The sequence below is a fragment of the Meriones unguiculatus genome, chromosome 7 (genome assembly GCF_030254825.1).
Source record: "Meriones unguiculatus strain TT.TT164.6M chromosome 7, Bangor_MerUng_6.1, whole genome shotgun sequence".
Classification (NCBI taxonomy): Eukaryota; Metazoa; Chordata; class Mammalia; order Rodentia; family Muridae; genus Meriones; species Meriones unguiculatus.
Genome location: NC_083355.1, coordinates 527,660 through 599,748, shown reverse-complemented (window position 1 = coordinate 599,748; position 72,089 = coordinate 527,660). Strand labels below are relative to the sequence as shown.

The window sequence follows — 72,089 nt, the reverse complement described above, 5'->3', positions numbered from 1 at the left end:
TTTCACACAATATAGTGTAATCATGGTTTTCATTTTCCCTACGCTTCTCAAATCTTTTCTATCTAATGATCCACCAACTCCAAGTCACCTGTCTTGCTTGCTGGCTTGCTTGCATGGTCCTTGGTTGGAGTATCAGTCTCTGCAGAAACCTCTGGGCTATGGCTTTTGGCTCCGTTGCTCTCCTTGTGAAGCTCCTGTACCCTCCAGATCTTTCTATCTCCATCTTCTTCCATAAGGATTCCAGTACTCTGCCCAAAATTTGGCTATGAGTCTCAGTATCTCCTTCGATGCCTGGTGGTCTGAGTCTTTCAGATGTCGTCTGTGGAAGGCTCCTGTCTTGTTCCCTGTCTTCTCCTACTTCCGATGTCTATCCTGTGTCTTTCTGCTTCTGGATTATCTCACTCAGGATGATCTTTTCTAGTTCCCACCATTTGCCTGCAAATTTCATGGTTACCTTGTTTTTAATTGCTGAGTAGTATTCCATTGTGCAAATGTACCACAATTTCTGTATCCATTTTTTTTTCAGTTGAGAGACATCTACGTTGATTCCAGATTCTCACCATTATGAATAAAGCTGCTATGAATGTAGTTGGGCAAATGTTCGTGTTGTATGGTTTAGTATCTTTTAGATATATACCCAGGAGTGGTATAGCTGGATCTTGAAGAAGCACTATTCTTTATTTTCTGAGAAAGCACTAGATTGATTTCCACACTGGTTGTACAAGTTTGCCCTCCCACCAGCAATGGATGTGAGTTCCCCTTTCACATCATCCTCTACAGCATGTGTTATCACTTGGGTTTTTGATCCCAGAAGCTACATGAAAACACTAGTGCCAGAAATATATATATATATATATTATATATATATAATGAGGTTTTGGTAATGAGAGTCCCAGAGTACCACACAGGAAACATACATTTGTCATTCCTTTTGGTTGCATACTAAAGTTAGAGTATATCATATGAATTAGCTTTCTTTGTCCTGCATGATGCCGTACAGACCAGGGAAAGAAAGGTATTAACGAATCTGATTACCTATAAGACCAATTTTCCAGGCAAGGTGTGACCACTTCACTACTCTTAGGGATAACTGTTTTTGTGTTAGGTTTGAGACCCCATCTATGGTAGGGAATCCATGCTGCAAACCTTGTCAAGATACTATGGCAGGGAAATCCTAGACCCTAGTGCGGAAATAAATGCTGTTGCTAACAAATCAACACAGTGTTGAGCTAGTTTTTATATATTTGCATTAATACCCATACACTAATGCTAGTAGCCTTAATCAGAAATCTTCAGTGAGTACTCCTGATGCAGAGTGGTCCCATGAACTGCTGAGAACAAATGATGAGTGAGCAGGGTCTTTCTCGTTTCTGCTTCTTTGCTTTCTGTCTTTGCTTCCAGTCTTGTGCTACGCATGCTATGCACCACAAGATCCAGCTTAGATCCAGCTTTTGATGTGGATCCCAAGAATCAAAATTAGGTTACCAGTGTTACATCATTAATACTTTTGCTCATTGGGCCAGATACCTGACCCATTAGTCTCTTTTTTATTTTTTATTACTTTTGTCATTTCATAATCTTATATATGTATATAGGACAATCTGATTATACTCTATGATTCTCTCTTTAATGTCTGTCCTATCCCTATCAAACCCAATCATCCCTACCAGTTCATTTTTAAGATCCATGATGTTTAGTTTTGATTTGTGACCCATTAGTTTAACCAGTATGTATGTGACTAGATTAGAATTATCACTAATCAGGGTAAAAATTGAAGGCAATGATGTCCCTTATCCCTAAATCTACCAAAAAGAAATATTTCAGTAGTGAGTGATAGGGCCTCCTGAGCCCATTCTCCACCCATGTCTGACTGCCAATGAACTCATTCTTGTGCACATTCATCTACAGTTTTATGACTGCAATGACTTTGATTTTCCCAGAAGGTAACATTGGACAGCCTTTATCCCAATCCTCTAGCTTATAGTTGTTAGATCCCTCTTCAACAACAACAACAACACATGCATATAAACATGGAATATACATAAACCAGATATAATACATGATTTCAGCAAATCTAGGAAATAAAAATATCATGATACTCAAATTATATGTAAAATAAGAATATTCCATTCAATAAGTGAAGAATTAGCTAGATAATACAGAGCTCAAAAAAAACATTTGTTGTAGATATTTAATATATTCCATGTAGCTACTGTTTCATTAGTAACAGAAGAAAATATTTATGCTTATTAAAGCAATTATACTTCCATAAAATCAAAATATAAAATATTTCATTATTAAGAATAGCCAGGACTGGTGTAACTGGATCTTGAGGTAGCACTATTCCTAATTTTCTGGGGAAGTGCCAGATCGATTTCTAAAGTGGTTGTACTTTCCCACCATCAATGGAGGAGGGTCCCTATTTCTCCACATCCTCTCCAGCATGTGTTTTCACTTGAGTTTTTGATCTTAGACATTCTGATTGGTGTGAGGTGAAATCTCAGGGTCGTTTTGATTTGCATTTCCCTGATGATTAAAGATGTTGAGCATTTCTTTAAGTGTTTCTTTGCCATTTGATATTTCTCGGTTGAGAATTCTCTGTTTAGTTCTGTATCCCATTTTTAATTGGATTAATTGATTTGTTGCTGTTTAACTTCTTGAGTTCTCTATATATTCTGGGTACTAGCCCTCTGTCCGATGTAGGGTTGGTGAAGGTCTTTTCCCAGTCTGTAGGCTGTCATTTTGTTCTGATGACAGTTTTATTTGCTTTACAAAAGATTTTAAGTTTAATGTGGTCCCATTTATTAATTTTTGATCTTAGAGCCTGTTCTATTGGTGTTCTGTTCAGGATGTTGTCTCCTGTGCCTGTGAAGTCAAGGCTCTTCCCCCTTTTTCTTCTAACAGATTTAGTGTGTCATCCACACCATTCCATATGTACATAGCAAATGTTCATAGCAGCTTTATTTGTAATAGCGAGAATCTGGAAATAACTAGATGTGCCTCAGTGGAGAAATAGATACAGAAAGTGTGGTACACTTACACAATGGAATACTACTGAGAAATTAAAAAGAAAGAAATCATGAAATTTACAGGTAAATGTTTGGAACTAGAAAAGATTATCCTGAGTGAGGTAACCCCAGAAGATGAAAGACACATATGGTATATACTCACTTATAAGTGGAAAGTAGACTTATAGGATAAACATACTAAAATCTATAGTTCTAAAGAAGCTGAACAGCAAGGAGGACCCTAGGGAAGAGGCTTAATCCTCACTCAAAAGAGCAAACAGGATAGACATTGGAAGTAGGAGAAGACAAGCAACAGGACAAGAACCTTCCACAGAGGACCTCTGAAAGACCCTACCCACCAGGGTATAGAAGGAGATACTGAGACTCATAGCCGCGTGAGCGTTTCGCCGGCAGAAACGCATGTGACCACAGGAATTCTTCCGCAACAAAACCTTTATTAGTCACGCGATGAAAGGAGAGGAGAGAGAGAGCCCCCGATGTGGCGCTGTTTATATAAGCCCGGGTCGCACCTGAGTGACGTGTGAATACCCTGATTGGCTGCTCACTCTTACCCGGCGTGCTTACGCAATTCTTAGCATGCTTACGCAATCGACGCATGCGCCCTGGAGGTTTACAGTTTTGAGGGCGAGATGTCAGCGCCACCTAGTGGCGTCTGAGTCTTGGCTCTCCACACTGTTCTAATTTACTTTTCTTTTAAGATCTGAACTTTCTGTGGAAAAGTAGAAGTGTTGGTGACTTTTACGTCAAGAAAAACTCTCAGTTTCAGTTACAGCAGGGAACTGAAGAATATCCATGGCTGGAGAATCATTCCTTTTAAAAATCAACCCAGATTTGAAGAACAGTATTTTTAACCAGAATATTCCAGAAGAGATACAGAAAGAGATATTTTGTATGAGTCAAAGTCCATCAGTACTTACAATGTGTATAGTCCTACCTTGGAATTCTTGTGTGTAGGATGTTTTGTGTAATTATATCCATATGTAGAAAACCATAAGTACACACAAAAAACATCGTCTTCTACCAACAAAAGACAAGATACCATGTAAATATCTGTTACTAGAATACTGGATGCATGTATTATATTTAGTGTAATTCTAAATGCAATTGCACGCATATATACATAGAATTTTATAGAGCAATTGATGAGGGTTGGAACCCCAGAGTCCCTGCTCTATCATATTTTGGGCTCTTTCATGTTTTAATTTGGAGTTGTTATTTTTTTTTCCTAATTCTATGGAGAATGTTATTTTGAGAGAGATTGTGTTGATCAGTAGTTTGCTTTTGACAATGTAGCTATTTCCACAACATCAGGTCTATGATCTATCAGATCTAATCTATATACTGGAAGATTTTTCATCTTTTTCTGGTTATCTAATTCAATGTGCTTCTTTTGTATTTGACTTCATTTACACTATGTGTGTCCTTATTTTCTTACATTGCATTTTTTCTAACAATCATTAACAGCCATTTCTCTCACCCCTGTAAACACAATTACAACTGTTAATATTTTGTCTCTCCCCATAAAAGGATCTTAAAAAGCCAGAAGAGGCTGTTCTCTAAAATCCTGACAGAGTGAGACAGTAGGATGGCCAGTCACAAATATATCTCTAAAACAGAATTGCTTTAATTGAATTTTTCAGTGCCTGTAGGGATATATAATGGTACTTGTATGTATGGTTTCAGGATTGACCACTTGGTATTGGCAGTGATCGAGGTAGGAAAAGCAGGTGGGGAGGATCTAAGAGGAGTTGGTGGAGAGGAATGAAAATGTATGAAAAATTATTTTTGAAAAAAATAAATTGGTTTATTTTTCATAAACAAGTACTTAATTTACATCATTTTTTTCTTTTTTTCTATTTTATTTATTTATTTATTTATTTATTTATTTGACAATGTTAATTTTTTTTTCCAATGCAGTTTATTCAGGAACCTTGAACAATCTTCTGACCCTAGGGAAAGCCAGCCCACAGCTTAAATAGCCTCTGGGTAGCCAACCCTAGAGTGCCACATGGGCAATGCAGATAGGTCCACATACATGGAAGCAAGCCAGATCCTCAGCCTTAGCCAAACGTGGAGTTGTTTGTGACAGAGAGCACTCACCATCGGGAAGGTGGAAGGCGGAAACCAGCTCCATCTTTAAGGTCCGGCATTCCGCAGCTCTCTACAGTTCCCCCTTTTTGTTTTAGATGCATCAGGAAAGAGCAGAGGTCTGATCTCTGATATTAGAAATAAATTGGGACTTTGTACCAATGTTCATTTAGGTGTCATCCACCCAAAGAGCATCAGGCCCATCCGATACCTTTTTCTCAGAGGCGGGACCTGGGGCATCAACCCGCATGCAATCAGACTTGCTCTTCTCTGGGTCGAAAGCGGCTGACCCTGAGTGCAGTGCTTAGCCTTGCATCCTGAGCATAACATTTTAGCTTTTTATGGTAGCCAACCATGCTTGGGGAGACTGTCCTGCTTCAATGGCTGTAAAGGCCTGAATGATCATGGCTGCATTACACTGTTGTGAGACTCTAATCTTGCATATATACCACAGGCAAACCAAGGAGACCAACACTAGAAGGCCTGCTAACGCTCCCATGCCCGCCCATTCCTTCAGATGATTCATGGCTGCAGCAATCCATGATGATAATCCTGTGGCTAGGATATAGGGTTGGTGAAGATTCTTTCCCAATCTGTAGGCTGTCATTTTTTGAGGTTTATGAGTCACTATTCTGGGATACCGGGTCCAGGAGGAAAAGCACACACCCTACTATAGATGTTCTGATGACAGTGTCCTTTGCTTGACAGAAGTTTTTCAGTTTCATGAGGTCTCATTTATTAATTGTTGATCTTAGAGCCTATGCTGTTGGTGTTCTGTTCAGGAAGTTATCTCCTGTGCCAATGAGGCCAAGGCTCTTCCTCATTTTTTCTTCCAACAGATTTAGTGTGTCTGGTTTTATGTTGAGTTATTGATCGACTTGGACTTTACTTTTGTGCAGAATGATAGATATGGGTCCATTTACATTTACATTTTTCTACATGTAGACATTTTCTACAGTTAGATGAGCACTATTTGTTGAAGATGCTATCTTTTTTTTTTCTGTTGAGTGGTTTTGGCATCTATGTCAAAAATCAGGTGTCCATTGGTGTGTGAGTTTATTTCTGGGTCTTTGATTTGATTCCATTGATCCACCAGTCTGCTTTTTTGGCCAATACCATGCATTTTTTATTGTTGCTCTATAGTACAACTTGATATCAGGTATGGAGATACCTCCAGAAGATCTTTTATTGCACAGGATTGTGTTAGATTTTCTTGGGGTTTTTGTTGTTTGTTTTTTCATATGAAGTTGAGAATTTTTCTTTCCAAGTCTGTAAAGAATTGTGTCTGCATTTTGATGGGAACTGCACTGAGTCTGTAGATTGCTTTTGGTATCATGGTCATTTTTACTATGCAAAATACTGATCCATTAGAATGAGAGATCTCCATTTTCTGTTATGTACTTTAATTTATTTCTTCAGAGACTTGAAATTTTTTTATACAAGTCTTTTACTTGCTTGATTAGAGTTACAGCAAGACACTTTTGCTTTTTTGTGGCTATTTTGATGGGTGTTGTTTCCCTAATTTCTTTCTCAGCCCTTTTGTCTTTTGTATACAAGAAGTCTTCAGATTTTTTTTTAGTTCTTTTTTATCTAGCCACTTGCTGGAGGTGATTATCAGCTGTAGGAGTTCCCTGGTAGAATTTTGTGGGGTCACTCATGTATAATAATATCATAACATCTGCAAATTAATTCATTGACTTCTTCTTTTTCAATGTGTATCCCCTTGATCTCCTTTAGTTCTCTTATTTCTCTGGCTAGGACTTCAAGTATTATAGTGAAGAGATATGGAGACAGTGGGCAGCCTTGTCTTTTCATTGATTTCAGGTGACAGGTTAAGCTTTGGAGTGGTGTTGAAGGCTGTTTCCATGGCTCCAAGGTGTCAGGAGGCCAGAGGTTGGAGCTGTGTGCCCCAGTACCCAGGAGGTATTCAGTGGCCTCTGAGTACAGCTTGAAGTACCTTCCATTTTATTTCAACCTGTCAAGCTAAAGTTACAACAAATAGATGCAAACACCCATTCAACAAAATGGAACCTATACCAAAAGACACAACCAAGAACCTAGCTTCTGAAACTCACACCCTGTTGTAAAAACACAAACAATTAAAAATATATACAACACTCCTTCTCTAAAATGTGTTACTCTCACAGTAATGGTCCACAAAAAAGGCTAGAATAAATAGCATTAAAAATGATAAATTTGAAGCAATTATAAATATATTCAAGAACAAAAAGCAAACATAAATAAGCACTGGAATGAAGACTAAAAGAGCACAACATATGAAATAAAAAAGACAATTAAAAATGATACTAGAATTCAACAAACAAAAAAGCTACTGAATAAAAAGCAAAACTGAAATAGAACTTGAATATTTCAATCAGTCTAGTAAGAAGTTCAGAAGAAATACTCTCTAACAGTATGAGTGAGATGAAAGAGAGAAAATTAGGCCTTAAAACATCCATGGCAGCTCAGAATCCAAGTGGATACCCTAGTAAGAGGAACAGGGTCAGTTTCTGACAGGAACTCAATGGTTGCCTCTTTGACCCCCCCTGCCCCAAAGGAGGAGCAGCCTTGGTAGGCCACAGAGGAGGACATTGAGGTCACAGAGAAGGGGGAGGTGATCAAAGAGCCAGCCATTGAGTTCATGTCAGAGACAGTCCCTGTCCTGAAGAGACCTGATAAGCTAGGGTCAGATGGAAGGGGAGGAGGACCTCCCCTATCAGTGGATTTAAAGAGGGGCAGGGAGGAGATGAGGGAGGGAGAGTGGGATTAGGAGGAAATGAAGGAGGGGGCTAAAGCTGGACACAAAGTAAATAAACTGTAACTGATATAAAAATAAAAATTTAATATAAAAAAGTAAATGATATCTATAGTCTATGTAGTGTTTCTTTCTAGTCTGCATATTAAAATTATTTGTCAACACACAAATAAAACTGAAATAAAGAAATTTGGTCAATCAATTAAAGAAAAACAAAAGAAATCATGGAATGGAGCATGTAGGCTATTTAGAAAAAATAAAAATAAAAATGTACAAAGATAGGCAAAGAAAATGTTGAAAGAATTCATGTCAAGACCACAGAAAAAAATTTAAGTAAAATCATAGAAGTGAATTTTTCAAAACCATATAAAACATCAAATAGGCTTTGACTATTTTAAAAAAATTAATATTAATTATAGTTTATTCACATTATATCCCAGCTATGGCTCTCCCCATTCTTCCCTCCCAATTCCACCCACCCTCCCTCATCTCATTCCATTCCCCTCTCCAAGTCCACTGATAGGGGAGGTCCTCCTCCCACTCCATCTGACCCTAGCCTATCAGGTCTCTTCAGGACTGGTTGCATTGTCCTCCTCTGTGGCCTGGCAAGGCTGCTCCCCCATCAGGGAGAGGTGATCAAAGAGCCAGCCATTGAGTTCATGTCAGAGACAGTTCCTGTTTCCCCTTACTAGGGAACCCTCCTAGATACTGAGCTGCCATGAGCTACATCTGAGCAGGGGTTCTAGTTTATATCCAAGCATGGTCTTTGTTGGAGTATCAGTCTAAAAGATCCCTGGGCCCAGATGTTTTGGTTCTGTTGCTCTTCTTGAGGAGCCCCTGTCCCTTCCAGGTCTTTCTATCTTCCCCCTTCTTTCTTAAGATTCCCTGCACTCTGGCTTTGACTTTTTAAATTTATTTCTTTATTTATTAACTGAGTATCCCATAGCCAAAATTTGGGCAGAGTTCAAGCACATAGACACACACAGCAGCAGCAGCAGCAGCAGCAGTGGAGTGGAGCCAGGCTGAGCCTAGAAGACAAGCTGAGTGTGCTACAGAGGAGAGAACATGAGAAGTAACCTCAGTCTTTGGAGGAGTCCAGAAGGTCCTGAGCAGATCCCAGACACTGGACTGTTGGAGTTTCCTTTTGCTTTGCTTTGAATGTAACTCTGTCCTGATATTTAGACAAAGGAGTGGGCAAGATGAGTCAGACCCGCCCTGCTGCAGACAGTAATCAGGCTTACACTTGAGAGATACTCTTGTCTGGCAACCCACCCAGGTGGGCCCTAGTTCCACACTCAAACAGCCCCTAGCTTGTGACCATATCATGTAGTCCTCCTTCTAAGAAAAACCACAAGATGTGTTAATTGCTCCCCCTCCCTAGCAATAGCCAAATCAGCACATAACAGGACATTCCGGGCGTTGCTCATGATCAGATATACTCCAGGTGGCTGGGCCAGGACCATCTTGACACCTAAAGTAGATCAATCATTTCAAAAATCAACCTCCCTTACTCAATCATGTGACACGAAGGCTTGGGAACTCTCCAGTAGAGGTTTTGCCCTTTAACAACCCTGTTCCCTGAGACCTAGGGTCCACATTTCCTCCTGCTTCAACAGGGTGCTTACAACTTGGGCAAGAGCTTGTACTGAATAAACCCTCTTGTGTTTTGCAACAGACTCTACTCCTGGTGGTCTTTTGGGGTATCACGATCTAGGCACAACGGTTTTGTGTGTCAACACCCCTGCTGGGAGTGCAAGTGATATAAATGGGAAATGGCAGTGATTTTCAGTAATGCCTGAGTGCTAATAATCTTATCACAAATGTAGATGATTCTCAAACCATGAAAACTCTCCATGGATGTCATATTAGTTCATCACTCTGGATATGAAGTGTCTCTTCTCTACCTCCCAAAACCAAACGTAACTAGGTTGGAGTCATCAGAAAGGAAGGAGCCTTAGTTGAGGAAATGCCTCCATGAGATCCAGCTGGAAGGCATTTCCTCAATTAGTGATCAATGTGGGAGTGGCCAGCCCATTTTGGGTGGTGCCATCCCTGGGTTGGTGGTCTTGGGTTTTATCAGAAATGAGGCTGAGAAAGCAATTGGAAACAAGCAAGAAAGGCCATCTCTCCATGGCTTCTCTACCAACTCCTTCCTCCAGGATCCTGTCCTGTTTGAGTTCCTGTCCTGACTTTCTTCACTGATGATTAGTGCTGTGGAAACAGAAGTAAAATACCTGCCCCCCGTCCTTGCATTTTGGTCATGGTGTTCTTATTAAAGAAATAGAAACCCTAACTAAGACAAAGAACTGACTATTTGTGAAGATGAGGGAGACTTGGAAGAGCATGGGTGAGCAGTGTAGAGATTAATTATGAAAAACTATAATTACACATATGTATAAGAATGACATAATAAAAGCTATTACTTTGTGTATGCACATTAAAAATTATAATGGTAGAAGAAAAAGATTAAGGAAAATATTCAAACTATCATGTTTCTTGTAGTTTCTTTTGTATGAATGTTTTTCTAGTGTGTTTAGAGTAAAATAATTGTATGCTGTTTTTTTTTTTTTTTTTTTTTTTTTCAATGCAGTTTATTCAGGAACATTGAACAATCCTCGGACCCCGGGGAAAGCCAGCCCACAGCTTAAATAGCCTCTGAGTAGCCAACCCAGGCGTGCCACGGGGACAATGCAGATAGGTCCACATACATGGAAGCAAGCCAGATCCTCAGCCTTAGCCAAATGTGGAGTTGTTCGTGACAGAGAGCACTCACCATCGGGAAGGTGGAAGGCGGAAACCAGCTCCATCTTTAAGGCATAGCATTCCGCAGCTCTCTACAGTTCCCCCTTTTTGTTTTAGACGCATCAGGCAAGAGTAGAGGTCTGATCTCTGATATTAGAAATAAATTGGGACTTTGTACAGATGTTCATTTAGGTGTCATCCACCCAAAGAGCATCAGACCGTCCGATACCTTTTTCTCAGAGGCGGGACCTGGGGCATCAACCCGCATGCAATCAGACATGCTCTTCTCTGGGTCCAAAGCGGCTGACCCTGAGTGCAGTGCTTAGCCTCGCATCCTGAGCGTATCATTTTAGCTTTTTATGGTATCCAACCATGCTTGGGGAGAATGTCCTGCTTCAATGGCTGTAAAGGCCTGAATGATCATGGCTGCATCACACTGTTGTGAGACTCTAATCTTGCATATATACCACAGGCAAACCAAGGAGACCAACACCAGAAGGCCTGCTAACACTCCCATGCCCGCCCATTCCTTCAGATGATTCATGGCTGCAGCTATCCATGTTGATAATTGTATGCTGTTTTATGTGACAGATATATCAGTAATTTTGTGAAAATAACAGAAGCTGAATTATTTAGAAAATTTCAATTTACAAATAAAAAATTTCTTTAATCAGAGGTATAAAATTATGTGTTTTCTCTTTTCACAATTATTTTCAGTTCTGAGATTCATAACTATGAAGAAATAAGTGTAATTAACATCAGAGCCTGGAGTCAAACTATTTTTACTGTCAATGAGAATTCCTGGAAAGAAGCTGTGTGCCTAAAGGATGATAGACAGATTAGAAATTCAGTGACGTGGGAAGGTTGAAATTCTGCAGATATAGATGCTAACTACCTTATCTCTGATATCTTAACCCCATGAAGAGAAATTTCTTGCCCACTTCTGTGTCAGAAATAGAATCCTGTGACTACTAGATAAAAAGGAAATCTTTTGACATGCATATGGCTTCCAGCTTAGTGGTTTTTGTTTTTGTTTATTTTTATTTTATTTTGTTTTTTATGGGATTCCTGAGTGTTTGAATGACTAGGTCTCTGCATCTATATCTGTTTCTTGCAATTTTTTTCTTGGACACTTTTTCTACTGTTTTTGTTGTTTGCTGTTGTTGTTTTGTCCTGTTCTTGTGTGTTAGTTTTTATTTTATCTTATTATATTTATTATTACCCTTTGGAAGCCTATTTGTTTTCTAATGAGACAGAATGGGGGTGGATGTGGATAGGAAGGAAGATGTGTAGAAAATGGGAGGAGTAGGAAGAGGGAAACTGTAATCAGAATGTTTTATGTGAGAAAGATACCTTATTTCAATAAAAGGATGAAAATAGTTAAAAATTCAACTGGGCACAGTGGCACATACATATAATCCCAGCACTTAGGGAGGCAGAGGAAGGCAGATCTCTGTGAGTTTGAGGCCAACCTGGTCTACAAAGCGATTCCAGGACAACCAAGCCTACACAAAGAAACCATCTTGGAAAACCAAATGAAAAAATTAAAAAACAACAGAAAAAAAACCTTTTGGATCAATTAATTTAATAGATCAATAGCTTCTGTAACCAAAAGCTAAGACAGTTATTAGATAATATTTGAAGCCTGTAGGAAAAACTGCCTACCTTTCTGTAGCTCACTTTCCTAATGCTTTCACCAATATATTTAAGAAATATCATGATTTATGATTTTCTTTGTTCTGTTACTAAAAGAAAATACTTTATAAGACTGTTTTGAATAGGAGTATGGGACTATATGTAAGATAAACCTGTTTCTAGGCCATGATCACTAAAATTTGGCTCTAGAATATAAGATCTTTAATTTTTTGACAATCAAGCTGTATTATTTTTGCATTGATACTATTGGCAAAATTGCCTAATCATTCTGAAAACTAATTTTTAGTTATTATAAATCTAGAGGAGAAACATCTATTCATTTCCATGCTTCTCACTTCTCACCACTGTGCCTGTCAATCTTATTTTCTTTATTTATCTCACAAGGTTCATCATGTGGATGCCTCCTTCTACAAGACTAACTTAATGTTTAGATCAACTCAGGTATTTTCCATGACAACATCCATTACATTACAGATTAATTTCATGCTCTGTGCTTGTCTACATTTTAGCAATGCAAAATAATAAGCTACAAATAAAATGCTTTGCAATTAATACACATATAGAATTAACTCAGACTGCCTAAGAATATTTACTTGTACAATACATTTAGTAAATGAACCTTTTACATATGAGAAAAGACATTTCCAAGAAGATAGAATTGTACATTGTGGACTAAAGAAAACTAGAATTTCAGAATATCTACCCTGAAAAATGAACATAGAGCAATTAGAATACTTACTATGATTTAAGAAGTAAAGCAGAATAATATCATGGGCCATTGTAGATATATTTGACAATAATTTTCTTTTTTTTTTCAGTCATGTCCCAACAGCTTGCTATTTATACCTAAATCTTAATTCACTGTTTTGAGAACACAGTCTATGAAGCACCTGCTTGAAAGCATCCTTCACCTGCTGGTTCCTTAGGGTGTAGATAAAAGGGTTTAGCAAAGGGGCCACAGAAGTGTTGAGCACAGCCACACCTTTATTTAAAGTCACCCTCTCCTTGGCTGATGTTTTAACATACATGAAGATACAACTTCCATACGTTATGGAGACCACAACCATGTGGGAGGAGCAGGTGGAAAAGGCCTTTCTCCGTTGTTGAGCTGAAGGGAACTTTAAGATGGTTTTGATGATGAGTGTGTAGGAGAGGATCACTAAGATCAAGGTGATGACAAGTGTCATTACAGCTATGACAAAAGCCATCCATTCTATTAAACGTGTGTCTGTGCAAGACAGCTGCAGGACAGGAGAAGTGTCACATAGAAAGTGATCAACAGTTTTTGAAGCACAGAATTCCAGCTTCAGTCCCAACATCAAAGGGGGGAAGATGGATAAGAACCCAGTCACCCAGGAGCTGATAACTAGCAGATGGCACACTTTGCTGTTCATAATAATGGGGTAGTGCAGTGGTCTGCAGATGGCAACATAGCGATCATAGGACATGGCAGCCAGGAGGTAGAACTCTGTGATTAGTAATAGGAAAAAAAAGAACAATTGAGCTACACAAGCATTGTAGGAAATTGTTCTGTCTCCTGTGAGAATGCTCATTAAGAACCGTGGAATGCAGGCAGTTGTGAATGCAATTTCCAAGAAGGAGAAATTCCGGAGGAAGAAGTACATTGGAGTCTTGAGGTGAGGATCCAGCAGGGTGAGGAGGATGATCACTAAGTTCCCCATCACGCTCAAGGTGTAATTGAAAAACAGAAACAGGAAAATCAGGATTTGCAGCTGAGGGTCATCGGTCAGTCCCAGCAAAATGAACACAATCTCTGCTGACTGGTTCTTCATTTTTCTTTTTTTCTTGTTCTATCAAGTCTAAGAAAAAAAAAAAAAAAGCAAAAACAACAACAAAACAGAAAGCTAATTTTAAAAGTTGTTCCTTTCTCTTCCTAGAAAATTCTATTTTGAGAAGTTTAAAGAGTGTAAGACTATTTTAAAATATCATCTTGGAGTTTATTCCCTGTGCAAGTCCTTTGCCTTTCCAACTTGTTTCTTTGCCTGTACAAACTTACAGGAAGCCTGCCCATCACTTGAACTATAGCTCCTCAGTATGTTCCTCCAAGGCCATCTTTCTAATACTTTATGTGGATTGGACAAGTACTCATATTTCAGATTTTCAATTTTTTTATATTTCATTTCAAAATTTTAAAATTAAATGTTTATAAATTCTTATAAAATAAAAATGATACAATATTTATAGGAGGTTCTTGTATCCTTAGTAACCCTAGAACTAATGATTTAAGGGTTCACATATAGATCTCTAAAAAAAGAAAAAATTTCAAAATTTTAAATACCTTAATATTGTAAAATGTATTCTAATTTGGTGGAACAAAAGCTGTAAACTGAGTTATTGGTTAAATCAACTCACATAAAAACCCTGTCTTTAGTATGATTGCCCACTACTGTTTTTTGTCTCATGACATATATGAAGAGAAAATACCTTACATTTCTAAAATATCTTATTCAATATTAATCCCTCATATATCCTTTTATCATGTTTATGTTCATATAAGCATTGCAAATAAAATTCATGTGTAAATAATTAGAATAATCTTAAAGCTTCTAAAATATGTTCTGTACACTATAAGCAAATTAAGAAAGCAATTTTCCCAATTAAACTTTTAAATTGTTCAGTAGAATTAAGAAGACATATGAACTATTATATCTGGCTTTAATAGCACATCTCTGTGTTGGTAACTAGAGTTGATATATTGAGCTTATTTTATTCAAACCAACAAATCTTAAACTAACCGACTGTTTTTGATTTTGGCTTATGGCTAATGATATCATTCTTTTTGGATATTTCCATGTAACAGACACAGGTGAGATCAGTTGTTTTTCTTATGTGGATTCCAAATCATGCATTTCTTGGTGACACTCCAGATGTTAATTCTTTTTCAATACAGTTTCACTTGGAGAGCAATGTACACTTTTTCATATTTCTATGGTTTTAAAATAGGATATACTGGTGTAAGATATACTAATAAATATAATTTATAAAAATATAAATTATTATAAGAACATATATTTTCATATATGTATCTTCACACATGTTAAGAAAATCATGCAATGAAGAGAATGACAAATAGTTATGAATGACAAATAAGCCTAAATTATTTACTTTTATAACTAATGTGAACTAAGTCATGGAAAATAAGTTTAATATTGTGGTAGATAATTTCTAACACAAATGTACAGTGTGGATTCCCTTTAAAAACACCATGGTCATGTTACTAATGCACATCTGCTCAATGCTTAGTGTACAAACAAAGGTGTCAATATGTTTCAAGAGAGCGTGATCAAAAGGAAAAAAAAAAAACACATAAAAAGTCCATACTAAGATTTAAGCACAGCACATGATAAGAATCAGATGAACACACATTTTAGATAGTATACATAGTATCATTAGAATATTGAAACATACCAATAATCTTATGTCTACTGAGAAATATGTTTGAAATAAGATCAAACATTAAAAAACTTTCCTGACTTAAATTTTCTGCAGGGTACAAACAAAGAAAGGTTATTTTCAGAAGTCATCATTCTAAAATTACTCTATTTCATAAAAGATTTTATGCAAGATTTTACTCAAAATTTAATTTTAAGTCAGTTTGGAGAATGTTTCTACTATGAATAATTCATGACATCTCTAGGGAAAAGTTTTCTACTAGGTGCTGTTAAAATCATCATAATGAAATAATTTAAACATTTTAGGTAGAAAATGTTTTTACATACATCATGTGTTTTGCATCAATGATGATAAATAATTGTTTGCAATCTCTGAAGCCTAAATTATTCATTAAAAACAGAACAAATATGAAATAAACATGAAAAAGAAAAAACAACTGAGAATAGATGTCCTTTTCTTTGTTATCTTAGGAATTCACAGAAGGGCATATCTGAGCATTTGGACCTCTGAAAGAACTGAACACTTGAGACAGAGCACTCTAGGCAGATGAATCAGCCTTAGACAGAGAAATTTTATGTGCCAAACCAGCTTTGGTTTGAAAAAATATTAAGCATCCTCATATTTATTTATCTGTAATAGAATAATATAATTAATGATGTAATACTATTAAATCTCCTTATTTGAAAGCATTGATTAGCTCTCTTCAACAATTACAAATATCCACATTCTCACAATATATATTGAAAGGGATAAAAACATAAATTATACTATGAGATGATGTCATCAGTCTAATAAACGCAATTGCATTTATTTTTGCTGAATATTATGAATATCACGTAAAATTAAAATAATTTCCATTGTTGTATCATTACCACATCTCATTTGTAATAATGTACAATTATCTTTATATTTAAAATGAAAAGACTAGCCTTTTATTGGCTTAAAGTTTTCATCAGTTGTATGTGAAGATTCCTGGTAAATGAGCACATTCATATTTCAGCATCTATCCTGGTAAATAAAGAGTATGGTTGTACCATCTCTACTCATTTCATTCAAACATAAAATACATGACTGACTTCTCTGTCATCTTAGAGATAACATTGTGACTAATTTATTTTTTATAGGAAGGTGCATGAAATTACCACTTCTATCCCTTACTGCATACAGCTCACTCGTCTGAACTGTTGTAAACCTGGCTATATATGACATGCAGCTCAATATGAGAATTCACTGTCTGTGATGTAATGGAGGATCTGTGCCTCTGTGTCCTATAGGAAAGGATCTAAGAACAAATTATCAGCATAATTTCATACCAAGACCATCATTTATTTCCTAGGGGACTGCCAAATTTAGATAAAGAAGTACTTTCTTTAGAAATAAACATGTATGCACATTTTTAATTCTTTATTAATTACACTTTATTCACTTTGTATGCCCCTGTGGTTCCTCCCCTCCTCCCGTTCCAATCCCTCCCTTCCTCCACCCTCTGCATGCATGTCCCTCCCCAAGTCCACTGATAGGGGAGGTCTTCTTTTCCTTCCTTCTGATTCTAGTCAATTAGATTTCATCAGGAGTGGCTGCATTGTCTTCTTCTGTGGCCTGGTAATGCTGCTTCCCCCTCAGAGGGAGGTAATTAAAGAGCAGGCCAATCAGTTCATGTCAGAGACAGTCCCTGTTCCTATTACAATGGAACCCACTTGGATACTGAACTGCCATGGACTACTTCTGTGCAGGAATCTTAGGTTATCTCCATTCATAGTCCTTGGTTGGAGTATCAGTCTCAGGAAAGACCCCTGCGCTCAGACTTTTTGGTTCTGTTACTCTCCTTGTGGCATTCCTGTCCTCCCCAGATCTTACTGTTTCCCACTTCTTTTCATAAGATTCCCTGCACTCTGCCCAAAGGTTGCCCATAAGTTTCAGCATCTGCTTTAATAGACTGCATGGCAGAGCCTTTCAGAGGTCCTCTGTGTCAGGCTCCTGACTTGTTCCCTCTTTTCTCCTTCTTCTGATGTCCATCCTCTTTGCCTTTCTGGATAGGGATTGAGCATTTTAGCAAGAGTCCTCCCTCTTGATTAGTTTCTTTAGGTGTACAGATTTTAGTAGGTTTATCCTATATTATATATCTATATGAGTGAGTATATACCGTGTGCATCTTTCTGCTTCTGGGATAGCTCACTCAGGATGATCTTTTCCATATTCCACCATTTACCTGAAAATGTCATGATTTCCTTGTTTTTATTGCTGAGTAATATTCCATTGTGTAGATGTACCACAATTTCTGTATCCATTCCTCTACTGAGGGGCATCTGGGCTGTTTCCAGCTTCTGGCTATTACAAATAAAGCTGCTACAAACATTTCTGAGCAAATGTCCTTAGTGTGTACTTGAGCCTCTTTTGGGTATATGCCTAGAAGTGGTATAGCTGGACCTTGAGGAAGTGCTATTCCTTGTCTGAGAAAACACCAGATTGCTTTCCAGAGTGGTTGTACAAGTTTACATTCCCACCAGCAGTGGAGGAGGGTTCCCCTTTCTCCACAATCCCTCCAGCATGTCTTATCACTTGAGCTTTTGATCTTAGCCATTCTGATGGGTGTAAGGTGAAATCTTAGGGTCGTTTTGATTTGCATTTCCTTTATGACTAAGGATGTTGAACATTTCTTTAAGTGTTTCTCTGCCATTTGATATTCCTCTATTGAGAATTCTCTGTTCAGCCCTGTACTCCATTTTTTTAATTGGATTACTTGATTTTTTGCTGTTTAACTTCTTGAGTTCTTTATATATACTGGATATTAGTTCTCTGTCAGATATAGGGTTGGTGAAGATCCTTTCCCAATCTGTAGGCAGTCGTTTTGTTCTGACAATAGTGTCCTTTGCTTTACAGAAGGTTTTCATTATTATTCATTTTTATTTATTATTCATTAATATTTAATATGCATTTATTATATCAATATTAAGCTATTATATTTATCATATAGTCATTATTTACATATTAATAAATAACAAATCTTAATTAATAATAGTGATAATACAAGTATAAATATATTAATAATAAATATTAATAAATAATAATGTGTTTATTGTTTATACAAAGTTAACCCCATCTCTTTCTCCTCTAAGTACCACTCTCCCTCCCTCTTCTCCCTCTACAACACTCCCGTAGTCCATTGATAGGGGAGGTCCTTGTCCTCTACTACCTGTTCCTACCCTATCAGGTCTCATCAGGACTGGGTGCATCATCTTCCTCTGTGGACTGGAAAGATTGTTCCTCCCCAGAGGGATGTGATAAAAAAGCCAGCCATTGAGTCCAGTCAAAGACAGCCCTTCCTCCTCTTACTAGGAAACCCAATTAGACACTGAGCTGTCCTTGGGCTACATCTGAGCAGGGGGTCTAGGTTCTCCCCATCCATGGTCCTTGGTTGATTCATCAGTCTCTGCAAGACCCCCTGAGCCCAGATTTTTGGCTCTGTTGGTCTCCTTGTGAAGCTTCTGTCCCCTCCAGGTCTTTATAGCTCCCCCTTCTTCCATAAGATTCCCTGAACACTGCCCAAAGTTTGGCTATGAGTCTCAGTATCTGCTTCTACACTGTGATGGGCAGTCTTTCAGAGGCCCTCTGTGGATGGCTCCTGTCCTGTTCACTGTCTTCTCCCACTTCTGATGTCTATCCTGTTTGCCCTTCTGAATGAGGATTAAGCATCTTCCCTGTTTAGCTTCTTTAGTACTATAGAATTTAGTATGTTTATCCTATATTATACAGCTAATATCCACTTATAAGTGAGTATATATCATGTGTGTCTTTATGCTTCTGGATTACCTCACTCAGGATGATATTTTCTAATTCCATCCATTTGCCTGCAACTTTCATGATTTCCTTGTTTTTAATTGCTGAGTAGTGTCCATTGTGTAAATGTACTACAATTTCTTTATCTATTTCTCGGTTGAGGAATATCTAGGTTGTTTCCAGATTCTGGCTATTATGAATAAAACTGCTATGAACATAGTTAAGCATGTGCCCTTATTGTATGGTTGAGCATCTTTCAGATATATACCTAAGAGTGTTATAGCTGGATCTTGATGAAGCACTATTCCTAATCTTCTAAGAAATTGCCAAATTGATTTCCAAAGTTGTTGTACAAGTTTACATTCCCACCGTCAATGGAGGAGGTTTCTTCTTGCTCCATATCCTCTCCAGCATATGTTCTCACACTTGAAAGTCTTTTCTCTGATTTTAAACCAAAAAGTGTAAAATTATAATTTCAAAAGATGGAGATGTGACATAAATAAAACAGTATTCTGTAACTATATGGAATCTCAGCTTTAAAAAAAAAATGTCTTGCTAAAATGCTCAATTCTTATCCAGAAAGGCAAAGAGGATGGACATCAGAAGAAGGATAAAAGAGGGAATAAGTCAGGAGCCTGACACAGAGGACCTCTGAAAGGCTCTGCTCTGCAGACTATCAGTGCAGATGCTGAGACTTATGAGCAACCTTTAGGCAGAGTGCAGGGAATCTTATGAAAGAAGTGGGAAACAGTAAGATCTGGAGAGGACAGGAACTCCAAAAGGAGAGAAACAGAACCAAAAAATCTGAGCACAGGGGTTGTTCCTGAGACTGATATTCCAACCAAGGACTATGCATAGAGATAACCTAAGATTCCTGCACAGAAGTAGTCCATGGCAGTTCAGTATCCAAGTGGGTTCCATTGTAATAGGAACAGGGACTGTCTCTGACATGAACTGATTGGCCAGCTCTTTTATTACCTCCCCCTGAGGGGGAAAGCAGCATTACCAGGCCACAGAAGACAATACAACCACTCCTCATGAGACCTAATTGACTAGGATCAAAAGGAAGGAAAAGAAGACCTCCCCTATCAATGGACTTGGGGAGGGACATGCATGCAGAGGGTGGAGAAAGGGAGGGATTGGGATGGGAGGAGAGAGGGAACCACAGGGGGCATACAAAGTGAATAAAGTGTAATTAATAAAGAATTTTAAAAATAAATAATAAAAATAATTTTTAAACATTGATCATTTAAGATGGAAAAGATAACCTGTTGTAGAACAATTAAGTCTACTCTAAATATGTTCTCTACAAGTACCCTGTTTCATCTGGCTTATTTGTTTAACAATCTATTCTGTCAAGCACACCACTGAATAACTGCACAGTGATTTCAAACTTGGTTATAGTACAAAGTCAGTCCTTGTAAGAAATGTTCCATTCCTCTCTTAGAGATCAATTAGTAGATTTTTTTCAGTTTCAACAATTAGAACTGTACACTAATCTTTAAAATTGTGCACATTTATTTTATAAGTATACTTCAAAAACTTAAGTCCATGCTCATATGAGCAGCACTCACGTGATTATAGCAATGAAAAAAAAAAGAAAACATGAGTGTGGGAAATACTTGGTTAGAGGGATATTCAGAAGGATCTGGATAGTGAATATGCTCACAATACATTTTATACATAATGTATTCATATAGAATACTCAAAATACATTTTAAAATCCCAAACTGTTTAGCAGCAGTCTATAGTGAAGTCCTCAAGTTGGAATTTTTGAATAAGACCAATACCATAAGCTAATCTAAACTAAATTTCTCTGTGAGAGCCAAGCAATTCCCAAGATCAATATATTCTGGCTCCTGTTTCTTATATCCTCAACAGCAGAGTAGGTCTTTTCTCATATTTGTCTATTCAAAATACATGTATAGGGGTTTAAGGATTGGCTCAGTAGTTAAGAATAGTTAAGACCAGGTACAAGTAGGTACTTCCCTTGCAGAGGATCTGAACTGTGTTCCCAGCACCCACTTTGCTAGGCTCACAACCACTGTTAACTATAGAGGATCAAGTCTGACACCTTCTTCTGGCCTCCATAGGTACTACACTTATGTACACAACTGCACATGGAGACACGCACATGCATGTTTTCAAAGTACATAGTTATACATATTTTCCGGAATAATTGTGTGGCTCCTCTTTGCTCTCATTTAATCTTTTTCTTCTTCATATGTGACAAAAATCATGTGAACTCTTCTTTGGAATCTAACTTATTGTTTTATATGCTGAATTCCACTTCTATCTGTTTTCCTGAAATTAGCATAATTTTTTCTTTTGGTGGGCTGAAAATTACTTATGTTTATCTACTACAGTTTCTCAATACATCTCCCTGTTGAGAGTCACTTATACTGACTCTATGACATAGATATTGTGAAAAGTGCAGCAATAAACATGGCTGCTCACTCATATCTTATATAATGTCTGACACCTGTGGTGTATACCTTGGAGTGGTTTATCTGGTAACATTATGTCTGTAGTTGTTTTGTGATGCCTCTATCCTTATTCCTATAGTGGTTTGCTAATTTACATTTTCACCTTGCATCCTTACCAGCATTCATTATTTTCAGACATAGGACTTTATTTTACATTGATATAAGAATTTTATGATAGACCAAGTGAGAAAAAAGAAAAGAAGGACAAAATCATCACATTGAACATGTGAAACAGCAGAAGCAGTAGGAAAACTTTACAAAATACTGGCGTAGGTAAGGACTTTCTAAATATGTTACTTAGGAAAAGAGGAAAAAAGTTGACAGATGGAATCTAATGGAATTTAATAGAGGGGAATTTTAGAAGAGGGGAAATATTTATCAGTTATACATCTGATAGTGAACTGTTTTCTAAAATTTACAAAGAATACCAAAAATTAAACATCAAGACAACAAACAACCTGACTATAAAAGCCAAACACTGTTAGATGACAACAAGAAATGAATGTCTTCTGGCTGCAGCAAGGATTCTTTTTCTTCCAATATATCCTAATTATGGTTACTCCCAACTCCTCCCATTTCTCTCTACTTCCCCTCCAATCCAGATCAATTCCCTATCTCTCTTTTGTTAGAAAACAGTGTGTGTGTGTGTGTGTGTGTGTTTGTGTAGTGTGAGTATGTGCATGTTCATGGCTGTGTGTGTGTGTGCGTGTGTGTTTGTGTGAGTGGTATGTGGTAGAGTTAAATGAAGATGTTACCTAAATGAGCTAATGCAGACTCAAAAGTCAAATACCACTTCTTTCTGTCGTCTCATATATGGATTCTACCTTCAGAGTATCAGATTTGTCTGTTTAAGTTGGAGTTGATGTCTATCCATTTTAGAGAATTAGGAAAGAACCAGGGGAGGGAAAAGAGCAGGATATGGAGGGTAGAAGGACAGGTATGATATGAAGGCTGGAGAAGACTGCGTGGAAAGTTTTAAACGCTAGAGACCAGCTCCCGCACACAGGTGAACCAAGGTGTGTGTCAGCACTCTGGTCACAAGAGCCGTTAAAGGACAAGAGAAGTAGAAGGAAATTGAACCCTGAACTTTTAGATTCAGGGTCTGAAATGTTATCAATTGAGCTATAGAAACCTTCTGATTTCTTGGCCACAAAAACAACTCTCTGGTTAAAAACTTTTACTATTTAACAGCAGAAGGTCTTTTTAAATGTAATTTATTTTTTATTAATTACAATTAATTTATATTGTATCCCAGCTGTGGTTCCCTTCCTTCCCCCTCCTAATCCCACACTTCCTCCCTCTTCTAGTTCCATGTCTCTTACCCAGTCCACTGATAGGGAAGGACTTTCTCCCCTTCCCTCTGACCCTAGCCTATCAGGTCTCATCAGGACTGTATTGTATTCCTCTGTGGCCTGGTATAGCTGTTCTCTCCTCAGGGGGAGGTGATCAAAGAACCAGCCACTGAATTTGTGTCAGAGACAGTCCCTGTTCCCCTTATGAGGGACCCCACTTAGACACTGAGCTGCCATGGGCTACATCTGTGCAGGGGTTCTAGATTATATCAATGCATGGTCCTTGGTTGGAGTATCAGTCTCAAAAAAGACCCCTGTACCCAGATTTTTTGGTTTTGTTGGTCTCCTTGTGGAGCTCCAATAACTTATGCATGGTGTCTCTTTTTAACTCAGCCTGACAGTTTCTTGCTGTAAATACAAGGGGTTATAAAAACCAAACCAAACCAAACCAAACCAAACCTTAGTCTCTTTTAACTTAATGGTGCAGCAGTGAACACTGTGGAAGCTGGCGTCCTAATTGAGAAGGCCGATAAGACACTCTGGACTGCTTATCACTTACTGAACTTAGAAGCATGCAAAATGTACACATATTTGGCAAACAAATCAAGCAGATCTTTATGAACCTCACAAACATATGGACACATACAATCAACAGACAAAACAAAAAAGCTCCCAAAGACACCTTTAATCCACATATATGTAAACATACAGAAATAAATACATACATATACATGTATATAGACAATATGTACAGATAGACATATAAACAGGCAGGCATTTTTGGATGCAGTGGTTGGCCTCAGCAACTCTTTAATTCTGTCCTGGGTTTTCTTTAATTTTTAAGTTTTTAAATTCATGGCTATAACCTAGAACTCTTGAGCAGATGTAGCCCGTGGCAGCTCAGTATCCAAGTGGGTTTCCTGGTATGGAGAACAGGGACTGTCTCTGACATGAACTCAATGGCGGGCTCTTTGACACCCCCCCACCCCACGGAGAAGAAGCCTTGCCAGGCCACAGAGGAGGACATTGCAGCCAGTCCTGATGAGACCTGATAAGCTAGGATCAGACAGAAGGGGGCTTGACCTCCCCTATAGGTAGACTTGGAGAGGGATATGGGAGGAGATGAGGGAGGGAGGGAAAGTGGGTTTGGAAGGGAATAAGGGAGGGGGCTACAACTGGGATGCATAGCGAATAAAATGTAATTAATGTAAAAAATAAAAATTTAATTAAAAATTATTAATTAATTTATTTTATTTATTACAATTTATTCACTGTAGCCCCCTACAGTGAATAAACCCACTTGAACAGCCTCTGGGGCTTCTTCTGAGCAAGGGTCTAGGGCCTCCCCATGCATGGTCTTTGGTTGGAATATCTGTCTCTGCAGGGCCCCCTGGGCTCAGGTTTTTGGCTCTGTTGGTCTCCTTGTGGAGTTCCTGTCTCCTCAAGTTCTTTCTGTCTATATTTTCCATAAGGTTTTCTGCACTCTGCTTTAAGTTTGGTTATGAGTCTCAATTTCTGCTTCCATACCCAGCTGGGTAGAGTTTTTCAGAGGTCCCCTGTGGAAGGCTCCTGTCCTGTTCCTTGTCTTCTGATGCCTATCCTGTTTGCCTTTTGAATGAGGATTAAGCATCTTCCCTTGGGTCTTCCTTGTTGCTTAGCTTTTTTAGGACTATAGATTTTAGTATGTTTATCCTACATTGTACAGCTAATATCCACTTATTAGTGAGTATATGCCCTATGTGTCTTTCTGCTTCTGGGTTACCTCACTCAGGATGATCTCTTCTAATTCCATCCATTTGATCCATTTGCCTACAAATTTTATGATTTCCTTGTTTCCTTGTTTTTAATTGCTGAGTAGTGTTCCATTTTGTAAATGTACCACAATTTCTTTATCTATTTCTCAGTTGAGGGATATCTAGGTTGTTTCCAGATTCTGGCTATTATGAATAATGCTGTTATAAACAAATGTTGAGCAAATGTTGTTATCAAATGATGGGACACTTTTGGGCATATGTCCAGGAGTGGTATAGCTTGATCTTGAGGAGCACTATTCCTAATTTTCTGAGAAAGTACCAGACTGATTTCCAAAGTGATTGTACAAGTTTATATTCCCACCAGCAATAGAAGAGGGTTCCTCTTTCTTTACATCCTCTTCATCATGTGTTGTCACTTGAGTTTTTGATCTTAGTCATTCTGACGGGTCTGAGGTGGGTTGTTTTGAATTGCATTTTCTGGATGACTAAGGACATTGGGCATCTCTTTTAAGTGTTTCTCTGCCATCAGAGCTTTTATGAAGCAAAGGACACTGTCATCAAAGCAAACCACAGCCTACAGACAGGGAAAAGATCTTCATCAACCCTACATCTGACAGAGGGCTAATATCCAGAATATAATTTAAAAAACTGAAGAAGTTAAACATCAACAAATCAAGTAATCCAATTAAAAAATGGGGTACAGAGCTAAACAGAGAATTCTCAACAGAGGAATATCGAATGGCAGAGAAACACTTAAAGAAATGTTCGGTGTCTTCTCTTGGATTTTTATATGATCTAGTACAAAGGTTCTCTATGTATGAAAGAGTTACTTCATTTAAAAATAGATACAATCATCACATAAAAAGTTATTTATCATACGACTATTGATCTTAATATCTAACTAGATACTTTATTATAAGTTTAAAGCAGTGGTTTTATCTATATGGTCATTATTATTCAAAACAGAAGTTTATATTTTTCTTATTTCAAATGTACATTATGTGTTTAAAGCAAGTTTTTTTAGGTAGAGATATTTCTAAGAAACAAGTGTCTGTCTTGTCTTGTATAGTTAAACATTTATTCTTTGTTTCTATATGTATATGGTCTCTATCAGTATATACCTGGACCTTATCCTTGGACCAACCCTAGAAAGAATGTATCTCCTTGACTATTAATTTGTTTCAATTTTATTTACCCTCCTGGTGAAAATCAAGTACTTGACATATGAGGTCCCAGAGCTCCTAGAAGATTTTGCTATACCGCAGGAGGGTTTTTAAGTTACTTGAATCAAGGCAGAAATTTTAAAAATTCATCACCAGGGATTATGAAATTATCAATTCATTTAAACAACACTATGTTGTGAAGGTACATCTTCAAATAATCTGCAGGAAATCTGCCCAACCAGGAAAGCAATAAGCAGTGGGGGTCTCTGCCAGGCCAGATACATGAGACAAGCAGAGAAAAGCAGTATAGCAACATGAAGAAGTCTTGAGGCAAAATCCTTGGGGCTTTGCCTAAAAACCTGGAATACACCCATGTGTCAGCCAGGCAAAAATCAGTGGGCTGCCCCCAGGAAATTCATCTGTTCACTTTACCAATCCAGCATGCAATTGCTGCTGGCACTTAAAAGAGAGTGGGAGGCAAGAAGTACAGAGGAGAGAAAACAGTAGCAGATGTTGATCAGCTCTAAGGGACATTTGAAAAAGCTACATGGAAGCCAACTACTGTATAAGCTAATTTCAGACTACGTGTAACTTTTGTTAATGAATTTGAACTAGGGTATATTTCCAGCATAAACAATACTGAACCCAGACTCATGTGTTATTAAAGGAAAATATCAGTGCCAGAAGTATGATACCTCTCTAGAAGTTGGTGAGAAAGCCTCCTGTGGCCCCCAAAACAAAACAGGCTATTGCCACTTCAATTGGTTTCACAGCATAGATAAGTAATGAGGCTTTACTGTCGAATATATCTCATGCTTTGCTGTAATGCTTACAGTGATAAAGATGGAACTAAGGTAGAAGCCTGAGCCCAGATGGTTAGATTTCATGTTGGAGAAAACTGCTGTCAGGTTGTTGAGGAAGAGAAGGCCTCAATTGTTCTACCCAGCTGTGGACCCTTCAAACCAAATAACTAAACTATCTGGCAAGTTGTTTCCTTTCTGGTGGAATGGTGGCATGCTTCTTATGGAGCTAACTAATCACTTTCTGATTTAAGCTAAGGCTGCTTCAAAGAACATTCATGCCTATTGTGAACTTGCTGAAAAGCCCATGGCTAGTGGGGTCCTAGCTCTTGAGGGAAAAGCTGCTATTGGGTCATGTTATGGGTATCATTATGCCTTCCAAATAATTCATTTTTAAAAATTTATTCATTCATTCATTTTTACATGTTGATTTCAGCCCCTTCCTCTCTTCTATGTCCCCCCACAACCCTCCCTCACATTCTTTCTTCTCCTCCTTAGAGAACAGGGAGGTCCCCCATGGGCACCAACCCACCCTGACATATTAATTCACGTTAGTGCAGATCTAGGCGTATCCTCTCCCACTGAGACCAGACAAGGTAGCCCTATATGGGAGAATGGATGCAAAGAAAGGCATCAGAGCCACAGAGGCCCTGCTCCAGTAGTTAGCAGACCCACATGAAGGACCAAGCTGCGCATCTGCTACATGTGTGCAGGGATCCTGGGACCAGTCCATGCCTGCTCTTTGGTGGTTCAGTTTCTGTGAGCCCCCATTCGCCCAGGTGAGTTGACTCTGTAGGTCTTCTTGTGGAGCCTTGACTTCTCTGGCTGCGTCATTCGTCCACCAACTCTTCCACAGCACCTTCAGAGCTCTGTCTAATGCTTGGCTGTGGGTGTCTGCATCTGTTTCCATCAGTTGCTGGGTGAAGCCTCTTAGAGGACTTATGCTAGGCTCCTGTCTACAAGCATAGCAGAATAATATTAATAACGTCAGAGATTGGTTTTCTCCCATTGGTGGGTCTCAAGTAGGGCCAATCTCTGGTTGGCCATTCCCTCGATCTTTGCTCTGTCTTTATCTCTGCACATACTGTAGGCAGGGCGAATTTTGTGTAGAAGGTTTCAGGGTGGCTAGGTGAGCTTACCGCTCCACTGGAAGTCCAGCCTGGTTACAGGGGAGGCCACTTCAGGCTCCATATCACCATTGCTAAGAGCCTCAGCTAGGGAGACCCCATCCACTTCGTGGGGCCTCCCCTCTACCAGGTTACTGGCAAATTCCAAAGATAACCCCTATCTGATTTCCACCCTCTCACCTGTCCTTTCTCCCCCACTTTCCCTACTACTAATCCCTAACCCTGCCTCCTCCACATCTCATCTCCTACCCAGTTACTTCACTCTATCAACCTCCAGTGCCTATTTTATTTCTTTTTCTGAATTAAATTCAAGCATCCTCCCTTGGGCTAATTTTGTAAATTACCTTTTTTTTTTTTTTTTTTTTGGTCTATGGATTGTAGCCTGGTTATCCTGTACTTAATGGCTAATATCCACTTATAAGTCAGTATATACAGTGCATATCTTCTCATGCTTGGATGACATCACTTAGGACACTTTTTGTTTTTCTAGCTTCATCCATTTTCCTGCAAATTTCAAGATGTCCTTGTTTTTAATAGCTGAGTAGTAGAGCATTGTGTAAGTGTAACACATTTCATTACCTGTCTTCCTTTGAGGGACAACCAGGTTGCTTACAGTTTCTGACTATCATGAATAAAGCTGCTATGAAGATAGTTGAGCAAGTGTTCTTGTGGTATAGTGGAGCAATTTTGGGGTATATGCCAAGGAGTAGTATAGTTGGGTCCTGAGGTAGAACTATTCCCAATTTTCTGAGAAGCCGCCAGATTGATTTCCAAAGCGATTTTACAAGTTTGCGCTCCCACCAGCAATGGGGGAGTGTTCCCCTTTCTCCACAACCCTGCCAGCATGTGCTGTCTCTTGAGTTTTTCTATCTTAGCCATCCTGATGGGATGATTAAAGAATGTAAGAGCCATAGGAAGAGAATGTATGCCATGACAGTGTTGTTGCACTGTTGAGTTAAGAACACTTACTTGTATTTGCACATAACTGAGTCCCACAACTTTCCAGCATGGGTGGGAAAGGCCTCTCATGAGGCCTCTCTTCTCTCCCATGAGAAGAGTTAATGGTCGTAGAGGAAAAAAAAGATAATTTCTGCCTTGTCACAGCCACTGGTATGTTGCTCATTCTCTGTAAATGACTCACCACTCATTCCCATTCTTGCATCTTCAATTATATTAGGTGGGTCAAATTCATATACAAAAGAAATGAGATCATAAAGTACTTGTTGAGAAACCGAAGGGGTTTCACCAAAGGAACTGGGAGGATAAGAGAAGATAATGAAAATAAAATGGCCAAAGTACATTATATAATTATGTAAAACTGTCAAATAATTAAAATTTGAAAAGATGATAAGAAACTGATTTATGAAGAAGAAAAGACATTAAAATAAGGTCTTGAATCTATCTCTAGTTAATTTTTATAAGGGGTTTTATCTTTTACAGTTTGATACACCACCATCACTTGTTAGGGAGCTTTTTCTATTTGTACCCATTTAGTTTCTTTCTCATGTTTTAGTATCTTACGTTGATTTTCTCCAGTGTTTATTTTATCTACCATTTGTGCATACTTAATCCGGTGATTTTTTATAAATTTTGCTATTGTTTTTCTGCTCTTACAAAGAATTCAGTGTGTGTTTTAACTGTGATTGTACTGAATCTGTTGATTACTTCAGATATTATAGCCATTATTACAACATAACTTATTCAGATTAATGAAAATTGAATTATTTTGAATGTTTTAGTTTCTTATGTTATTTTCCCCAGTGTTTATTTTATTATATATGTCTCACCTTCTTAGTACTTTTGTAGGCATTTTGTTAAAAAAAAAAACTGTTAAAATGCAATTGTTTACATAATTTCTTTTCTATTAATCATATTGTTCTGTCTGAAAAGTTGCATATTTCTAGATTGATATCTTTGCTATTTTACTCAATTTGTCAACATCTAAAAATATTGTGATGGAATAATTAGATTTTTCTAATTATAGACTACAATCATGTACAGTTAGGGTAATTTTGATGGTTTTTCTATTTGTACCCATTCAGTCTCTTGACTTAGTGCTGTAAGAATTCATTTACAATGCTGAACATAAATAAGAATGATATAGAAAAACATTTTGTTCCTGATATCAGAGGAACATTTTTAGCATTATTTAGTATAAATTTTTACCGTGGGTCTGTCATATATATTTTATAGCTTTCTATTAGAATTTTTTTCAGAATTTTTAATCATAAAAGATGTATTTGTCAAAGGGGTTTATCTACTGAGACAACCATGTGATTTTTATCCTTGATTTAATTCATGTCATATTTTGTGTATGTAAAGCCCTTTGTTCCTTCTGTAGAATGAAACCATTACAAAATGCATTTAATCTTTTAATTATTTTATTGAATACAATTCCAACTCCACTGATAGCAGAGGTCTTCCTCCCCTTCCATCTGACCCTAGTCTATCAGATCTCATCAGGACTGGCTGCATTGTATTCCTCTGGAGACTGGTAAGGCTGCTCCCCCCTCAGGTGGAGGTGATCAAAGAGCCAGACCATGAGTTCATGTTAGAGACAGTTCCTGTTCCTATTACTGGGGAACCCTCTTGGACACTGAACTGCCATGGGCTACATCTGAGAAGAGGTTCTAGGTTATCTCCATGCATGGTCTTTGTTTGGAGTATTAGTCTCACAAAAGATCCCTTTGCCCAGATTTTTAATTCTGTTGCTCTCCTGGTGGAGCTCCTGTCCTTTCCAGGTCTTTCTGTCTTCCCCTTCTTTCATAAGTTTCCCTGCACTCTGTCCAAATTTTAGCTATGAGTATCAGCATATGTTTTGATACCCTGCTGGGTAGAGTCTTTCAGAGGCCCTTTGTGGAAAGCTCCTGTCCTGTTCCCTGTTTTCTCCCTCTTCTGATGTCCATCTAGTTTGCCTTTCTGAATGAAGATTGAGCATCTTACCCAGGGTCCTCCTTCTTGATTAGCTTCCTTAGGTGTACAGATTTTAATATGATTATCTTATATTTTATGTCTAATATCCACTTAGAAGTGAGAATATACCATGTGTGTCTTTCTGCTCCTGGGATACCTCATTCAGGATGATCTCTCTACATGTAGACATATAAAGTTACACTGGCACCATTTGTTGAAATGCTGTCTTTTTTCCATTGTATGGCTTGGCTTCTTTGTCAAAACTCAAGTATATGTAGGTATGTGGGTTTATTTCTGGATCTTCTATTCAATTCCATTGATCCACCAGGCTGTTTCTATACAATATAGGATAAACATACTAAAATCTATAGTCTAAAAGAAGCTAAACAACAAGGAGTACCCTAGGGAAGAAGCTGAAACCTCATTCAGAAGGGCAAACAGGATAGACATCAGAAGTGGGAGAAGACAGAGAACAGGACAGGAGCCATCCACAGAGGGCCTCTGAAAGACTGCCCATCACAGTGTAGAAGCAGATACTGAGACTCATAGCCAAACTTTGGGCAGTGTTCAGGGAATCTTATGGAAGAAGGGGGAGCTATAAAGACCTGGAGGGGACAGAAGCTTCACAAGGAGACCAACAGAGCCAAAAATCTGGGCTCAGGGGGTCTTGCAAAGACTGATGAATCAACCAAGGACCATGGATGGAGAGAACCTAGACCCCCTGCTCAGATGTAGCCCAAGGACAGCTCAGTGTCTAATTGGGTTTCCTAGTAAGAGGAGGAAGGGCTGTCTTTGACTGGACTCAATGGCTGGCTTTTTTATCACATCCCTCTGGGGAGGAACAATCTTTCCAGTCCACAGAGGAAGATGATGCACCCAGTCCTGATGAGACCTGATAGGGTAGGAACAGGTAGTAGAGGACAAGGACCTCCCCTATCAATGGACTACGGGAGTGTTGTAGAGGGAGAAGAGGGAGGGAGAGTGGTACTTAGAGGAGAAAGAGATGGGGTTAACTTTGTATAAACAATAAACACATTATTATTTATTAATATTTATTATTAATATATTTATACTTGTATTATCACTATTATTAATTAAGATTTGTTATTTATTAATATGTAAATAATGACTATATGATAAATATAATAGCTTAATATTGATATAATAAATGCATATTAAATATTAATGAATAAGGGGATAAGGGCCAGTCTCTGACATGGACTTAGTGGTCAGCTCTTTGATCACCTCTCCCTGGTGAGGTGGTCTAACTACGCCACAGAGAAAGAGGATTCAGACAGTCCTGATAAGACCTAATAGGCTCAGTCAGATAGTAAGAGAGGAGAATCTCCCCTATCAGTGGGCTAGGGGATGTACATAGGAGGGTGGAGGAGAGGGAGGGAGGTGGGGATTGGGAAGAGATGTGGGATGGTCCTACACAACACAAAGTAAGTAAATAATAATAATAATAATAATAATAATAATAGTAATAATTTTTTAAAAAGAAATTTTTTAATTTAATTTTATTTTTTTCTTATCAGTTACATTTTATTAACTCTGTATCCCAGCCGTGTCCCACTCCCTCATTCCCTCCCAATCCCACCCTCCTTCCCTCATCTCCACTGTGCCTCTTTCCAAGTCCACTGATAGGGGGGACCTCCTCCTCATTCATCTGATCCTGTTTTATCAGGTATCTTCAGGACTGGCTGCAAAGCCCTCCTCTGTGGCCTAACAGGATTGCTCCTCCCTTGGAGGGTGGGAAGGCCACAGAGCCAGTCATTGAGTTCCTGTTAGAAATAGTCCTTGTTCCCTCACTATGGGAAACCAATTGGTTACTGAGCTACCACAGGCTACATCTGAGCAGAGGTTCTAGGTTATATCCATACATGGTCCTTGGTTGAATGTCAGCCTCTGAAAAGACCCTGTGCCCAGATACGTTTGGTCCTTGTGGAGCTCCTATCCTTTCCCCATCATACTAACTCCCCTTCTTTCATATGATTCCTTGTACTCTGCCGAAGGTTTGGTCATGAGTTTTTGTATATGCTTTGAAAACACTGCTAGTTAGAGTCTTTCAGATGTGCTCAGTAGACTCCTGTCATACGTTCAATGCACATCCCATCTGTCTTTCTAAATGAGGATTGATCATCTTACCCCATGTCTGCTCTCTTGATTATCTTTTTTTAGGTGTACAGATTTCATTATGTTTGTCATATCTTATAGGTCTATATAAGTGAGTATATATCGTGTTTGTCTTTCTCCTTCTGGGATATTTCACTCAGAATGATCTTTTCTAGATCCCACCATTTGCCTGCAAATTTCATGATTTCCTCCTTTTTAATTGCTGAGTAGTATTCCATTGTGTAAAAATATCACAATTTCTGTACCCATTCCTCCATTGATGGACATCTGGGTTGTTTCCAGGTTCTGGCTATTACAAATAAAGCTGCTATAAACATGATTGAACAAGTATCCCTTTTGTATACTTGAGCAAACTTTGGGTATATACCTAGCAGTGGTATAGCTGGGTCTTGAGGAAGCACTATTCCTAATTGTCTTAGAAAGCACCAGATAGATTTCCAGAGTGGTTGTACCAGTTTATATTCCCACCAGCAGTGGAGGAGGGTTTCCCTTTCTCCACAACCTCTCCAGCATGTGTTGTCATTTGAGTTTTTGATCTTGGCCATTCTGATGGGTGTAAGGTGAAATCTCAGGGTTGTTTTGATTTGCATTTCCCTGATGCCTAATGAGGTTGAGCATTTCTTTAAGTGTTTCTCTGCCATTCAATATTCCTCTGTCGAGAATTCTCTGTTTAGCTCTGTTCCCCATTTTTTAATTGGACTACTTGGTTTGCTGCTTTTCAGCTTCTTTAGTTCTTTATATATACTGGATATTAGTCCTCTGTCAGATAAAGGGTTAGTGAAGATTCTTTCCCAATCTGTAGGCAGTTGTTTTGTTTTGATGACGGTGTCCTTTGATTTACAGAAGCTTTTCAGTTTCATGAGGTCCCATTTATTGATTGTTGCTCTTAGAGCCTGTGTTTGTTGGTGTTCTGTTCAGGAAGTTGTCTCCTGTGCCAATGAGTTCTAGGCTGTTCCCCACTTTTTCTTCTAACAGATTTATAGTATCTGGTTTTATGTTGAGGTCTTTGATCCACTTGGACTTTAGTTTTGTGCAGGGTGATAAGTATGGATCTATTTTCATTTTTCTGCATGTAGACATCCAGTTGGACCAGCACCATTTGTTGAAGATGCTGTCTTTTTTCCATTGAATGGTTTTGGCTTCTTTGTCAAAAATCGAGTATTCATAGGTGTGTGGGTTTATTTCTGGGTCTTCTATGCAGTTCCATTGATCCTCCTTTCTGTTTAAAAAAGAAATTTTAGAGGATGTTGATTTGAACATTAAAAATATATATATATCCTGTGGTTTTTTTGTTTGGTTGTTTTTTGGTTCCCTGCTTTGGATTTACAATGCTAATAACACTTGTCTTTATTTATCTTTTACATATCTTTTTGGCCACCAGTGAAAGACTTTCCTTTTCTTTCTATGTTTTAAAGTAATATGAATAAAACCACTGATGCAGTTTTTGGTTGTCTTTTAGATGGGTTTGCATGGGAAATACCCTTAACTGTCACCTCAGAAATGCCAGTTGAATTCAAAGAAGCTAGATTTGTCATTGCCCCAATTCCATAATGGCAGTTAGTGTTACCTGTTTGGAATGAGGTGGTTCTGGTGCCAAGAACAGGAGCTAAACATTGACTCACTATACTTGGAGTAAAGATCCAAAAGAAATGTAAAAAGTCTCTTTTATGGTTAAAGCCATAAATATACTTGAGCCCCTTGGCAGCCTTGTCTTTTACACAACTAGAGATGCCAGCAGTGTCTGGGGATTCTGATGTTGACTCAGTTCCTAAATAATTTTATGGTTACCTTTTGATATAGGGGATGTGAGAGTAGCAATAAAGATCCATTAAGAGAAAATTCCTGTCAAAAGAACAGAATTTCTGGGCATGGAAGAGACCTAATATTCTAGCTGGCCAAGCCACCTAGCAATGGACTACATCGTAGGAAGGAAGGACCACTTTTAGGAAGTTATGCTAGAGATAAGAGGAATAATTATTTCTTTAATGAAAGACTGTGTATTACTATTTTTCTGTGTATTATTATTATTAATTATTAATTTCATTTGCAGAATTTCAACATCTAGCCCAGTCCCTAGAAGCAGAGAGGCCATCAGCTTTGGAAGGGTCAGCCAACCTTTCTGAGAACTAACTCAAAAAATCTGTAAGCTTCTCTCTATCTCTTTGTGTGTGTTTCTCTCTCTCTCATTTTTTTTCTTTTTGTGTATCTCTTTCTGATACCAGCCATAACCTAAGGATGCTTTTTCTGATACTTTCTGATACTTTGACCTTGATTTTTCTGTAACACTTTCTCTCCAACTATGTGTTATTTTCTATTATGTGTCACATCTCCAGACTGGTAACTCAAATGCCATGAATTTGTTTGTTTGATTTTTGCTTTTTTTACCCCTCCATCATTTCCCTCTGGTATATGCAAAAAATTACAGTTTCTCTGCCCTGGAGGTAAAAACTTTTAAGTTTTAATAAAATTGTCCATGTGCTTAAAAAATTCAAGTTAGAAACCAACCCACCAAGCAAGCAATCATTATTAAAACAGCTTCAGTAAATTATTAATATTCTTGTAAATTATTTCCACCTGCAACATATACTATGTAAATAAAATTCTTAGATTATAAGGCATGCATATACATTTAGATTCTCCCTGCTAGTAAAAAAGCTGTCCAAGAACTGTGCCTCATGCTTTGAAAACACAAATTTCAAATAGACTCCAGGATAAACAGACTTGTCTGTAAGGATACTACTTTATTAGGGCATTTAAGTTGAAGAGCACAAAGCATTGTGACAGGGCAGGGCAGTTCAGAGGTTCCTTCATCTTGTATTCCTGCTCTGCCCATCTCAGGGTTAACTAGAATTTGATCTCCTTGATGAAGAATCCTGTGAAAAATTACCCAACGCTATTCTATCTTGAAGTAAAGACACACCAACTAATTTTTCTTGGTTTCTGTTGAACTATTTGCTTGTGTGACACCACCTGCCTCTAGCAAACTGCTCATCTTAGCTTCTTGTGTGGAAGAACCATTCAGCTTCTGTCAAACTGCTTGCTAATGGCACCTGACCCAGCTTCTTAGAATGTCAGGGTTGTTTTTATAAAATTGTGTTTGTTTCTCTCTTTCTTTCTTAACCCAGTTATTACCACAACAATTGAGACTCTTTTATATTATTGTTAATAAACTCCACAGTTTATTAACTGAGCAGTTGTTGTTCTATTCTTAACCCTCTAAGCTCTGCTGGCTTCTTACCAGTGTGCACCCCAGTATTTGCAGTTTTTGTCTTCCCTGCTTCAGCTCCTCTTTTCTGATCTCCTGGATCTCTGCCCATGACTGAATCTTTTACTTCCTCCTCCAACTCCTTTCCCCTTGGATGGCAGAAAGTCAAGCCCTATTCTTTTCCTTGCTAAACAATTGACTTTAAGCTGCTTTATTGGCATATCAGGGGGTAATAGGGGTGGGGGGAGACAGGGCTTACTCAACATTAACAGGAAATTCTTAGAACAAGGAATACAGCCAGATATTGGGGGTCTAGAAATCAGCATTTGAATTACACAATAACTATATGACTACATTAGGGAGATGCCAAGATGTGGTTTTTGTTTTCAAAATGCAAGCTCTGGAAAATTGGTGCTACACTTAGGACCCAAATACCTTAATGTAGTCCTACTATTGAATAAAGTTTTTTTCAATTGGCTACAAACTCTGCTTTGTGGTGGGCTTCCCAAAACAGCATATATTTCAGATTATTTTTTCTATCTTTAAACTCTCTCTGGTGGGCTTCCCAAAACAGCATATATTTCAGATTATTTTTTCTATCTTTAAAAATCAAAAGTGACTTGAGTTTTTGATCTTACCCATTCTGATGGGTGTAAGGTGAAATCTTAGGATTGTTTTGATTTGCATTTCCCTACTACTAAGGATGTTGAACATTTCTTTAAGTGTTTCTCTGCCATTCAATATTCCTCTATTGAGAATTCTGTTTAGCTCTGTACTCCATTTTTTAATTGGATTACTTGATCTGTTGCTTTTTAACTTCTTGAGCTCTTTATATACTGCATATTATCCCTCTGTCAGACATAGGGTTGGTAAAGATCCTTTCCCAATCTGTAGGCAGTCGTCTTGTTCTGACGAGAGTGTCCTTTGCTTTACAGAAGCTTTTCAGTTTCATGAGGTCCCATTTATTGATTGTTGCTCTTAGAGTCTGTGCTGTTGGTGTTCTGTTCAGGAAGTTGTCTCCTGTGCCAATGAGTTCAAGGCTCTTCCCCACTTTTTCTTCTAAGCGATTTAGTGTGTCTGGTTTTAGTGTGTCCAAGTAGGTCTTTGATCTACTTGGACTTTAGTTTTGTGCAGGGTGAAAAGTATGGATCTATTTTCATTTTTTTCTACATGTAGACATCCAGTTAGACCAGCACGATTTGTTGAAGAGGCTGTCTTTTTTCCATTGAATGGTTTTGGCACCTTTGTCAAAAATCAGGTGTCCATAAATGTGTGGATATATGTCAGGATCTTCTATTTGATTCCGTTGATCCACCATTCTGTTTCTATGCCAGTACCTTGCAGTTTTTAATATTGTTGCTCTATAGTACAGCTTGAGATCAGAGATGGAGATATCTCCTGAAGATCTTTTACTTATGAAAGAAGTGGGAAACAGTAAGATCTGGGGAGGACAGGAACTCCACAAGGAGAGAAACAGAACCAAAAAATTCTGAGCACAGGGGTTTTTCCTGAGACTAATACTCCAACAAAGGACCATGCATGGAGATAACCTAAGACCCCTGCATAGATGTAGCCCATGGCAGTTCAATATCCAAGTGGGTTCCATTTTAATAGGAACAGAGACTGTCTCTGACATGAACTGATTGGCCTGCTCTTTAATTACCTCCCTCTGACGGGGAAGCAGCCTTACCAGGCCACAGAAGAAGACAATACAACCACTCCTGATGAGACCTAATTGACTAGGGTCAGAAAGAAGGAAAAGAAGACCTCCCCTATCAGTGGACTTGGGGAGGAGCATGCATGCAGAGGGTGGAGGAAGGGAGGTATTGGGATGGGAGGAGGGAGGGAACCACAGGGGGCATACAAAGTGAATAAAGTGTAATAAAGAATTAAAAAATAAAATAGCAAAAGTGAGCATTTTTTAAGTGTTTCTCTGCCATTCTATATTCCTCTATTGAGAATTCTCTGTTTAGTTCTATACCCCATTTTTCATTGGATTACTTGATTTGTTGCTTTTTAACTTCTTGAGATCTTTATATATACTGGATATTAGCCCTCTGTAAGACATAGGATTGGTAAAGATCTTTTCCAAGTCTGTAGACTGTCATTTTTTTTTCTGATGCAGTGTCTTTTGCTTTACAGAAGATTTTCAGTTTCATGAAGTCCCATTTATTGATTGTTACTCTTAGAGCATGTGCTTTTGGTGTTCTGTTCAGGAAGTTGTCTCCTGTGCCAATGAGTTCAAGGCTCTTCCCCAAGTTTTCTTCTAACAGGTTTAGTATATCTGGTTTTATGTTGAGGTCTTTGATCCATTTGGTCTTTAGTTTTGTGCAGGATGATAAATATGGAATTAATTGTATTTTTCTACATGTAGACATCCAATTAGACCAGCACCATTTGTGTAATATGTTGTCTTTTTTTCCAAGTATGGTTTTGGCTTCTTTGTCAAAAATCAAGTATCCGTAGGTGTGTGGGTTTATTTCAGGGTCTTCTATTCGATCTTATTGATCTACCATTCTGTTTCTATGACAGTACCATGCAGTTTTTATTACTATTGCTCTGTAGTACAGCTTGAGATCAGAAATGGAGATACCTCCAGATAATCTGTTGTTGTACAGGATTGTTTTAGCAATTCTGGATTTTTTGTTTTTCCATATGAAATTGATTCATCAGGAAAATGCAAATCAAAATGATCATGAGATTTCTGCTTACACCCATCAGAATGGGTAAGACCAAAAACTCAAATGACAATACATGCTGAAGATGATGTGGAGAAAGGGGAACTCTTCTCCATTGCTGGTGGGAATGTAAACTTGTACAACCACTTTGGAAATCAATCTGGTGTTTTCTCAGACAATTAAGAATAGTGCTTCCTCAAGATCCAGCTGTACCTCTCCTCATCATATATCCAAAATATTCTCAAGTATTCAACAAGAACATTTGTTCAACCATATTTGTAGATGCTTTATTCATAATAGCCAGAATCTTGAAAAAACCCAGATGTCCCTCACCTGAGGAATGGATATAGAAATTGTGGTACATTTACTCAATGGAATACTACTCAGCAATTAAGAACAGGGAAATCATGAAATTTGCAGGCAATAAACATATTGAAATCTGTACACCTAAAAATAATCAAGAAGGAGGATCCTTAGTAACATGATCAATCCTCACTCAGAAAGGCAAATGGTATGGACATAGGAAGAGGGAGAAAACAGGGAACAGTACAGGAACCTATGACAGAGGGCCTCTGAAAGACTCTACCCAAGAAGGTATCAAAGCAGAAGCTAAGACTCATAGCCAAACTTTGGACAGAGTGCAGGGAATCTTATGAAAGAAAGGGGAGACAGAAAGACCTGGAAGGGACAGGCACTCTACAAGTAGAACAACAGAACCAAGAAATCTGGGCCCAGGGGCTCTTTTCTGAGACTGATACTCCAACCAAGGACCACGTATGAAGATAACCTAGAACCCCTTCACAAATGTAGCCCATGGCAGCTCAGTCTCCAAGTTTGTTCCCTGGTAATAGGAACAGAGACTGTCTCTGACAAGAACTAAGTGGCTGCTTCTTTGATTACCTCTCCTTAAGGGCGGGAGAAGCATTACCAGTCCACAGAGGAAGACAATGCTGCCAATCCTAATGAGACCTGATAGGCTAGGATCAGATGGAAGGGTAGGAATACTGCCCCCTACCCATGGACTTTAGAAGGCCATTGGAAGAGTAAGGGAGGGAAGGTGAAATTGGGAGGGAATGAAGGAGGAGCTATAGCTGGGTAAAAATAAAATAAAGAAAGATAATGAAAAGTGAATTACTATTAGTAGTGAAAAGCATACCAAACTGGACTAAAAAAACATTAAAGGAATAATATAAACATAGCATTCAAGTTTAGATAATATATGTTCTTTTCTTAAGAAAAATGTCCAATTTTCTTTCCATGTACATTCTGGGATGTTAAATATATGCATCAGTTTTTAATAAGTGTCTGCAACAGTTAATCTAAAAAGTAATGTATAAGAGTTTCTGTTATGAATAGTGGTGATGATGGACTGGAGTATGGCACAGAGCTCAGACACATACATGAGATAGAACAGATATTGCACATGGGGCATGTTGATGCTTTTGTATCTTATTAGTTTTTGGATTTCAAAAATCAAAAGTCTTCAAAATGGGTAATGTAAAGTATTTCACTGGAATATGTATTAATGCTGAATATACATAAAATTGATTTAAATATATGGACTTTTAAGTATTTTTCTTGAGAGAAAAATAAAATTTAAAAATGTAAATAAATGTAAAAATAAAAGAAAGAATAGGTATATACTCGCTTATATAGACCTACAAGATATGATAAACATAATGAAATCTACACACCTAAACAAGATAATCAAGAAAGTAGACACGGGCGAAGATGATCAATCCTCATTTAGAAAGACAAATGGGATGTGCTTTTAAGGTATGACAGGAATCTACCGCAAAAGGCATTTGAAAGACTCTACCTAGCAGTGTTTCAAAGCAGACACTAAGACTCATAACCAAACCCTCAGCAGAGTGCAGGGAATCATATGAAAAAAGGGGAGTTAGTATGATATGGAAAGGATATAGGAGCTCTACAAGGACCAAATATATCCAGGCACAGGGTCTTTTTTGAGACTGACACTGAACCAAGGACCATCTATGGATATAACCTAGAACTTCTGCTCGGATGTGGCCCGTGGTAGCTCAGTAACCAAATAGTTTTCCCAAGTAAGGGGAACAAGGACTATTTCTAACAGGATCTCAAGGTCAGACTCCTTGACTCCTCCCCTCCCCCCCAGGGGAGGAACAGTCCTGTTAGGTCACAGAGGAGGACTCTACAGCCAGTCCTGAAGATATCTGATAAAACAGGGTCAAATGAAAGGGGAGGAGGTCCTTCCCTATCAGTGGACTTGGAAAGGGGCAGGGAGGAGACCAGGGAGGGAGTGTGGGGTTGGGGAGGGAATGAGGTAGCGGGATACAGCGGGGACACAGAGTTAACAAAATGTAACTAAAAAGAAAAATAAAATTAAAAAAAAAGAAAGACTATATATAGAAACTAACAGTCAATATTTTAAAAAGAGATAAAAATATGAAAGAAAAAAGGAAGCGAGGATGAAAGAAGAATTTGTTTCGAGAAATTCAATATATTTTAATAAAATACAGCAGTGTGTTCCTAGAGATCTATAGACTGTCATAAGTTTTTGTTAAAACAGTTCACATATAATATTTTCTTTAACCACGTACTTGCTAGAAAATCATAGATATATGACGTTTCCATAGGGAATTCATAGTGGGATATTTGGTAATGAAACAGCTCATACCATTAAATTAAAAGAATAAAGTGATTCCAACAACACATAGGAGAAAACATGAACATAGATACCATCACTAAAATATAAAAATCTTGATGAAGACTTAAAGTCAAGTATGGGCATCTTTAGTAACCATCACAGTGCAGAAACAAAATATAGATATGTTAAAACAGTAGCTGATATGGCTTATAATATTTAATAATCTTACTAACATGCTTTGGTCAAGCCAAACTTACTATTTTGAAGTAGCTGCGCTACATTTTTTAATGCTGTCCTTCAGGGCATCTTTGACTTGCTTATTTCTTAGGGTATATATAAAAGGGTTTAGTACAGGGGCAAGTGCAAGAGTGAGTATGGCAATCCCCTTGTTTAAAGATATCCTCTCCTCGGCAGAAGGTTTGATATACATAAAAATGCAGCTGCCATAAGAGATGGAGACGACAATCATATGAGAGGAACAGGTGGAGAAAGCCTTCTTTTTCTGCTCAGCAGAAGGGAACCTTAGAATTGTACTGATGATTTTCCCATAAGAGAACATTACTAGTGCCAAAGTAAGCAGGAGAATAATGATGGCAAAAATCAAATTGACTAGTTGGATGGGTCTTGTATCATTGCAGGAAAGCTTCAAGATGGGAGAGTAGTCACAAATAAAGTGTTCAATCACAGTATCACAGAATTCCAAATTTAGACTTACAATAACTCCAGGACAGATCGCCAATACGGCAATTAAACAGCAGGTGCCAAACAGCCATATACAGACTTTGGTGTTCATGATGGTTGTATAGTGAAGAGGTTTACAAATGGCCACATAGCGGTCATAGGACATGACAGCCAGCAAGAAAAACTGTGCTATCCCAAATATAAGGGCAGCAAATAATTGGGTGAAGCAAGCCTCCACAGAAATAGTTTTATCCATGGTCACTATACTGACCAAAAACCTAGGGATGCAGGTAGACGTCAGCGAGATTTCTAAAATGGAAAACTTTTGAAGGAAGAAATACATGGGTGTTTTGAGGTGGGAATCCAACAGAGTGAGAAGGACAATGGTAAGATTTCCAGTGATGCTCAGCACATATGTTATGAACAGGAAAAGGAAGATTACAATTTGCCACTTTGTATCTTCTGTCAATCCCAAAAGAATGAGAGTTGTCACCAAAGAATGATTTCTCATGTCTAAATGTCTTCTAGATCTTTGTAGCCTGATGGAAAATAGTAATTGGTAGGTTCTCTTTTGTAGAGATTTGGAGGTGGTATAGAGAATCCTACAATGCAATGAAAATGGAGAAATTTTTGTTTCCTTCTAAGTATTGACATTTGGTCATTGGTCAGAACTATGAGCATAACAGCACTTATCTAATCCATTTCATAGACACTTTATTTCCAATTATTTTCAGATGTTTTTACAATTGGAAAAAACTGTGTTATTTTCAGTGATAAATCTTTGCACATTTATCATTTTTTCCACATTTTGAAAATAGAATTCCCAATCCTACCAAATACCAAAAATTATTTTAGGCTCATTTGAGTAATACACAGTTTATTGAGATAACCTCCTTTGTTTCTACAAACGAAGCATTTTCTGAATGTTAATATAAATATATTTTGATCAGGTTTTCCTCTCCTTAAACTCCTCCAGATCCTCTCCACTTTCCTACCCCCCAACTTTATGCTCATGTTCTGTCTTTTTTCCTCTCTCTCTCTCTCTCAAAAAAATAAATAACCTCCACCAAAACACCAAAACAAAACAAAGCAAACAAACAAGAACAACAGATAAAAAATACGGAAACAAAACAAAATGGAAGAGCAAGCCCTCGGGAAAGGCTGACGTTTGTTTTGTGTTGGCTAACCGCTCCTGGGCATAAGGCCTGCCCTGTTGTGGTTGATATATCCAGTAGGACTGACTGCACTGTAGAAAACTGGTTTTCCCTTGGCCAGGGGCTATCAGCTGCCAGTAGTTTCTTGGTTAGGAATGGGGCCTCATTTCCACTTCCTCTCTTAGAGCTGTCTCCACTCTCCTGACCCACACAAGCGTTTTGCTTCCACAGTGTCTTCGAGTGTGTGCATTAGTCTTGCTGTATCTTGAAGGCACTGTTTTCTTGGAAACATCAGTCTCCTCCAGATCTTACACTCTTTCCACCTTCTCTTCTGCATCACTCCCTGGGACTTGACAGGAAAGTTTGAGACAGAATTTCACTATGTTTCCCAGGCTGGCCAGGAAGGAACTCACTGTATGTCCCATAGTGGTATTTTTTTTTTAAGACATAGTATCTTTAATTGTAACCAGATAAAAGCAAGATTAATATTGTTTTATTCAGTAGAAACAGAACAAGTATCCCATTAAGTCTTATAAAAGTTAAATAATTGTAGAAGTATCTAAGAAACAGAAAGTGAGAGAAACATTTAGTACCTTTGGATACTTCTCAGTGGAGGTGAGATCAGTGTAATTCAGGATTTTTAAAGCCCACATGGATGTGCTCTTAGATAAGATTTAGTTCAGGAGCGATTTAGAAATACCTGACATAGTCCAGGGTGATCTGCCTCCTGAGTGCTGGATTTTAAGGCATGCACCACCACATCCAGAGATACTGTATATTTTAAGGGGCTAAATTAATGAAAATGAAATTTGAAATAATTTAAAATGATTAGTTTTAGAGGTATTTGTTATTTTGAAGTTCTTTGGTACTATCAAATAGAACTAGTCCATCAGGAAAAACTACCTCATGAGTTTTTGATTTAAACTTATTTTAATCAGCAAGTAAACATTTTATATTAAATTTAAAACATTTCTTCTTAATTATTATCTTGTTCAACTTGAGTAGCTTTGTTGTTGTAATAAATAATTTACATTCAGTACTACCTCTGATTTTAACTATTTTACTTTCTAATTCTGAAATGTAAAGCAATGCATACCAGTAAAGTTTGTGTAAAGCTTCTAAAGTGAACAAGAATAACTCACTTTGAGACATAGACATGAAAAGCTTAGCAAAGAATTACATGGATGTTATCAGAATGTCTCTAATGCTAAATTTAGTTGGTATAATCCATATTCAAGACAGAACTGTTTTCTATAGAGCCTCTTCGTATACAACTTGACAAATACTGAAAATACTTACTTTTTTTGAGTTTCGCAGAGGTTTTGTTTACAGATACATTGTAGAACTTTATTTTTGACGTAGAACTTCATTTTTGACCTAAAAAGCAATATAAAAAAATGTCTCCTAAATGTGTATGTTCCTAACCCATATCTTCCAATTTGCCTCATCAGTTTTAATGGAGAACTTGTTCAGATTAAACCCCAGCTCATTTTAAAAATAGTCATATTTCCCCTCTTTAATAAAAATACACAGTGTAACACTTTAAATACATTGCTCTGTTTTTCCTACAAATGGAATGATCGATATATTCCCAAACAATACTGTGTTCTCGTTTTGTTGTAACTCAAGAATTGTAATTACTACCTCATTCCATCTTCGATAAACAAGACTTTGTTTCCTTAAAACAAGAAATTATCATGTTCTTTAATAATGAACGAACATTTTTGCTCAGACCCCATATAAGACCTTGGGGATCTTTTGAGGAAAGTACAGTAATTGACCATTTTCATCATTAACTCTACAAGCAATATAAGAAAGTTAATTAAGAGTCTTAGTATCTATAGGGAATATTGTTATGCTGATGACAAATGGATTTTGAAACTTATAATGACATTTCAATTTTCTTCATAATACTTTAGATTCTCAAAACCTCTGAGAATTTATATGCTACTTAATTATCCATTTAAAAATATTTGAAAAGAAGATAATTATTACCCCTACATATGAGAATATTAGCATCTCTTGAAAAGAAAGCTGTCTTGTGGGAGTCCATTTTATTGTATTCTTTTAGTCTCCAAGCAAACTCAGCATTCAATACTAACAGCATGGAGAGAAAACACCACCTAAATAAATTTTCAGAATGTAACTTACAGAATGAAAATCAGTAAATAAAATCTTTCAAGAAAACAATCTGAAATTTTGTAGACATAATTTAAACTACAGAAAAGATTTACTCTGAAGTTAAATGTAAGAACAAGTTGTAAAAAATCAAGAAAGAAATATTTTATTTTTTAAGAACTCTATTATGCAGATGAGTTCAAATTGTGTAAATGTACCACAATTTCTGTATCTATTCTTAATTTGCGGGACATCTAGGTTGTTTCCAGATTCTGACTATTATGAATAATGCTGTTGTGAACATAGTTGAGCAAATATCCTTGTTGTATGGTTGAGCATCTTCCAGAGATATGCCCAAGAGAGGAATAGCTGGATCTTGAGATAGCACTATTACTAATTTTCTGAGCAAGCACCAGATTGATTTCCAAAGTGAATGCACAAGTGTATATTCCCTCCAGCAGTGGAGGAGGGTTCCCCTTTCTCCACCACCACTCCAGCATTTGTAATCCCTTAAGGTTTTTGTTTGTTTGTTTAGAGGTTATTATTATTATTATCATTTATTACAATTTATTCAGTTTTTATCTTTGCTTTGGCCCTCTCCCTCATCTCCTCCCAATCCTACCCTTTCTCCCTCTTCTTCCCCTATACCCTTCCCCTAGTCCACTGATAAGGGAGGTCTTCCTTCCCATGTATTTAACCCTGTCCTATCAGGTCTCATCAGGACTGTCTGGATCCTCTTTCTCTGTGGCCAACTTAGGCTACCTCACCCAGGAGAGGTGATCCAAGAGCCTGCCACTGTCATGTCTGTCATGCCACTGTTCATGTCAGAGAAAGCCCCTGTTCCCCTTACTAGGAAACTCACATGAAGACTGAGCTGCCCATGGGCTACATCTGAGCAGGGGGTCTAGGTCCTCTCTAGGCATGGTCCTTGATTGATTCATCAGTCTCTGCAGGACCCCCTGAGCCCAGACTTTTTGACTCTATTGGTCTCCTTGTGAAGTTTCTGTCCTCTTCAGGTCTTTCTATCTCCTTCCATCAGTCAAGGCTACAGACATGCATGGCTAGAGGCCAGCATAAGAAATAAGAATACAGGCAACAAAAAACAGAACATCATGGCTTCACCAGAATCTCCAAAGATCAATGGATATTCTATTGCAGCTGAAACATAGGAAATTGATCTTAAATCTATAATTACACAGTTATTTGATGCACAAAAAGAGGAAACAAACAAAATAAAAATAGAGGCACATAAAAAGGAAACAAAGTCTTTCCCTTCTTATTCCCTCCTAACCCTGTCTGGCTTGAGTCTGTGATATTCCTGTCACAGTCTCTGTTAGTCTTGATGTTGTTGAAGGCACTGTTTCTTTGGAATCACCCATCACTTTTGGCTCTTACAACCTTTTCATCTTCTTTCCATCAGAGATCCTTGAATTTTGAGGGGAGATCATGTATGCAGACATCTCACTTTTTAAATTAGTTTAAAAGTATTGAATTTTATTATAGCATTCACTGTCAATTTCATTTTAATGTATTTTTACAAAATCTTTTAATTTTATATATAATTATATGCATTTTGATAGTATTTATTCCCACTTCTCCTCCTAACTCCCCCCATATCCACCCCCGCCATCTCTAATTTTTCTCCTTTTCAGAAAACTTTCAATTTGTGATGCCCATATATTCACAAGTGTGGGACTATCCCCTGAAGTGTGGTCAGCCTACTAAGGTCCACACCTTCAAAGAAACCTGACTGTTTCTCTATTCTAAGCTGTCAGCTGTCAATAGCCCCTCAGCTAAAGGCAGAGGGCTCTGAACCTATCGCCTAAGCTATAATGTTGATTGTCTTGAGTTTGTGCAGGTGTTGCGCAGATACCGATAGCTTCTGTGAGTTCATGGATGCAACAGTCCTGTATTGCCCAAAATATGTCATTTGCTTTGGTCTTTTCTGCTCTGGGTGCTTTATTCTAGTCCATTAATCCATGTGTATATTTTTTCTGTTGTGTGGTGTTTGTACTTTTAAATCTCTGTGGTATAAACTATTGTTAGTAACCGTGACACCCAGCAGTGCTTTCATTGATCAATATTGGTTTTGGCTGTCTGTAACTTCTATACTTAGATCCGAATTTTAAGACTGTGGTTTTCTTTCCCATAACTACAATTTGTTTTAAAGGACAATGTATTCAATCTATAGAATACAATTTATACATTAAACCTACAAATCCAAGTATATGGGGACTCTCCTTCTGTTCTGGCTTCATCTTTAATTTCTTTCTTCATTGTTATAAAGTTTTAAAAATCTTTTTGTTATTATTATCATTTATTACAATTTATTCAGTTTATGTCCCAGCTGTGGCCCCCTCTCTTGTCTCCTCCTAATCCTACCCTCCATTCCTCTTCTCTTCCTATGCCCCTCCTCCAGTTCACTGATAGGGGAAGACCTCCCCCTTTCCATCTGACCTAGTCTATCAGTTCTCACAGGACTGGCTGCATTGTCTTGTATAGGCTTTCACTTTATTGATTAGATTTATCCCAAGGTACTTAATTTATCCCAAGGTACTTAAAAGATTTTTGTGAAGGAGATTGCCCTCTTGATTTCTTTATGTTTTGTTTCTATTATATAAAAGAGTTTTTGGTTTTGCAGGAAAAGAATATGATCAAAACATATGACATGAATCATTTTAAAAAATAATAAAAAGTAACAAAAAGACTCTTATGTAAAAAGAACACATTTGATGCTCATTTGCCAAGATCAAACTGCCTTTAATCTAGAGATGAAAGGGTAATTCAACATTCATGAAATAGTAAATTTAAAATATCATACAAATAGATTCAAGAATGAAAACCACATTATCAGCTGCACATTATCAGATGCAGAAAAGGTTTTTGATAAAAATCCAATATCCATTCATGATGTAAGTTCTGGAAAATTTAGGATACAAGAAACAAAAGTCTCTCAAACTTGATAAACATGTTCAGTGATATAGCAAGACATAAACTTGGCATACCAAAACAGTAGCCTTCCTATATGCCAATGACAAACATGGAAAATCAGGAAAACAATCCCATTATTAATAGCCTCAAAAATAACTTGGAAAAAATCTTACCAAAGAAGTAAAAGACTTGTGTAATAACAACTTTAATATATTGAGGGAAAAAAGCTGAAAAAATACCAGAATATGGAAAGAATACTTATGCTTAAGGATTGCGGGGATTAATGTTGTAAAAATGCTTATTTTACCAAGAATATACTATAGAAATTCAGTGCAATCCCCATCAAATTTCCAAAGCAATTCTAAACATGAAAAGAAATATTTCAATATTCATATGAAAACAAAAATGACCCAAAATAGCAAAAAAAGCAAAACAAGACAAAATAGGCAAACAAACAAACAAACAAAAAACCCTGAAACATAAATAGTATTTGGAAGGATAATTTCAAATAATTGCTCAGCAAGCAATAACTGTTTCTTCAGTCTTTTATTTTGGTTCATATGATGGCTGATATTATACATAGATTTCTCTATCTTCTAGTACCTAATGGTCCTCAAAGGCATTTGGTTATAATGTTGCTGAAAGTTATTAATTGTAGATCCACTAGTATTTCTGTCTCTGTCTGTTATGTCAGAGGGTCATGTCTATTATGTTTCACTCCAGGACAAACTCTTCTAACTCACAAATACACATAATAAATCTGATCCTTTTGCAGATTTTTTTTTAAAAAATATCTTCATTGCTGAAGAATATTAGAAAAGTTATGCAGTCAATGGCATATGAGGTTAAATACTTCTTTTTCTTAAAGGTCAGAATTTCTATTAAGAAGTGGAGAGGTTTTCACAAGTGGAATGTAGACAAAATGTTTACATTTTAACAACAGAGTAGCTTTATAGAAATACTTAATTTGAACAGATTATTTTAAAAATGAAACAACTTTGTCTACTTACATTGTTGTTTTTTAATTAAATTTCAGATAATCAGAAACCTAGGTTTAGCACATTGGAAAGGAAGAAATCAAAGTATCACTATTCATAGATGATAAGATAGCATACATGAGTGAGCCCAAAAAGTATACCAGAGAATGACTTCAACTAATAAATGCCTTCAGCAAAGTGGCTGGATACAAAATTAACTAAAAAAAAAAAAAAAAAAAATCATTAGTCTTCTGTATACAAAAGAAAAAAGGGCTGAGAAAAAAATTAGGGAAACCACACCATATAAAATAGCCACAAAGAACATAAAGTACCATAAAGTACCTTGGTGTGACTCTAACCAAGCATGTGAAACACCTGTATGAAAAAACTTCCAGTCTCTGAAGAAAAAAATTAAAGCGATCAGAAGATGGAAAGATCTCCCATACTCAGGGATTGGTAGGATTAACACAGTGAAATTGGCCTTCATATCAAAAACAATTTACAGATTCAATGCAATTCTATTCAGACCTTGAAAGAACAATTCTCAATTTCGTATGGAAAAACAAACAAACAAAAAACCCCAGAATTGCTAAAACACTCCTGTACAATAACAGATCGTCTGGAGGTATCTCCACTCCAGATCTCAAGCAGTACTATAGACCAATAGTAACTAATGGTACTGGCATAGAAACAGAATGCTGGATCAATGTATATCCTGTTTGTCCTTCTGAATGACATGTAAGCATCCCCCTAGAGTCCTCCTTTTTGTTTAGCTTCTTCAGCTATATAAATTTTAGTATGTTTATCCTATATTGTATGGGTAATATGTACTCATAAGTAAGCATAACCATAAAATGGAAAAAGATAACATCTTCAACAAATGATGCTGGTCTAACTGGATGTCTACATGTAGAAAAATGAAAATAGATTCATACTAATAACCCTGAACAAAACTGAAGTCTAGGTGGATCAAAGACCTCAACATAAAACTGAACACACTAAACCTATTAGAAGAAAAAGTGGGGAAGAGCCTTGAACTCATGGCACAGGAGACAACTTTCTCAATAGAACACCAACAACACAGGTGCTAAAATCAACAATCAATTAACGGGACCTCATGAAATTCAAAAGCTTCTGTAAAGCAACGGACACTGTCATCAGAACAAAACAAAAGCCTACAGACTGGGAAAGGATCTTCTCCAACCCTATATCTAACAGAGGGCTAATATCCAGAATATATAAAGAACTCAAGAAGTTAAAAAGCAACAAATCAAGTAATCCAATTAAAAAATGGAGTACAGAGTGAAACAGAGAATTCTCAATAGAGGAATATCAAATGGCAGAGAAACACTTAAAGAAATGCTCAAGGTTCCTTAGTCATCAGGGAAATGCAAATAAAAACGACCCTGAGATTTTATCTTATACCCATCACAATGGCTAAGATCAAAAACTCAAGTGACAAAACATGTTGGAGAGGATTTGGAGAAAGGGAAACCCTCCTCCATTGCTGGTGGGAATGTAAATTTGTACAACCACTTTGGAAATCAATCTGGCACTTTCTCAGAGTATTTGGGATAGTGCTTTCTCAAGATCCAGCTATACCACTCTGAGGCATATACCTGAAAGATACCCACCATTCAATAAGAACATTTGCTCAACCATGTTCGTTGCAACCCTGTTCGTAACAGCCAGAATCTGGAAACAACCCAGATGTCCCTCAACTGAGGAATGGATACAGAAATTGTAGTACATTTACACAATGGAATACTACTCAACAATTAAAAACAAGGAAATCATGAAATTTGAAGGCAAATGGTAGGAACTAGAAAAGATCATCTTGAGTGATTAATCCAGAAGCAGAAAGACAAACATGGTGTTTATTCACTCACAAGTGGATATTAGCCACATAATACAGGATAATAGCTGAGCAGCATTCCATTTTGTAAATGTACCACAATTTCTGTATCCATTCCTCTGTTTAGGGGCATCTAGCTTGTTTCCAGCTACTGGCTATTACAAATAGAGCTTCTACTAACATGGTTGAGCAAATGTCCTTGTTGTATAGTTGAGTAATTTTGGATATATGACTAGGAGTGGTATAGCTTAATTTTGAGGCAGCACTATTCCTAATTTTCTGAGAAAGTACCAGACTGATTTCCAAAGTAGTTGTATGAGCTTACACTTCCCCTGGCAATGGAGGATGGTTCCCCTTTCTCCACATCCTCTCTAGCGTGTGTTGTCAATTGAGTTTTTGATCTTCCCCATTCTACTGGGTGTAAGGTGAAATCTCAGAGTTGTTTTGATTTGCATTACCCTGATGAATAAGGACCTTGAGCATTTATATAAGTGTTTTCTCTGCCGTTCAATATTCCTCTATAGAGAATTCTGTGTAGAGTTCTGTAACCCATTTTTAGATTGGATTACTTGATTTGTTGGTGCTTAACTTCTTAAATTCTTTATATATTCTGGAGATTAGCCCTCTGTCAGATTTAGGGTTGCTGGAGATCCTTTCCCAGTCTGTAGGCTGTCATTTTGTTCTGACAACAGTGTCCTTAGCTTTACAGAAGCTTTTAAATTTCATGAGGCCCCATTAATTGATTGTTGATTTTGGAGCCTGTGCTGTTAGTGTTCTGTTAAGTGAGGTAACCCAGAAGCAGAAAGACATATATGGTATATACTCACTTATAAGTGGATATTAACCACATAATATAAGATAAACATACTAAAATCTATACTCCAAAAGAAGCTAAACAACAAGAAAGACCTTAGGGAAGCTGCTCAGTGCTCATTCAGAAGGACAAACTTGATAGACTTCTGAAGCAGGAGAAGACAGGAAACAGGACAGGAGCCTTCCCCAGATGGCTTCTGAAAGACTACTGATGGAGGTATCGAAGCAGAGGCTGAGACTCATAGCCAAACTTTGGGAAGAGTGCAGGGAATCTTATGAAAGAAGATGGAGACAGAAAGACCTGGAGGGACAGGAGTTCCAAAAGGAGACCAACAGAGACATAAAAACTGAGGCTTGGGGGACCTGAACAGAATGATAGCTCAACCAAGGACATTCATAGAGAAGACCCCAAACCCCAGCTCAGATGTAGCCCATAGACTCAGTCTCCAACTGGGGTCCAAGGATTGTCTCTGACATGAACTCGGTGGCTGCCTTTCTGATCATCTCCTCCTGGGGGTGGGGTGGAGTGAAACCTTGGCAGTCCACAGAGGAAGACAATGCAACCAGTCCTGATGAGACCTGATAGGCTAGCGTCAAATAGACTTGGAGGAGGACCTCCTCTATCAGTGGACTAGGGGAGTGGCACAGGGGGAGAAGAGGGAGGGAGGGTGGGATTGGGAGGCAATGAGGGAGGTGCACACAGTGGGATACATATTACACAAATTGCAATAAATGAGTATAGAAAGTTCACATATCTCCGGGGAGGGGAATAATAAAGTTCATTTATAAGGGATTTTTTTTCAAGGTAGAGAGAAACTTAAAGGTAAGATAAAGAATTTCTTGGTCCAGATTTTCAACTTTTTTTCTTCCTTGAGAACTAGAATAGGAATTTGTAGATAAAATCAGCATATTTCACTTTAAGTCAATAAAGCTATGTACAACTGGCAAAAAAAGAAAACTAGGTTTAAACTATGCTGACTAACCTAGAGTATGTTTCCCCTTGTCAGCAATGTTACCCATCTTCCTAAACCAGAACTGTTTACCATAGTTTCTTTGATGTACATCGCGATGTCATTTTGTTAAATTTTGCACATTTTTGCGTATGTCTTCCCTAAATCTGACAGTCTAGTTCACAAATGTACACCACCGACCACACAAAGGAGTCAAATACATTTTCTCAGGTAAACATCAGTGATATTACTTATACTGTTCTAATGGGCAGAGGACACAGGAAACCATTTCTTTGCCCTCTGCATCCTCCTTCACTCAGAGTCCTCTCGTGGTTTATCTGAGGATCACGAAGCTGGAATTCTTGCTTCCTAGAACTGGTAACAGTAGAGTGTACCCATGTGCTTTCAGAAAGTATCTTTCAAATGTTGAGTATCTGAGTCATTGAAATGACAAAATTCTCAGTACTAAAAGCTTTCATTTTATTAGCACATCTCACTACTGGTAAAAAGTTTGTTATGATTGATTAATTTGAAAGATGATATATAGAGGTAGATCCAAGCTCAGAGAGATGAAAAAAAAACAAAACGAAACAAAAACAAACAAACTACAGAATATTGCTACCTGCATTAATGGTTGCAGAGTTATCATTCAGGTATGAATTTTATTGTTTTATATATCAAATAAAATTTATGTCTATTTTGAACATTAGAACACTGGATATGATGAAGTAGAATACAAACAGGAAGCTACCTAACTTATTGGCATAGTATGTAACCTTGTGCTTGTACACAGAACCACAGAAGGATGATTATTGGGCATAGAGTGAAGAATATATTCATATTTTCCACAATGATTATAATTATTACATTTCATGCTACCTTACTATGTTACTCCTGTGTGATCTTCCTTACAGCATGTATCCTTTTTATGTCACACTTTTTTAAAAGCAAGATATTCATCAATGTGACTCATTTGGCCTACTGCAGATCACTTGTACAGATACAAAGCTTCTAGAGCTGATGGTATTTTTCTTAGCAGTATTTACTCTCATGGTAACTTTGGATTTGGTGATTCTCTTCTATATATTCATTCATTGAGAATATATGATCACCCATTTCATCTCCTAAAGCCATTTGTAGGAGTTTCTATGGTTCACTGGGTATTTTTATTAAAATATGGTACAAGCATGTTTAAGAAGGCTGTAGTGTCTGTCTAATCCCTCAGTGTTTTGTTTTATTAAACATTAAATTAGTGTAATAGCACATAGCATTTTTTAAATAAGGACTTATTTGTTAGAAAGAGTGAATTTGTCATTTATTGGGGTCCAATAAATTGTTTGCTTTTTATTACATAATATTTCCCTTTCTCATAAAGTAGTGTTTTAAAACACACAAACACACACATGTGCACATATATAATGACTCATATATATAAACATACACACACACACACACATATATATATACACAGAAGACACATACAGACACACAAACACTGACATTCACAGACATACACACAGACACACTCATACCCCCCCACATACATACAGAAATATAGACACACACAGAGAGAGAAACATTCACAAGTAGTCACACAGACACTGACACACACAGACATATACACAGGCTTGGACACACACACAGATATTGATACATAGAGACACACAGACACACACACACAAACACACATAAACACACACAAAATGTATACAAAGACGTACATATGCACACACATAGAAACACACACACACTTAGACAAATACACACATATGCACATACACACTTATTCTGTTTCTATTTCTATGTCTTATTTCCTAGCTTTTAAGATTAAATATTTCTCTTCTAAAAAGTAAAGTGTTATAATTTTCTGTATTTATTCTATTTATCCTGCTCTAACACCCCAGAATACCATGCTATATTCTGTAGCAATGACTTCCAGACCAATGACTAACAAGTTTTATCATGTGCCAAATGCATAAACATCTGACTTTCTGATCTTCACCATGAAGGCACAGAAATAATTTACATATGGGGGAATTTAACCACAATGTGACAAAAGAAATGGACACACCTTCATCTCTTCTTATATATACTATGGCTTGAATGCAAGTGAATTATCTCATTGATACATCTACAAACACATCTATCTGCCCATCAAAGTCAGGGTCCCAGCCAGAGTATGTCCTGCCTACTGCTTACTATGTCTCCAACAGTATATCACTTGATCTCAGTCATCACTTTCTTAGAAAAGACTCCTGTGCCCGGATATATTTGGTCCTTGTAGAGCTCCTATCCTTTCCATATCATACTAACTCCCCTTCTTTCATATGATTCCCTGCACTCTGCCGAGGGTTTGGTTATGAGTCTTAGTGTCTGCTTTGAAGCACTGCTAGGTAGAGTCTTTCAGATGCCTTTTGCAGTAGAGTCCTGTCATACTTTCAATGCACATCCCATTTGTCTTTCTAAATGAGGATTGATCATCTTCACCGGTGACCACTTTCTTGATTATCTTCTTTAGGTGTGTAGATTTCATTATGACACTCAACCAAGGACCATCTATGGATATAACCTAGAACTTCTGCTCAGATGTGGCCTGTGGTAGCTCAGTAACCAAGTAGTTTTCCAAAGTAAGGGGAACAAGGACTATTTCTAACAGGATCTCAAGGGCAGGCTCTTTGACCTTACCCCCCACCCCCAGGGGAGGAGCAGTCCTGTTAGGCCACAGAGGAAGACTTTGCAGCCAGCCCTGAAGATACCTGATAAAACAGGGTCAAATGAAGGGGGAGGAGTCCTCCCCTATTAGTGGACTTGGAAAGGGGCAGGGAGGAGACCAGTGAGGGAGTGTGGGGTTGAGAAGGAAATGAGGTAGCGGGATACAGCTGGGACACAGAGTTAACAAAATGTAACTAATAAGAAAAAAAATATAAAAATAAATAAGAAAAATCATTTTCTTAAACCCCAAGCTTGGAATTTATTTTTCTTGAATCTTTCTTTTGCATAGATTATTTATTCAAATCAACATCTCTCTAAAATTTCTGAAAATATTTTTCTAATTTTTTATAATACAAATTTTCTGATTGGGTTCTTTAGATTTTATTTTTAGATTCATCATTGTTCATTTTGCTAAAAATCTTTGTAGTGAACAGCGATTGCTAGAAAACAAAACTAAATAAAATAATTTTCATTATATTTTCAATAGTTAAGGACCTGATTCAAGCATTTGGGTCAAATGAGAACTTGAAGAACCATGGAAATACAAATCAGGAAAGTAAATGGTGTAAACGGGAAGTGCTTGGATAAGAACCCAATAGCTATAGTCTCAGTCATCTTAACCAAAGAAGCTAGAAAATAGTAGAAAACCAAGGTAGGAGAGGGAATACAGAAAGAAATGATGGTGAAGATCAAATCTGGGGAGAGAGAGAAAGGATAGGGCAGAGGGCTTGCAGAGAGAAAAGAAACCATGGATGAGGACATCTCTGCGAGAAGCTGGAGACAAGGTAGGCTTCTGGGAGGATATGGGGGTGACTCTAGTTAAGACTCCTAGAAGCAGGGGTCATGGAGACTGACGAGGACACCCTCTAACTAGACAGGACTTTTAGTGGAAGGAGGGGAACCCCAACCCACCCACGAAAACTTTGACCCCAAATTTACTTTGCCATCAAGATGTGCAGGGATTAAAAAAAGGGGGAGGGATTGAGGGAATGTCCAACCAATACCTGGCCCAACCTGAGACCCACCCCGTGAGAGAGAGGCAACCCCTGACACTATTAACAATATTCTGCTAAGTTTGCAGACAGGATCCTAGTATAGCTGTCTCCTGAGAGGCTCCACACCACAGCAAATGAAAACAGATGCTGAGACTCACAGCCAGTCATCGGACAGAGTGCAGGGGTTCTTGTCGAAGAGTGGGAGCAAGGATAGAAGGACCCGGAGGGGACAGGAGCTCCACAAAAAGACCAAGACCAACAGAGCCAACTAACCAGAGCCCAGAGGGACTTGCGGAGACTGAAGCACCAACCAAAGACCATGCATGGACTGGACCTAGACCTCCTACACCGATGTAGCCGATGGGCACCTTGATCTACGTGTGGGTCCCCTAGTAAAAGGAGTGGTGGCTGTCTCTAACACGGACTCTGTTGCCTTGCTTTTTGATCACTTCCCCTGGTGGGGCTGCCTTGCCAGGCCACAGGGGAGGAAGATGGCTCAGTCCTGATGCAACTTGATGTGTTGGGGTGGGTTAGTGGGTCGGGGCTCTCCATTTCTAAGGAGTATAGGAAGGGCAATGGGGAAAAGGAAGGACAGAGAGGGAGAAGAAGAGATGAGACTGGGAGGAAAAGAGGGAGGAGCTATGATCAGGATGTAAAGTGAGAAACAAACAAACAAACAAATAAAAAGGGGAAGAAAATAGTGGGAAACCAGAGGCAGCTGCAAAAATGAGTTATTGCTCAAGAAATGACTTCCTACCACCACTCTCAGCTACTGGGACATTGCTGATTTCTGCATACTGTACTGTCCATATTCCCAATTCTGTGAACATTTTTCTCATGTAAAAATGCAGCCTTGTCAAGCCACAGAAGAAGACAATGCAGCCAGTCTTTGTGAGACGTGATAGGCTAGGGTCAGATAGAAGGGGAGGAGGACCTCCCTTATTAGTGGACTAGGGGAGGGGTATACTGGGAGAAGAGGAAGGGAGGGTGGGATTGGGAGGAGATAAGGGAGGGGGCCACAGCAAGAGAAAAAAATGAATAAATTGTAATAAAAATAATAATTAGTAAAAATATTTTTAAATTAACACAGTAACAATGCTAGTAACCCTGAGTGTGCAATTTGTTATCAGAATAAACAAATAAGCAAGTTTCTGACCAAAGTCCACCTGCAGAAGTAGATTTACTTAAAACAGCAATTAATTCTTGAATTCTATATCAATAAAGACATAAAGGTGAGTAAGATCCTCTAAAATTGCCTCCCCACAATCACACCAATTTGTACAGATATTTACACATCCAACTCCAAAGGGATGTGAATATGAAGAGATATGGAAGCAACATTGAGAGCAATTGCATTGGCTTAGAACAACAATAAGATGCATTGAAGCAGCATGGAGCAAACTTGCTACATTTACCCTGTTCCTAAGCAGCATGTGAAGAAACATCCTTTATGAAAGAGAAGAAATTAAGTCTAGGATTCCCATTTGAGAGCCAATAACTGACCTGGCATGATTAAGCCAGCAACAGAGTGAGACAATATCTCAAGGCATGGATCCACAGACTCAATCACCAGAACTGAATTCTTCCATTGTTCTTCCCCCAATCTTGAACAACAGAGAGAAAGCAAGGCACTACCTGATAGGGAAAAAGGACTGAAAGCTCTTGAGGACTGTGCTTTGGAATTCAGAACCAGGCCTCCTTATTGAGGTCCTTCTCCCAAGGAAAACCAAAGCCTTTTATTCCTAGGTCAGAGTTTTAGTTGGGTGCTCTAACTGGTTGAATCCTGAAGCTCATGGGAACAGATTTATTTTGGCTTGGACTGTTGCCATTGCTGTCTCTTGCTGAACCTAGAACACTACTCTTCCCCTAGAGATTGCACAGGTTGATGTGCCTATTAAATTTTGGTATGGCCCAATTAGCATCAGCATTGGTGGCCAGGAGACTGCAGTCTATTTGTTAGTCTTGGACAGCACACCTATTTTCATGTCAGTGAGAAAAACTTTATTTTTTAGAGCTGTCCCACACCACACTGAGTCAAGGTGTGGCAAGCACTCCTATCAGTCTGAATCATTACCAGCTGTACTGTGAGCCTATGCATACCTTGATACTGTAGGCCTTTGTGGCTGTGAGATTTGTGAGATTCAGTTGCAAACCAGGTAAGCAGTTGGTGGACAAAGGACTGCTTTCAGCAATGATACCAAACCTAAAAAGTCAGGTGGAGTCAACTTTCTAAGCATTACGTAATACTTTATTCTCTGTGCAATTTAAACTTAATATAATGCAATGTTAGTAAAATTAACAGGAAATAGTAGTTTCTTAACTTGCTCAAAGATATCACTTTATAAACTAACCCATGAAATTAATTTTAAGGAATAAGCTTTCTTGGAGCATTTTAGCATGTATAATAGGTACAAAATTATAATTATCAAAGGCTTTTAAAGTATACAATTGTTAAGTGAGGAGGTAAAGTATAATTCTTTAAATAATAGTCCTTTAATTATTTGAATTTATCGACATTTTTGATCTATAGGCTTATAGTTCAAAGAAAATTTGGATTTTATATTTCTAGCATAGAAAGATATTGTTCATCTTGAATAAAAGAGATTAAAATAAAAATACACATAACAGATTAGCTTCTAACCTTGAGGAAGTTAAAATTAAACAAATAACTGAATTGCAAATATTCATTATTAAAAAACACAAATTAGTTGACCAAATTTTTTTGTGTTTTATGTAAATCACTTAACTAAGTTTTATTACCTTCCTGAAGCAGGAAATAATCTTCTAAATGCTATTCCAAAGGCTCGTTTAACTTGCTGATTCCTCAGTGTATAAATGAAAGGGTTCAACAAAGGGGCAACTGAAGTGTTGAGCACAGCTATTCCTTTGCTCACAGTTACTCTTTCATTTGCTGATGGCTTTATGTAGATAAATATGCAACTCCCATAAGTGAGGAAAACAACAGTCATGTGAGAAGAACAAGTGGAAAAGGCCTTTTTCTTTTGCTGAGCTGAGGGGAATTTTATAATCGTCTTGACAATGCGAGCATAAGAAAGGATTACTACTGCTAATGTGACAATGAGTGTCATTAGAGCTAAGACAAAAGCAGCCAGTTCTAGTAAATGTGTGTCTGAGCAAGAAAGCTGTAGGACAGGAGAAACATCACAAAGGAAATGGTCTATGACATTCGAAGCACAGAAATCCAAGTCAAGGCCAATAATCAACGGTGGAAAAATCACCAAGAATCCAGTTACCCAGGAACCCAGGACAAGCTGATGGCAAACTTTGCTGCTCATGATGGATGCATAGTGCAAGGGCTTGCAGATGGCAATATAGCGGTCATAGGACATGGCAGCCAAGAGGAAAAACTCTGTGCTCCCCAAGAATATGTAAAAGAATAATTGACATATACAACCGTTATAGGAAATTGTATTGTCCTTAGTTACAATGGTGACTAAAAATCTGGGAACGCAGGTTGTTGTGAATAAAATTTCTAAGAAAGAGAAACTACGGAGAAAAAAGTACATTGGTGTCTTGAGAAGGGGATCTAGCAGAGTGAGGACAATGATAGTTAAGTTTGCTAGCATACTCAGCAAGTAATTTATTAAGAGAAACAAAAAAATTACAATCTGTAACTGAGAATTATCTGAAAGTCCGAGAAGGATAAATTCTATCTCTCTTGTATGGTTCTTCATTTCTCTTTGTGATCTCATTGAAGTTCTAGAAATAAAAAGATATATAAATTAAAATCCACATGGCTTATAGGATCATATTACTAAAGCACAGCTCTTTCAAATGTAATATTTATGGATATTAGAGATATGATGGTACCTATATGACAGCAATTTACCAGTAAGAATTTAAAAGTAACAGAGAATTCCACTCATCATTGGAAATAGATCTGAGCAATTTTAAGAGCTTAATTTTTCTACTCTTTCAGTTTAAACTTTGAGTTAATTGTAACTAATTACAGATCTGTTAAATTAGTAAATAGCTTTGCATTGAGAATAAAAATAATCCATTTATTACTGTATTACTGATTTACCGAAGAGTAATTATGACTGTATAATAAATTGAAATCTGTAGTTTAATTAGTAACCCTTAAATTTCATGCTAAAGTATGTTTTGTTATCTCTCAAAGTTTTTCTGTGAATTACAGACATTGTAGAGAAATACAATTGATATTTAAGTTTAAAAAACAAAGTAAATAATAGTTCAATATAAAAATTGAAAGAGCTGATTAAATATTTACAAATCAACTTATGAAAAATTCAAAATATAAAAGAATCATTTGTAACATCAAAATTTTATCTCCTGTAAACAAGATTATGAAAATAAAACAAACAATACATTGCCTCTTCCTGTCATCTCTATCTACCTATAGGTCCTTAGTTTAAAACCTATTTACTCCATGCAACACCGTGAGACTGAAAACAAATTAATATCTTACTGTGCATTTTACGTCCTGGTGTTTCCAGCAGCTACTTACTATTGTGACTATTAATCTAAAGAAGTGCTGATATAGAAAGTATGTACTTACTTATTTGTTTTAGGTAGATAAGTGTTCTATCTGCATGTACACCTGCACGCCAGAAGAGGACATTAGATCCCAGTATAGATGGTTGTAAGCCACCATCTGGTTGCTGGGAATTGAACTCAGAGCCTCTGGAAGAGAAGACAGTGCTCTTTCTGAAGGGGTTTTGTGGAAATGTAGGGAGAAAGATGGAAGAACCTGGAGGGGACAGAAACCTCACAAGAAGACGAAGAGAGACAACTAACTCAGTCCTATGAGGGCTTACAGAGACTGAGACATCAACTAAAGAGCAGGCATGATCTGGACCCAGGCCCCCTGCAGGAGAATCAAGTAGAGGAAAGAAAAGAAAGAGAGAGAAGGATAGAAAGGGGAAGGACAGCTAAAATTAAGGGCTTTGTGAGATATAGTTTGAAAACTTAATACAGTAGAAGCTTCCTGAATATATACATATATGTAAACAATCTAAATTATATCACCAAATAATAGGGGATATAGATTCAACTGGATCTCTCTAATCACCAATGTTTAACTCCTCCCCAGCCCCCACAATCCATCCATAACCACCTATTCTATTTCCCTTTCCTAGCAAGGTTATCTGTATAACCTCTGGTCCCTTACCAGAGGTAAGGGTTCTATGGACTGGAGACTGGTTATCATTGACTTAAGAGCTTATGTCTACCTATAAATGAATGTATATTATATTTGTCTTTCTGAGTCTTGTTACCTCACTCAGGATTATTTTTCTAGTTCTATCCACTTACCTCAAAATTTTATTTTATTTTTTTTCCTGGTTTATAAGCATTTATTTTAGAATAATTCTTACGTTTGCATTGAGCACAACACAATATTATTTCAAAGTCCATAAAAAGGTTGTAGACAGTTAAGCATGGAGACACTCTTTTCAAATGATAATTTTATCTACATAGCTTTGTTTTATAAATAACTTTCCAAACGACAAATTTGTCATCTATTGAAAAAGCACATTAAAAGTATGTCCTGTTACCAGACAACTAACATGAGTCTATCCAAAAGTAATGCTATGTTATTATTTGTACTCTCAAATACATACCTAAATGCACTAATGTTCTCGAACATCATAAAGAAGATAAACACAGGTTAAAAAAAAAACACCAAGAGTTTGAAAGACATAAATAGATATAAATACTGTATCTGAAACAGTACCATCTCTTCTGAACATATGTGGAATGACAAATTCTTCCATTCCACAGATGCAAGAGAAAAAGAGTTACCATCTGTCATTGGCACAACTGACCATCCATGGATGTCTTAGGAGAAAGTCAAGATGCCCAAGCAAAGATCATCTAGCAGAACCTGAAGTTCCAGCTAGAGCAATAAGACAACTAAAGGAGATCACGGATAAATCAGAAAGGAAGAAGTCAAAATATCACTCTTTGCAGAGGATGTGATGCTATACATGAGTGACCCCAAAAATTCAACCAGAGAACTCCTTCAGCTGATAAACACCTTCAACAAAGTGGCTGGATACAAAATGAACTCAAAAAATCAGTAGGCCTCCTGTATATGAAAGACAGATGGGCTGAGAAAGAAATTAGGGAAAAAATACTCTTCACAATAGCCACAAATAATATAAAATATCTTGGTGTAACTCTAACCAAGCAAGTGAAAGACCTGTGAGACAAAACTTCAGTCTCTGAAAAACAATTGAAAATACCAGAAGATGGGAAGATCTGCTGTGCTCATGGATCCATAGGATTTGCATAGTAAAAACAGCCATCTTACCAAAGCAATTACAGATTCAAGGCAATTCCCATCAAAATTCCAACTCATTTTTTTACAGACCTTGGAAGGCACCAGCTTCTACTTATTTAAAGTACTGTGTTTGAAAACAAATGTATGTGTACTTATAAACTTTTTGCCCTACACTTTGAAATTTTTATATCTCATCATAGCATGGTTTTGATAATTTCAAAAATTTGGTTAAGTTTTCATCATGTGGTTTTTCTTAATAAAGGAATAGCCATATAAACTTTATATAACCTTTTAGTTAAGGTTCTGCTAAAATTTTATTTTTTTAACTGTTGAGTAATATTCCACTGTGTAAATGTACCACATTTTCTTTATTCATTGATCTGAGGGACATCTAGATTGGTTCCAATTTCTAGCTATTTTGAATAAAGCAGCAATTGCCATGGTTGAGCAAGTATCTCTGTTGGAGGATGAAGCAGTGTGTGTGTGTGTGTGTGTGTGTGTGTGTGTGTGTACTGTGTGTGTGTATACATATTTACCCAAGAATGGTATAGCTAAATCTTGAGGTAGATCTAGTCTCAGCTTCGGAAATGGCACATTGATTTTTATAGTGAATGTACAAGTTTTCACTTCCATCAGCAATAGATGAGTGTTCCCCTTACTCCACATACTTGTCAACATGAGCTGTCATTTGTTTTATTGATCTTGGCTATTGCGAAGGGTGTAAGATGGATTTCAAACTAGTTTTGATTTGCCTTTCCCTGATGGCTTAGGATGTTGAACATTTCTTTTAGTGTTTCTCAGGCATTTGAGTTTTCTTTTTTGTAAATTCTCTGGCTAGATCTGTACCCCATTTAAAAAATTGTGTTACTTGTTTTCTTGGTATGTAGTTTTCTGAGTTCTTTGTTTATTTTGGATGTAGCCTTCTATTGAATATCTAGTATGTAGGAATCTTTTTCCATTCTGTGTGCTGCTACTTTGTCCAAATGGAGGCCATCACAGAAAACCATAGCTGATCAAAATGCAGAGTACAATTGATCACGGGGTTTCCAGCCCCCATGGATACATATATAACACAACTCTTACATGTAAGGCTCCGGGGATTTCTCAGAATAGGAACAAAGAAATTGCAAGAGCCAGAGACTGGGGAGCCCACTTGCATCTTGGAGAAATTACAGAAAAGCTGCATCTAAAAAGAGTTTTAAAAAATGACTTAGTTCATTTCCTCATTCCTTGACGCTGTCTTCAACTGGTACTTTTCTCTTTACTAATATGCCGATCTTCTTTCTCAGCAAAACATATTTAGCATTTCTTTAATCAAATGTGAATATCCCACAATTTTAAAGCCTAGGAAGGAGATATTTGTTTTTCAGCAACTGACTTAAACAATTAGAAATTATCAATAAGTTATGCTTGCTCAAAATACATTGATCAAAGAGCCAGCCCATGAGTTCATTTCAGAGGTGGTCCCTGTTCCCATTACTAGGGAACCCACTTGGACACTGAGCTGCCATGGGCTACATCTGTGCAGGGGTTCTAGGCGTTCTTCTCCATGCAGGAGAAGAAGAGGAAGGGAGGGTGGGATTGGGAGGGGATGTGAAAGGGGACTACAGCTGGGATACAAAGTGAACAAACTGTAATTAATAAAAATAAAATAGAAATTAAGAATGCATTGATCAAAATCAACATTTCCAAAGCACTTTTCCCTCTCTTTTAACAATGTACCAAAGCGTGTATATTTAATGCCCTTGGAAAAATCATAACTTCTAATTTTCCATCTTTGACTTTGAACACTGCCCAGGTTTTCACTAATTAGCCAACGAAAGGATGAAAATTTTCTCCACAATTCTCCAGTGTGATATCTGGTTTAAAACAGATAATTAGAACTTCAAATGCAAGCACATGAAGCAGAGTTTAACTGTTATTTCAGGAATAGTAACATGGATGAGGAATTACTAGTATTCTAAAAAATGAAAAAAAATATGACTGGATCATAAGTTTCATTGCATATACAATTCTTTAACTTTTAAATAGTATGTTTAATTCTCTGAAAATTTCATGCATTTATGCTGTGTGTATTGACCATATACATTCACCGCTGCTCCTTCTACCTCATGTTACTTCCCTCATCTTCTCCCCTCCAAGCTTCATGTTGACTCTTAATTTATTTTTGTTATGAGTAAATTATTCTTAAATCTTTTAAAGAAACTAATTTTTGTTTTAAAGAAAACTAATTTTATCATTGAACTTACCATTAACAGAGCATGCTAGCATCACCTTTTCTTGAATGTAAAAACAATAATATTAAATGGCCAATATACTTGATGAAACCAACATTTAATATTGGTAGACAGAAAAAATAACATAAATGAATATTTCAGGTTAATTAAAAGCAGTGATAAGATGTGAATTTTTAAATCAGTGATATTTAGTCTCCGTCACATCTGTGAGCATCTCAGCTCATGCCTTAAACAACAAGAAATTCTTTTAAACCATTTTTAAAATACCAGAGAAATCATGAGAAAATACATGTATGTCCAACTAATTAAATCTCACACTATCATAAAAATTATCATAGCTGAAATAATCTTCTGGAAAATAGTTAATACCAGATCCTAGTTATTTAAGCTGCACAGAGACCTCTCTACAGGAAATCTAAGGGGACAGAGTCCCAAAGGAAAAGAAAGAAAAATTTTAAAACATGCAAAGCAATTAAAAAAAACCATCAGTAAGCTTTTCATATTTAACACCGAGTTAAAATAAGTTTATTAGTGGAAGGTGTGATGCACTATGGAGCTGAGTAAGGAAGATAGCCAGTCCAATTCAGATTATTTACAGAGTGAGACCTTATCTTAAAAATAAAAACTCTGCTTAAAAGGATGGGCCAGGAGAATTATCACAACTATCAGGCAAACCTAGATTATATAGTGATTATCAGATCATCAATGACTTTTCATATATTTTTAATGTAATTTTGTTTATTGTAATTTATTCACTTTGTATCCCAGCTGTAGCCTCATCCCCATCCTCTCCCAATCCCACTCTCCCTCCCTCATCTCCTCCCATGTCCCTTCCCCAGTCCACTGATAGGGGAGGTCCTCCTCCCCGTCATAGTCTTCCTCTATGGAGTGGTAAGGCTGCTCCCCCCTTAGGAGTAGGTGATCAAAGAGTCAGCTACTGAGTTCATGTCAGAGACAGTCCCTGTTCATCTTACTAGGGAACCCACTTGCAGACTGAGCTACCATGGGCTACATCTGTGCAGGGGTTCTAGGTTATCTCCACGAATGGTCCTAGGTTGGAATATAGCATGATTTTTGTCTCTAAATTATTCACTTTTACAAGTAAAATGATAGAAAATGCTACATTAAAAATAGTCACTTTGGGGAGTGGGGAGTGGCACAGTGGGTAAAGAAGTGCTTGCCATGCAAGCACCCCTCAAAACCACACAAAAGATAGATACAGTGTGTCTGTATCCTAGAATTGCTGATCCTGAGATGTCACTCACCGGTCAATCAACCAAGCAAACAGAGGGAGCTTCAGGTTCAGTAAGAAATTGTATCTCAACATTTAGGTCAAGTCACCGAGAATAGTCACGTTGATGCTAGCCTCTGGCCTCTCTACATGCCTGTGTTGGCTTGTGCATTTGAATACACATGCATCACTCCCACCACACACACTGAAATAAAAATTAAAATTTCATTTCAAGACTGTCATAGAAACACTATAGCAAGTGTTAAATATCATTGCATCATATGATATTTTTTACTTTGGAGATAATGTCAAATTAATCCCATTTGAGAAACAATTACTTTGTGGGTCTATGTATTCCCAGCTTAGAGACATGGTTGTCTCTAAGCATTGTTTGTATTTAGTAAACATTCAAAAGTACTTTACAGCTAACTTAAAGAATATCTAAAACTTCATAGGTATGGAATCATGAAGTTGATCTCATATTAATTCTTCCTTCTTTTATTAAATAACATGTATTTAAAATCCATCTATGCAATTGTGGTACTTTTACACAATGGAATACTACCCAACAATTAAAAACAAGGAAATCATGAAATTTGCAGGCAAATGGTGGGATCTAGAAAAGATCATCCTGAGTGAGGTATCCCAGGAGCAGAAAGACACACGGTATATTCTCACTTATAGTGAGACCTATAAGATAGGATAAATATACTAAAATCTGTACACCTAAAGAAGATAAACAAGAAAGAGAACCCAGGATAAGATGATCAATCCTCACTTAGAAAGACAAATGGGATGGACTTTGGAAGTAAGAGAAAATAAGTAACAGGACAGGAGCCTACCGCAGAGAGCCCCTGAAAGACTCTACCTAGCAGTATATCAAAGCAGATGCTGAGACTCATAACCAAACCTTGGGCAGAGTGCAGGAAATCATATGAAAGAAGGGGAGTTAGTAAGACCTAGAGAGGACAGGAGCTCCACAAAGACCGCATATATCAGGGCACAGTGGTCTTTTATGAGACTGTTTCTCCAACCAAGGACTATGCATGGATATAACCTATAACCCCTGCTCAGATGTAGCCCATAGTAGCTCAGCATCTAAATGGGTACCCTAGTAAGGGGAACAGGGACTATTTCTGATATGAACTCAATGGTGGGCTCTTTGATTTTCCTCCCCCTAAAGGAGGAGCATCCTATGTAGGCCACAGAGGAGGACATTGCAGCCAGGGGTCAGACAGAAGGGGAGGAGGACCTCCCCTATCAGTAAACTTGGACAGGGAGGAGATGAGGGAGAGAGGGTGGGACTGGGAGAGAATAAAAGAGGGGACTACAGCTGGGATACAAAATAAATAACCTGTGATAAATATAAAAAATAAAAATTATTAAAAAGTAAAAATAAATTTTAAAAATGCATTTATGCTTTTGTATTCTATTTTATTTTGTGAGTAAATAGATCAACTTAATTACTAATATTTTGAATCTATGGTTTATTACATGAACAAACATAGCCATTATAGTTTTAAGTTATCAATACATATAAGCAAGAGGAAGAAAAGTTTCACAGTCTTATTCAGAGACACCATCTGTTCTTATGTTAACCATCATCCCAATTCCACAAAAGAAACATCTCTCCCTGTAAACATGTCTCTGTGATTCATTAATAATCACATTTAAACCAAAGTAAGATTAAAGATTCTGTGTATGTTTTATTGTATTCCTTGATTTAAGCTTTGGTTTTGCCAGTCAGTAATCTATATAACCTAATGCAAATTACTTACCCTTTTCTTCCTTTTTTTGTCTGCAAAAGGAAACAGCTAAAGGATTTCTACTAAGTGTTGTGAAAATTAAATTATATAGTTCATCTAAAATACAACACTTTACAATAGATATCTCTATGTAGGACTCATCCTTCAAGAATTTCATATTAAGAATCTTTTTCTCTCTGTTCCTCCCTCTGTGTGTGTGTGTGTGTATAGTTGTAGAAAAACCATGAGTATATGTATATGAATGCCAGAGTTCAAAACTGTGTGCCTTTATCACTCACCACCTTATTTTTGCTGATAATACTAATAGATGAATACACTGCATATGTCTATCACTTCACTTTTTGAAGAACATACTTGTTGATTACATATTTTGTCACCAATTAATTAAATATCTTCTAATTTGTGTGAAGATGTTTATTTATATATGTACTTTCAAACATTTGGTAAATAATGAGGAGTGTGATGTTTATGTTGTATAAAAGTATTCCATTTACCTCTGTAAGAAATTGCTAAACTATTGTCAGCAATAACTATATTATTTTCCCTTTTACATCTGTTTTGATTTGAAAATAAAATATTTCCCAAATGCTCATGTGCCTAGAGCATCCAGATGGTGGTCCTTTGGAGAAGGCTTTATAATCATTAGGAAATATAGGTTTCTGATACAGGGAGTAGGTATATCGTGTGTGTGTGTGTGTGTGTGTGTGTGTGTTGTATGTGAACATGTGTATTAGTATGTGTGCCTGTGTGAATGAATATGAGCCAGAAGAAGATGCTCGGTGTTCTGCTCTATCACTATCTGCCTTTCCTCTGAAGCAGGATCTTTCACTGCACGTAAAGGTCGGCTGCAGTCCAGCAGGCCTCGGTGACACTACTGTCTTGAGCTCACATGGCACTGAAGAGCTTACCTTTGCTAAGTACAGCCAGGTTTTTAATATTAGTTCTGGGATCCAAACTCATGCTTCCATATTTGCACTGAAGTTAATCTTTGCCATTGAGGTATCTCTTTGCCACTTCCTTGGGAGTATCTTGTCTCTGGCCTTTTTCTATCTCTCTATTTCTGCTTTTTTGTCCACCATGAGATAAATAAGTTCCTCTGTACCATGATTCTGCTACTATGCTCTTTTGAGCAATTGTATGAGATCAAGTGCCCATGGACTAATTCCTTTAAAGTTGTGAGCCAAAGTAAATGTTTATTATCATACTTTTTTTTTCTAATCAGGTACTTGGTGATTAAGGAAGAGAGAAAATTATGTAATTATAAAAAAATAGAAAAATAGAGGCAAAATCACACTGTACTCTCTAAATACGTACAATTACTATATCTCAGTTAAGACCTAATAAGTTCCACTTGGTTCAAAACAATAAAATGCAAGGGTCTGGGAAACAGAAAAATATTCCTCATTCTTAATCAGAGAAGTGCAAATCAAAACTCTTTGGATATTTTATTTAATTCTATTCAGAATAGCTAAGACCAGAAACGCAAATAATGGCAAATGCTGGCATGGGTAAAGGAAGATGGGGACATTGATTCATTGCTGATCAGAACGCAAACTGGTGCAGCCACTAGGGAAACCAGTGTAGAGTTTTTTATAAGCCTAAAAACAGGTTTACCATGTGATCCAGCTATAACATGCTTAGGCCTATGTCCAAAGGACTCCACATCCTACTCTAGAGATATCTATTTTATTGCTCTATTCACAATAGCTAGAGAATGGAAATGGCCTAGATGTCTATCAGCTGATGACTAGAGAATAAAAATGTAATATATTTGCACAATGGGATATTATTCAACTATTGAGAAAAATAAAATAATAGAGTTCACAGATAAATGGATGAGGCTAGAAAGAATCATTCTGAATGAGGTATTCTAGATCCAGAAATTCAAACATCACATTTTCTCTCATCTGTGACTGTTAGCTTTGAGTCTTCCAGTATGTGTGTTTCACTTAGAGATACCCATAGAAGGCATAAATGCTCACAGATGAGCACTGGAGAAACTGGCAGTGTTAATTATGCAGGGTTGTCTCATCAATGAAAATACAGATACCTGTTTTCTACACAGAAGGCTGGGAGTGAATGTTGTTAATTACTTGGTGACATTAGCTGTCTGTAGAGCCAGACCTTACCCAATTCCCCAAACTCCCTCTGTAGACCTCATCTTTTTAAAGTTAATTTATTTTTATTTCATGCGCATTGGTGTTTTGCTTACATATATGTCTCTGTTGGGTCCTCTGGAGCAGAGTTACAGACAATTGTGAGTTGCCATGTGGCTACTGAGAGTTAACCCTGGATCCTCTGGAAGAGCAGCCATTGTTCTTAGCCACTGAGCAATCTCTCCAGCCCCCTAGACCTCATCCTCATTTGTTTTTTTTTTTTCAGCCAATAGAGCCCATCCTTAAGGAATATGTAACATGTTCTTTACAGACAGATGACCTCAACACTATCTTGGTTAGAGACCACAGCAGATCCTAGGCCCTTAAGCTATAGAACCCATCTTCATGGTCACATGCACTATGCAAAAGAGTTTCAGTGTTGTCATGCCTTAAGCCTTATTGTGCAGATGGGATTGGGTTGGTTGTTACCAGGAAACATGTTTCTAAAATTATACTGTACTTGAATATGTCTAAAGTAAACCACCAGGTATGGAAGTGAGAACCAGCACAGGTTATGTCATGTTGAACTCAGTTTTCCTCTTGCCTCTAATGGTTCATTTCTCTGCCGGCAATAGAACTTTCAGGGACCTCTGTAGATACCCAAAGATGTTGGGAAATTATTAGGGATCAATGAGGGATGCTCATGGGAGAGGGGTTACAATGTACTAGTATAAAAGTAAAAGGGAGAACTACTAGAACATGAGGGGTTAAACTTGTTCAGGGAGTGGAGTGTGGGGTAGAGAAGGGAATAACTAAGAATAAATAACACTAAAGACTTTTCAAAAAAAAAGTCAAATAAAAAAACACTGTTGTAGAAGACTTTGCTATGCATGTATATATCAATGAGTTAAAATGTAGCTGTCCTATAACAGAGTAACCATGCCCTACTACATGCCAGAGGCTGACAAAAAGCCCAGCACCAGGTCTAGGTTGCTTTCTTCAGAGCTGTTAGCCAGAGAGGCCCTATAAACCACCCTCCTCCACAAACAGGACAAGTTATTGTCATTGCTCTTGGGTACTTCCAGGACTTGATGGAAAATCCTATTGTTGAAGACACCACATACTGAGTTATAGAACATGATAATATCAAAGTAGTACAGACTTGCAATAGTGGCACAAGCTTCATGGGAATAACAAAACACATTCTGACTGGATTTATTCCAAGGTCCACAGGATGAAACCCTTAATCCGCATGTCAGTGCCAGCTAAAGGGCTAGGAAGGACATAATCCATAGAAGAGAATCTGTTATTCTTATGCTGCTAAATTAAAACAATCCTAATGACTTATCATTATGCCCATAAATTAATCTATTTCACAACCCAACTCTGAGAAGCTTCTGTTTGAAGCAGATGGTATTAACACAAAGACTCAAACTGGACAAACTACAGTGCATAAGATACTATAGATGTTCAGCCATTTCTTTTCCAATGGTCTACTTTTACAAAGTCAATCTGAATTTCTGAGCCATGTCATTGTTCTTCATTCAGAAGTATGTGGAAAAGCATGTTTGTCATGAGGCTTATATGCTAGGTATGAATTTATTAATTTTATTTTATACTTGTATATTTTAATTCTTTTCTGAAGAACAATCTCACTGAATATG

General features: G+C 37.4%; 3 protein-coding genes across 3 annotated transcripts; all 3 read right to left on the bottom strand.

Annotated features, from left to right (window-relative positions):
- Positions 1-13,106: 13,106 nt before the first annotated feature.
- Positions 13,107-14,066, bottom strand: LOC110542676 (olfactory receptor 6C6-like). Its single transcript, XM_021629217.2, has one exon. It carries the CDS (start codon positions 14,061-14,063, stop codon positions 13,107-13,109), a length of 957 nt encoding a protein of 318 aa, XP_021484892.1. The 5' UTR covers positions 14,064-14,066.
- Positions 14,067-41,900: 27,834 nt separating this feature from the next.
- LOC110543101 (olfactory receptor 6C74-like) lies at positions 41,901-42,836 on the bottom strand. The gene has a single exon (XM_021629536.2). The coding sequence runs from the start codon at positions 42,834-42,836 to the stop codon at positions 41,901-41,903; it is 936 nt and encodes a 311-aa protein (XP_021485211.1).
- Positions 42,837-59,586: 16,750 nt separating this feature from the next.
- On the bottom strand, positions 59,587-60,543 carry LOC110543100 (olfactory receptor 6C70-like). Its single transcript, XM_021629535.1, has one exon. The coding sequence runs from the start codon at positions 60,541-60,543 to the stop codon at positions 59,587-59,589; it is 957 nt and encodes a 318-aa protein (XP_021485210.1).
- Between the last annotated feature and the right edge of the window lie 11,546 nt (positions 60,544-72,089).

What these genes read in the sequence shown, in the direction of transcription:
- LOC110542676 (XM_021629217.2), bottom strand. Translation starts at nt 14,063, where the DNA reads ATGAAGAACCAGTCAGCAGAGATTGTGTTCATTTTGCTGGGACTGACC.
- LOC110543101 (XM_021629536.2), bottom strand. Translation starts at nt 42,836, where the DNA reads ATGAGAAATCATTCTTTGGTGACAACTCTCATTCTTTTGGGATTGACA.
- LOC110543100 (XM_021629535.1), bottom strand. Translation starts at nt 60,543, where the DNA reads ATGAGATCACAAAGAGAAATGAAGAACCATACAAGAGAGATAGAATTT.